This window comes from Mchenga conophoros, linkage group LG19 (assembly GCF_057382185.1).
Source record: "Mchenga conophoros isolate Kocher_MC1m ecotype Shallow Benthic linkage group LG19, M_conophoros_male_GT1.1, whole genome shotgun sequence".
Taxonomy (NCBI): Eukaryota; Metazoa; Chordata; class Actinopteri; order Cichliformes; family Cichlidae; genus Mchenga; species Mchenga conophoros.
Window position 1 is genome coordinate 27,617,360 of NC_140544.1, and position 72,089 is coordinate 27,689,448.

A 72,089-nucleotide genomic window follows, 5' to 3' on the forward strand; every position below is an offset into this window, starting at 1 on the left:
AATGTTTGCCCCCACTGCTTCTATCTGTCCCTGCCCTAAGAAAAAGAAAAAAAACCACTCTAAGAGTAGGAGGATTTCATGTACGTTAATGGGAAACTTTCATTTTGTAATGGGAGAATGGAGTCATGGTGTAGAGTAAAAATAAAAACTGCAAAAAGAGAGAGCTTAAGCCAGCCTAGTTCACAGTGGGATAAAGAATTTCGCTCACTGACCCTTTTAATGGAAACCGACACTGAACATTCAGCTGGGGGAACAAATACACAAAACGGCAGAGCTGCTATTTTTCTTTTTCCACTCCATTTTGCTTTTTTTAACCACCTAACACTCCCCGATGGCGCACTGTCCTAAAACTGACCAGCCTTGAAATATGACGAGTTTAATATGTCCTACATCACCGCTGAGCACGATTGAGTTACAAGAGTAACAACTGGTCTTTCCCAGACTGCAGCAGAGCACCAGAGCCCACGGAGGAGCAGTGTGAACATAACCCCTTGTCAAAAGGGTTCAAAGCCAGGAGGAGACAGAAGTCTGAAGGAATGGAAAAAGTGGAATAAAGGGGGAAAAAAGCTCCTTAAAGGAAGTAGACTTTCAGGTGGGTAGGGATTCAGCATAGCTGCTCTGATGACAGGTAAGGATAAGAAGAGTAGTCGCTCGTCACAATATTGCAGCGCTGGCGGGTGGGTGGGCCACGAGGGGAGGTAAAAATAGAGGAAGGCAGGCGGGGGGGTGTGCAGGAGGCGGGGCAGCCTTACCGGCGCTGTCACCAGCCCCTGCGTGTTTGGATAAGACCCATGGAACATGTGGGGGAATCAGCATGAGGCATCACACCTGGAGGAAAAGACAACTAAATCCAACCCCCAGTGCAGCAGGCCCTGGCTCCACCAAGTCTAGCCAGCATCTGGAATGGATATCTGGAGATGCAGTCGAATTCACAGCCTCTTCCACGTGCGCTTCTCACTCTACCACTGTTTTTCTTTTTTTTTAATGTACAGTGTAGGTTGTGGAGACTCACAGAGGAATTGTGTTTATAAATAAATGCTTTTTCTCGAACTTGGTGTTATCCCATCTGCTTGGCAGTAACGGTATTGTGTTGTCAGTAAACTATAATACACTTTTTTTTCTTATAATTGCTAGCTTCCCTTCACCCCCAATATGCTTCCACTTGACTCCTCTTGGCTTTAGCAAGTGTACAGATGCCAGCAGTTTTTGGTTACAGTAGCCTCATTCTTCTTTTGCCATCTTTTAGCACGTTTCAAAGGAACAATGTGATCCACTCACAGTCAAAAACAGAACTTTGTATATACCCAAGCATATCTTTTGATGTTTCCGGGGTAACGACGTGCTTTCCTGGACTACAAGTTTAAACTGTTAGTGCCTGACAATAGATGAGAAGCCACCACCGCTGCCCACGACCTGCACGACGCACCACAGTGGCTGTGTTTTATGGATGTTTGTGTGTATGTGTTTGCATATGCTGTTTGTCACGGGCCCATGTTGTGACTGGAAGAATCCCGGGCACAATGTTTGTTTACACGGAACCGCTCACTCACCCAAATAATCAGCCGCTGTGGACCTTTCTAATCCCTACACAATGTCAATGGAGCCAGGTTGAGCTGGCGACAGGCGAGATAAGATACTCAAACACAGCCTCTTGATCTACGAGCCGCGGCCTCTCCTTCCCACACCCTCTGTCCCCCCTTTGTTTCCTCTATTGCAATTCCCAACGTGACACGGATTTGAAGCTCACGGGATGCATTCAGAAAGCGGGCCCGCTTGGCTTCACTGTGTCGCCTCCCTCTACCTAGCTGGTCAGCTGAATTTTTGTTTTGGGATTTTTCTTTTTGTTTTCATCCTTTTTGCACGTTCTCGCAGCGCAACGTACAAGTCAAAGCAAGCTGCCGTGGTCTGAAGAAACACCCACTCGCTTGCAAAGGAATGCATATCTGAATTAGTGTATTGTTATGGTTTTGGCTACGTCGGTACTCACTTTGCAACTCCCGGTGTGCGAGTGTGATTCTGCATGCGTGCTCGTGTATACACTGATAGAAGTATGTGGCGAAACATTCATTAACATTCCATTCATGACCTCGGTATTATGTCCACAGTGACAGAGAGCATATATTTGCCTTTCACACCTCTTGCATCGGATGAGGGGAAATGATAGAGCGTTATGTGTGTCAGTGTGTGTGTGTGTGTGTGAATGAGATAGAGGGACAGAACGAGGGAGAGAGCAGCAGGGGGACGGATAAAACACAGCTCGCTGATACAACATAATCTATCTGGAACCATGTCTCAATATCACAATATTTCACACATTTACGTATCACAAATGTGGCAGTGGCAGCCTTCTCCTCAGATCAGTGGAGTTATTTCTGCCTTGTGTGCTGGATGCTGCAGGGCCGAGATACAGTTTGCAACGGCACAGATGGGAGAGGCTATAGCATTGGTACCACAGTATCACATGCAAAAATGTTTGGTATGTTTTAACACAGATAAAGCTGACATATTCCGAGGCGTTTCGCAGACAATACCCATGAAGGAACAATCTCCCATCTGGCAGTGCAGTCTCTCTAAAATCCTCTCTGTCATGCTCAATGAGAACTGGAGAGACAAAACATTCTCTGTCTGTATATCAGTCCTTATCAAGGCTGTACCTTGGGCCTTGTTGGATATCAGCAAAACATCACCCCGCAGGGTTAGGGCCTTTTAAAAAAGGAAAACCCTGCACTTTATGTAGTAGCTCCAAATTTATAAACATCTCTTCACGGTTTGACGCTATACAGAAGCAGTTTATGTATTCGTCCCGAGGGTATAAGTATGGGATTGGATAGCAGCATAGTGGACAAACTTCTTAGCTCTGGAACCACATGTACAATTTCCCAGTTAGGATCAAATCGATCAGCTTTACACTGTGTCCTCTTCCCTTCCCACGCCTCAGTAAAGAAGGATTACTTTCTGAGGCTGGGTTACCCGCCACCCTTAGGAGAGGAATGCCAATGAAGTCACTGCTGTACTGCTTCTCTCCACATGATGGTGCAGAGGACAACTCTCCCCCCCTGACGGCATGAAAGCTCACATTCATCTTTAGGTCGTTACATATGTAGATCCGTGCACACAGACGCACGTGCTGAAACACGGACGATGTATTGAGAGGGATTATTTTGAACTACATCAACAAACAATCCGCCCGCCATCTGAAATACTTATTTTCATGTATATAAATTGAATTCATTACGTTTGCGCTGTTTGCACTGAAGAGATGCGAATTTGTGTAATGGCTTAAGTTGAGTGGGCATTTTTAATTAGTTTTTTTTTTTTTCATTTAAAGCTGCGTCCTCTTTCATCTCCTGCTGTATGAGGTTACTGTCTTTTAGTCAGGGAACAAAGAGCCGTACCACTCAATATGACCCACAATCTGTGTCTTTGCATGCGTGCGTCTGTGTCCTTCCTGTCTCAGTGTTGTCACACCTGTACCCTCTGTCATGATGTTATCAGACCCTAAACACCTGCTCCACAGTCTAAGGTCACCAGCTACATAAAGTAAAAACTGCCTCCCTGGCACAGTGAGACGGGCATCTGAAAATACATTATTTTGTGTGTAAATAAAAAGAGGCGTGCTTCTGTTCTATAGTTATTTATATGCAGCTCGTGTCACCCAGCACATCAGTCACAGGTGTCATATAATCCAGAGGATGACCTTAATAGTGGGAGACGGGGATGAAGAGAAGCAGAGTAAGGACACATGCAGGGACACATTCTTGTGATGTACACAGACTTTACGCTCTACAGTATCTGCTTTGCTTTTAGGAAAGCGCTATACAATATAAATTTCTCACTATGTGTTTAGATATTAAGTTCCCATCTTTAGCAACGTAACTAGTAAAGCAAAGTAAAAAGGTACTTTGATCTCACAGTTTTTAAGTAGATATATGATTATTTTGAGCTCCACGGTTTTAAAATATTATTAGTATTGGATGCTATTCTCTTCACAATTAAAAAAAACAAACAACTTTAATTCTACTAAGCATTGACACAGCACAATTGCTTATAATCTTTTTACACATAGAAAAACAGCTTGCAAAAGTTAGTGGAAATGTGAGGATCTGCTTAGCTACATTTAGCATTAGCGTTAGCAGGAATTGTAGCTTCTCTTTTAAAGCAGCAAATTGAGAAAGATTTTAATTTCTGAAGTGCGGAGTCACTGCAGTTACACAAATACAAAAGAGAGTCGGATACCTGGTATTGTTGCATGCTTACATTGGGTGTTGTTATTATCATTTTCTTCACATTACTACGCATTGCTCCATTTTATTCTCATTAATTTGAAGGTCAGAAAAAATAAAATACATGAAAAACAATTTACTTTTTACCTTCTCCTGAAAACTGTTTGGTAAATTCTGAGGTATTTTTATGTATTTCCAAGGTAGTCTGGATATGGTGTGTAAATATCAACCTCACAAGTTAAACAAGTGTGAATTGTTTAAAGCAGTTTCACCAGCACTGCTAATAAGTGCATGACTTAGAAATTTTGCGTTTTGCTTCTATATGGCACCACAGTGGACTTTATCAAACAATCATGATGTCACTGAAGGGCACACTTTCGTTTTTTTTATATAATGCGCCCCATTTTCAGAGGCTGAAAAGTAACTTGGCAATTGAATCCCTTTCATGGCAAGATGAGGTCCATTCTTTTGCTATTTTAATATGATTCGCATCCCCCAATGAAAAAGACCTAACTATTTTTCAAGAATGGACATGTCTAAGTGCCAGAGCCACGTATCAGCCTGATGACTTGTAAAAGGGAGCTATTTCAACTACGTCCAAAAGTTCCTTGCAAAATACTCAGGAAAACTGTTCCAGGTAAATCTGGAAACAATCTGGCTTCAAAGGAGGAGATGCAAACAGATAGTGATGTGTGACCAAAATGTAAAAAAATGACTCCATTGATTGTCGCTGGAGCACTTGCTAGCTGCGCTCACTAGCTGCACTTGCTAGCTGCACTCCATATTACAGAAAGCGCAATGGGTGAATGGAAATGAATGATTCAGTCACACAGTGAAAAGGCAAAACTTAAAAGAGCAGGTTAAAAAGCTCAACCCAAGATAGAACAGGTAGAAATGTTGTGCTGGTTTCTCACCTTTCTCACTCACTATGTGTTAACAGACCTCTCTGCATTGAATTATGCTTGTTATCAATCTCTGGCTCTCTTCCACAGCATGTCTTTTGTCCCGTGTTTCTTCGCTCACTTCAAATGGTCGCGGCAGATGGCCCCGCCCCTCCCTGAGCCTGGTTCTGCTGCAGGTTTCTTCCTGTTAAAAGGCAGTTTTTCCTTCCCACAGTCGCCAAAGTGCTTGCTCATAGGGGTCATATGATTGTTAGCTTTTTCCTCTGTATCTGTTATTGTAGGGTCAACCTTACAATATAAAGCGCCTTGAGACGACTTTGTTGTGAATTGGCGCTATATAAATAAAATTGAATTGAATGTTACATGGTTATGTCATTTTAGTTATTGTTAAACTAAGCAATTATTTGACACTTTTTAAATTCCCAGGAAAAACACTACCTCAGCTACTTTTGACCTTACATTTCACTTGCACTGTATCACTGGATATACCAAAAGTTAATTCTGTCGCTACGTCCAAATGAACAGAATCAACTTTTGGGGATTTCCTTACCTGGATAATTGAGCATGCATCAAGACATCACTGGATATACTGCTATGTTACTACTATTACATTATAATCCTGCTGTTAGCACCTTTTTTCAGTAGTTTAACACTTACAATTAGGTAGTGTGTCTTCAATGACAATAACTACTTGGAAAAGAATGGAAGGTGCTCTTTATTTACTTGTGCTTACAACTGCTGCTGCCTGCAAGCATCAATAGCACAATGTTCAGTAGTTGCTTAAATTCTCATTGTACATTTTGTTGAAATATTGTGGACTATACTGAAACTAAAGGTCTTAGCAAGTTCCTAGAAAATACTGAGATACATATTGTATATTACCATTCAGCTTTTACACAAATACTTAAACTTAAAAGAAATTAACAGTACATTAGAACATGTAAAACCGGATTTAGGCAGCAACATTCATTATGAGGTACTTTGTGTTTAATTTTTCAAAGAAAACCAGGTTTGCTGTCCTCATAATTGGAATTTTCTATTTTGAAGAGCGGTCCTGTCCAACTAAAGACAGGCTTATATCCAGTTTATCTGAGTCACTTTCTGCATTTTTTATATTCCAAGCCGCCTACTTTTGATCAGAACTGTCCTTCATTATGTTCTAGTTTGTTTCATTTCAGACATGGCGAGTGATAGCAAGACTCCACAGTGTAAAGCTGTGCACACTCTTCAAGTCACTATTATAGACTTAAGTTCACATTGAAACTCTGACTGAATGTGAAAAATGAAAGCTTACTTTGGAATAAAAACTTTAATTTCATGTAACACAAACAAACAATAGAGCAGTGTCACTGACTGTTTTTCAACATGCATTTTGCCATAAGCTGTATTTACTTTTCATTAAATTAATTGGTTATTAATAAACTAGGCAGGACACAGAATAATATCCCCCAGGTTGTAAAGCAAACTGTATTAAAAAAAATAGTGTGAAACAGGTTCTTAACAAGGCTGCAGGACATCACCGCAATGGCTGGATTACTGTGTGTAGATAGTGCGGGGAAAAAATTGCATTACACTGCTGTGCCTGTTGGTGCTTTTGCTCAGAAATACTTCCATTTCCAATCCTTAATGACAAACAAGAAAGCTTTTCTGATTGAAAACAATTCCAGCACTTCAAGCCATAACAAAAATCATGACAAGAGCATTTTCACCAAAAGGAAGACATTTCACGCACTGGGAGCCTTTTGTGATATTTTCTCTCCCTCCCTCTTACCCTTCTTCTCTCTCTCTGTCTCTTTCCTTTGTGTGCGTAAATCATCTCTTCCCTGCGGCCTGTCTGTGATCATGTTGATGGGAAACAAAGAAATCATCTTGAATGGCACATTAATTTCCTCCCTTCTCCCCCTGCCCTCTGCCTAATGAAATCCCCTCTGCCACGGGGCCTGAGGAGCCACACTGGCAAGCCGTCACCAGCCAGTAAATATGTTTACCTTGGAGCACTACGCTAATGGACTGTTTACTAGGGGGAGGAAGCAAGGGGTGTTACAGCGACCATGCACGCTGGGTGTGGGGTTGTGTGTTCCTCAGACCAAATGACAGCTCTTTTGCTTCCCCCATCTCCTAAAACTAACAAACCTAATCTAGAGTGTCACCAACAAGGTGTTCAGATGGAAAGCCAAAATGCATCATCTTTAGCTAGCGTAACCACACTTTTTAACATCTAGTGCTTTGTGAGTCTCCGTGTGTGATAGCTGCTCTGTTCCTTGATTCTGGATTAAGAATATAGAGAAAATGCATCACAGACATGTCTCTTGATCTTTCTGCAAATTAGAATTATTGTATACATGAAATTGCTGCTTAGAGGATTCTCCAAAACAATTGTCTTGAGGAAGCTCAATGACATAACCGAGAGACACTACCAGCTGTGATCTTGTGCCTGTAATCTCTGTTGAACTGATGCTGAATTGCATGAATGTCACTAGCCAACCTTGTTCTTGCAACTTTCACAGAACGTAACCCTGTGTGCTGATTCAGGCTCGAAGTACACATGTCCTGATGGTATCAGAGTACCTTGAGGATACTACTGTTGTGATTTGGCGCTACAGAAATAAATCTGAATTGAACTCAATCAGATTATCAGAATGGGCATGTGTGTTTTTAAGAGGCTCCGATAATAAAATTCCAATATACTAGAGTGAAACCTGTTGTAAACTGGCCTTCAGACAATGTCCCAAACTGACCTGAGTTTATATGTTTAATTGTCTTGTATGTGGTCACTCTTTGGCTTTGGTGGCAAATAGACTGCAACTTAAGGAAACACCAGCATATAGAAAAATGCTGCAAAAGCACACAAAACACAATTAAAGTTCAATAAAACACAAAAGAAGTTGGAAAAAAAAACTCCAATATACAACACAAGTGTTTCTGGGGACACAATAATATGACGGACTAGCTGCAGAAATGACAGAAACCAAGACATGTGAAGGATTGTACTGAGACACGCTTAAAGGATGGAGATTATCCATCAGTGTTGTGAGGGATAGAAAGATGCAGGTAATGGGAGTTTTAATTGCACGATTCAAAAAATACTCTAGATACATGTTTGCTATTAGCTCTTTACTGTTAGCTTGTCATTTCCGCAGCTGGCCCGTCATATTATTGTCTCCCCAGAAACACTTCTGCTTTTTTATGTGGTTTTTTATTTTATTTCCAATGTGCTTTGTGTGCTTTTGCAGTGTCTTTCTATTTTCTGGTGTTTTCTTAAATTGCGATACATTTGACCTTTAAGGGCCACCGTATTGGCTTTATGGACTCATGCATGAGAAGTTAATAAGTTAATGAAGAGTTGGCCCAAGAAAGATGTGATTCCTCAGTAACTTTTTTTTACTGCAAACCACAGCCACAGTACAAAGTATTTTTTTTCCACTCAGAATCAGTTGAAATAAACCAGCAGAATTAATGAGAAATTCATTTACATACATATAAATTAAAGGTGTGTCTTTTAAATTCATGAAATGATTTAGAACATATAAGACATGCTCTATGTCATTTCAAAAGTGTTGTCATGTGTTGTGTTGGTCACAAACTGTCATCCAAGCATCCACACACCCTGCAGCAAACATGGAGGGCTCTTTAACCGTCAGCAGACAACTCCTGATAGACTGAGTTATGTGAAACTTGCCTTGTCTCATGTGACAAAGCCACAGAGATCCTAAAGAGACAGTGAGGTGTTAGGCTCATCATTACAGTCCTGTCCATATATAGTTGGCAATCTGGCCGTGTAATTCTGAATCCTCTGACATTGTGATGGGAATAGTGGATTCCTTATTGGCAGTAAAAGACTCCCTAAATTATAACAGAATGCATTTTTAGGATTTTTGCTTTTCTACGTCCAATACGGATTTATTTAAACCTCAAATTTGTATTTAAGGTAGTGCCGTGACTACAGCAGTGAACCCTCAGAAATACAATCTACTCAGATATATTGACAGTATTCATCCTTACACAACCTACACTCAGAGTGCACAGTACACTTAATCTGCTGGATAAATTGGCCCCCAAGCTCAGAGACAGTTTACAGGTGCAGTTGGAACTTAATATTACCTCATGAGCCCGTTTACATAAATGTGCAGCGGCGTCATGTCATTTTATACATGTCAGTTAATGCGAATGCAGACTTTTTTCGTGTTTTTCTTTTTACGTAAATTAATGTTCTGAGGGCAACTGCAGCAGTTGTCTGCAAAGACGCCACCCGTCTCATCTACGGGTGTCTGGCGACTGGCAGCACTATCAGCCACTGTGTGCCTACATGTCCCCGTATCCACACATACACACACCAACGCTATCGCACAGAGAGGGCCCTGCAGCTGGTGACAGGCTGCTCCTCTCAGTCTGCTGCCAGCCTGTTCAACACACAGCTCTCTATCCAACTCTTATCTCTATTGATTTCCTCCCCTGCCTCCAAACTTAGATATGGACTCTTTAAAAAACAGGCCAACTGCAGAGTTTGGGGCCTAAGAACGCAGGACATCTTACTCCTTGGGTGGTCAGACCAAAGCGTTGACGCCATCGCTTTTAGCTATTCTAATGTTGTTTTGTAGTTTGCTCCAAAGCACTGGTGATATCTGCACCATCGGCAGGAGAGGAATAAAGGCTGGATACTGCCCGTGACTTCTATGCTAAAAGTATGAATCAAAGGAGCTGCTAAATATGCAGTCGGGGAGTTTCCAGTGATGTATGTGTTGGATTTATGTTATGTCCATATATTGACACGGTCATGAATTTCCATGTCAAATGTCGCAGCAGGATATCGCTGAAGGCTGTGATTCCTATCCTGCTTAGATAGGAGATTCAGTGTCCCCATTCACCTCTGAAACATGGTCTTACTCCTGCACCGTCCTCCAAGGTCTCCGTTTCCTCCTCATCCTTGTCTTTCTTTCATTCATTCCCTCCTCTTTCCCACTCCACTTTTTCTCCTGCCCCTCCCCCCAATACGCTCCACTCTACCACCAGCCCCCTCCCCAATCGTTCCATCCCCACAGATACACCCTTTATGCCGGCAGACTTCATCGATTGATTTCCCCTCACTGTGACACATTTGGTGCAGCCGCATGTGGCCTATTAATTATATCCACAGCAGACTCTCGTCACGCTCCCCTTTTCCCAACAATACAACATCCCCCTGCTCACACGCAGCGCGAGCAACCAGAGATCTACTAGACAGCATCCCTGACCCTGCAGATCATTGTTTAACCACTGGATTTAAGCAGGAATCAGACAGAGATGGGAGAGGACTTAAATCTGCAGCATTTGAGTGAAGGCAAACAGACAGTGGCAGTTGAGGCGAAGTTGGGCCCATGTTGCGTGTAATCTGGCTAACATCTGTTAGCCATCGTATGTGTATGTGTGTGTACGTGTGTGTGTGGCTCCATTTAAAGTCCAGGATGGACTAAGAGCCCGAGGAGGCTCCCTGCATCCCCGCTTGCGGGCTTTTAACAGCATCGCTCCAAATGTTTCCCACTGCACAGACAGACAGAAGGACAGTGAAAAAATAAGAGGGAAGAGAGAAGATGACACAGACTCAACTAAACACAGAAACACTTAGCGTATCAGACAGCTTTTTTCCACCATTGTGCTTGTTTGTGCTTTTGCCCACTTGTGTGTGCTTCCGTGTGTGCATCTGGCAAACAATACAGTAAGCCTTCGCTGCAGGCCTCTTACAGCCTCAAAGTCCCGGGTTTTTATATTTAGCTCGTAATCACTATAATTTCCAAATTAGATACAGGCTGGCCAAGTACACATTCCTTCTGTACAATAGCCCTAAATGGTTGTTCTATCATCTCTGGAGAAAATCTCAGAAGAGAGACATTTTAAATATTAGAGTGATATTCAAAGACAATCCACAGTAATGAAAACAAGTGGAGCGCACTAAACAGCTGCTGTTGAGGATATTGTGCACGGGGAGGGGAGGGAGACGGAGATTAAGAGCAGATTACAGAGCCTTTCCCTCAAGCATCTCCATAGTCCAGATTGACAATGTGGTTGGATTGGGAGATCAACCTGGAGATTTTCATATGAAAAGATGTTTTCCATCAGAGATTAACGGCTGTTATTATTTATTAACTTCCCCCCCGCTCTGTTCTCAAAGTCTCGTTAGCCTGCTGTAAGAAGAATACAGAGCATGTTAAGTAAGAGGAAGGGGAGGGGACAGAGGATGGAGGAGGACGTCGTATTTGAGTGGCATTTCTTGGCATCGCTGCAAAATACTTAGGATCGTGCTTTACATCTTACCATAAACAAAGGCTGGGGCTCGTGTATTATTTATTGGCAATAATACTGAAGGGTGCCTACTTGGGACAAATATGTGAATCATGATCATCTGGAGTTTACATTTGCTCATACTGTATCTGCTGGTTTGTTTGTGCTCACTCACTCATTAAGATGCTTATTTGTTTGCTGCCCATGCAATTACACACAGGAGGATACGAATGCAAACATGTCATTGCAGTTTTTGGTTGTTTCTGCTTGATTTTCTCCTAAAGCAAATAATCTGTGTCTGCATGTTGTAATCTGTTAGAATTATATTGTTAGTTTCTCATAAAAATAGGGGGGGAAACAATTTATTGAGATACGTATACAGTCTATTTTCTTATTTCACATATTTAGAAATATGCCAAACAGACCAATGGTTGTTAATAGTATTAACATGATATAATCTAAATTTACCACCATAGCATTTAGAGCATCAGATAAATATATTTTTAAGGGTCTTTGTGTTTTACATTGCTCTATAATTACAGAAAACCAAACAGCAGCACACAGTAGCATTAACAGGGGCACTCCTCAATGTCATGAAGAGACAATACCGAAATAAGAAAATGAAAAATAAGGTCTCAGATCCCCCCCGGCTATTGATTTTACCCGATGTTGGTATAAATGTGCGTGTTCCATATAAATGTGTTGCATCTGTGCATACATGTGTGAAAGTGCACATGCCTGTGTGTGTATGGAGGCTTGTACATTAGTGGTGTGTCTTCACAAATGATCCCATGCCAAAGAGGAAAAATCCCACAGGGTAAATCAATAGATAGTGCCGGATAATGGAGGCCTGCTCAGACAGCTGTGTTCTGCCTTTCTGTGTAACTGACTGGCTGGCTAACAGGCTGGCTGAGGGACTTCAGTTAGCCCACGTAGCATCCCACACCTGCCAAGGCATAGCTTGCTATGTACTGGTCAATGGACTACACCCACTCAGAGCTCGGTTAACGAAATAATCACAATTGCAGACATACAACGGGGCATGCACATTTGCATGAGCAGAAAGGACAGACGCAATAACAAACACTAAAATGTTAAGAAATGCAAAAATTATTTTAAAACAAATCTATATACATTTAGATATAATTACATTTCACATGCACTCCCCCTCTCTTACTGGACTTTGTAATCAATGATAATAAAATTAAACCCCTTATCTCATTTTCTTAAGTGCCCCCCCACCCCCCGCCCAACTTAGCTGAACAGCCAATAAGCAACTACCCCAGCCCTGATGAAAATGAACAGATTACAGTCGTGCATCAAAACACAAACACACTTTGTAGAGCCATTAAAAGTATTATTTACAAAAGATCATCTGACTGAAGCTTCCAATTAAATATCCGCTGAGAGCGTCAAGGCATAAATGATGACATACCGCTGGTGCGGTGGAAGATTTTCATGTAAGATTAAAGCTTAAAAAATTTCTTGTGTTTCAGATGAATTTTTACGTCCACAACTTTGCTTTCTTTTCCATTACCGAACAGAGTCGCTCGCTCGACTTTTCTGGAGGTTTCAAAAAAGTTTCTGATAAGAATCTGATAGAAATGCAGAAAAAATATTTGTTAATTAAAGAGCAATACAGAAAAGACAGGGTTTATACAATGCATGTACACACACGCACGCATACGTACAGTGTAAGCGCACACAAAGGGTAACGGAGCTTCTGCAGGCTTGATGTGCTGTGGCTAATGAGAAAGGACAGTGGCGCACAGTTACCATGTCTCTTCCTCTCCAGAAAAATCAGTTCATCGTTTCACATCATTATTTAAATCAACCCCCTAATTCCTAAAATATTTGCATATTTAAATCTGGCTGGCTTTTGTCTTGCCTTGGGCTGACGCAAATCGAAGTGATACAGAGGGAAATGATGAACGGATTGCTACTATGAACGCACTCTGGAAATCGTTCGGATCAAATACAGTGCAGCCACAGAGACAATGTACCTCTAAGATGGCTCTGTAGGAATGTTTGTCATTCTATTGTTACAAGTGCATCAGTCTTCCATGTCGTACTCGGCTTATATCTTGCTCAGTCGCTGGTCGACACAGCACGTGTCACATATGTGTCATGTGAATAATTGTATGCCAAATATGCAGTTAAATTAAAGCACTAAAGCAAATACAAGATAAGTCCACAATATGACAAATCATAACACTGAACCAGAGTTTCAACCCCCCTCCCCCTTTTAATTGCCATATCATCCACTTTAACAATCAATTATGCCATAAAATGTCACAGAACCACATATTTTAATGTATAATTAGTTAGTGCATACATAAAATATAAAATTTTATGCACATTTTTAAAAAAAGCAAATGTTGTCAGATGTCCTATTTACCTGACATGTGCTTTATTTGCTATTTATGGTGCAAGTTTTTATTTGTTTGTTTGTTTTAATTTTACACTTGGCTGTGTATCACTTGAAAAATATCAGTACTATTATAATTTTCAGTTTCAGTATGAATAAAATTAACTAATAACAGCTGATTTTTATGGGTAAACAGTCGTGCACACGCTCAGAGAGCTTGCATGCTAACTTGCCCGTGTTAGCTCTGTGAGTGAATTCTCAAATTTCACCAAAGCAAACTGTGGAAGGACCACCACAAAAGAAATTGTAGCAACTAACTTCATGGCACACTTTAATCACCTTTGCATAGCTTAAGATGAATGTTTTAAAGAAGCTAAGAAGACAGATAAAGCTAAAGCTAGCAGCTAGCGTCCTAGATAAGCACCTAGGACAAAAAGAAAACACTGGAAATCTCAATCGACCAAGAATATTCAGTGCATCTCTACTGTACATACCACGATGGGAAAATCAGGATTTACAATAGGACCTGTTTGATAAAAGATGAATGATGAGTCTGACCAAGAATTCAGAGCCTGCTTTTTAGTAAGTTACACACTTTCAACCACCACAAGAACTAAAAGTAACAAGAGCATCCAGAATTTTAAACATTAAATAATACAGTTTAAGTGTTATTCAGTATAATAAATGACTAAACTTTCAAGAGTAAATTTACCCAGGTTCCATAATGGCCACTTTCAGTGGTATAATTTAACTGTAGAGTAGCATAAAACATGCCATGTGGTACTTTAAAATTGACAGTACTTATTGCTAAAGTTACATTTCACCTTGCAATTATTTTATATCCAAAAAACAATTAAGGTTTGCCTCATGTCCATATTTTCAATGTTTCAGAAACAGAAGTTCACTTTTAAAACTTTCTTTGCTAAACTTGTTGCAAAATACATGAGAGGAAAAGGGACATGGGACACCACGTCTGAGCAAAGCCAAAGGTGCAGATCTACACCTGATCCTCTGAATGGAGTCGATATTCAACGCGGTCTCACTGTCCAAGCAGGTCAACAAAGCACCAGGAACATATGGGTCATATCATACCTGCCGAGGCAAGGCACACCGCACGCTGCATTGTACGGAGTTGCTCGAGTGTGCGTATATGTGTGTGCATGTGGACAGTAAGCGTCTTGTTTGCATCGCTTAAATGGAACATTGCTGAACCGTGTCACTGGAGCAATCAATAGACATACTGTAGACATCTGGTTAGTGAAGGTATGTAAAGTATGCATGTGTGTGTATGTGTGTGCATGGGTGTGAGGATGAAGGGTATTGTCCGGAGTCCTCTGAGTCATGTAATATTGCACGGCTTTGGTAATTGAAGAGGAGAGTTCCTGTAATGTTTTATTCATTGGAACATCAAAGATACGTCTAGGGTGTCAAAACTTCAACAACAAAAAAATCAACCATATTCAACGTCAGGTCCACAGAGTGTACTGCAACATGGTTACATTCATCTCAGTTTTAATTTTAAATACTTTTTTCCTCATACGAAACAGCTAAAATCGAATTTTCAAAGAAGTAAGTTGTTACTTTCCGCCCAGCCCATCCCAGCACTAAACCTCTACACGATGATTCACATATAACAAAAAATACAACAAGAAAAGCAGAAAGAGAGTGAGACTGCCTGAAAGACAGACAGATACACACGCACAAATACAGAAGCAGCAGAGAGATGAGTGCTAGTGTGAATAGGAGGGAGAGAGAGTATGCTGAATCCCACTCAGACCACCTGCTCATCAGTTCCTCTGGCACAACAGATACTGTCATTGTCCACACAAACACAAACACGCGCACACACATATTAAGCTCAAATATAAAAATCTCCCGGTGCGCTCACAGAAAGCCTTTCCCAGTCCCTCCCACATCAGATGCTGGGCACACAGACTTGATTTAAAACTGTTAGGTGCCATTCAATATGGGCTTGGTTTGGAGCCAAGCCTCGGACATTTCTCAAAGGTTCTGCTCAGTTACCTGCTCGGTTATTTGTTCCAGCACACTTCAGAAAAGTAGCTGATGGTGTCTTCGTGTAAGCGGTGTCAATTCCCTCACACGGGCCCACTTATTAAATTTTTTTTCCCTACGTTTTGGTTGCTGTTGAAGAATAATTATTTGTATAATTTATACCTAATAGAAAAAGATTACTGATCAGGAAGAAAAAACAAAAGTGTGCTCGGAAAAAGGGTTTGCCAATTAGGAAAAATGTCACAGCTGCAATACTAAGCTGTAAATATTTCATGCAAACTAAAAAATAATCCAATTTAAAATGTTGTGGTCTCAATCTAACATTTAGACGCAATCAAGGTACGACGTTTCGAACCAGTATGGGGTGTTTTGTGGGCTGTGTCTCGACAGTTCCCCCAGCTCGCTGCCGCCTCCCCCTTCTGTTGTTGTCTATTGAGGGGGGATTCCATTGTAGAGACAGGTGCAGCTATGCATCAGCCCTACCCCCTAGTGAAGAAGAAAATCCACAATGTACACACAGTAGCACAAATACTTATTTCTACACAATATAATACACACAAGCACCCTGCACACCCCTCCACCACCATCCTCACCCCATTGGCTGTTGGTCATTGTTTGGTCAGAGTATTTGTGTGGGGATACTCAGGTACCCAAGGTAATGGCACCTGGGGTTATTCAGGCCTAAATGGCAGCTCTGGCTACGCTGCAGCCCACAAAGTGCCTGTGTGAGCGCCGCAGAGACTAATGTGCCTGTGCACACAATGTCTCGCTCAACTACAAAGGACAGGTGTGTGCATGTCACTAAATTGTCGCCCCGTTGTCTAGGCCTCTCCGAGTGGCAGGCCCTGTCCATTAGCCGCAATTTAACAGGATGATCAGAGTGCTTGAAAAGGGCCACATCAAACAGGTCTGGAGAATCCCAGGTGCCCGACGCAAACGCGGGCATCAGCAATAACCAAGCCCACTTACAGGCCTAATGTATTCTGTGAGGGAAATGAAGATGTTCCTCCTCCATCCAAGGCTCTTTTGTTCTGTGGCGGACAGACAGCAGGGATTGTTTCGAAGTTCACATGATGTCTGGGTGATGAGAGCGGTGAGGGCAATTATCTTTCTGAGATGCATATTAATATTTCACTAATGGAAGCCTAATGGTCCTGTTATGGTAAAGTAATAATATACTGCAGAGAGTGTAGAATACAAAAGCTGATGTCAAGTACAAAGGCGAAGCAAAAGCTCTGATCGTGCACCCAGAATTTCACCTTTATGAAGCAAGGTTACAAGGACGCCAACTCACTTATCACTGTTGTGTTTATGCTGTCAGCTTTATGGTCAGAGCAAGTACCAACTCACAGTTTTCTGTCAGTGTAAAATATCTGTGCATTAGTATAAGTAAACATAGCAAGCACTCACATCGGTTTTATCTACTGCATCAGCTTTAAGGGAAAGAACCTGGAGAAGTTCAATCCATCAGTCATGTCGGTCGTCTATGATATAATTTCTCTCGAATCTAGGGCAAGGTCCAAGCAGGACAGCGGAATTGGGACCAAAAGGACAGCACGTCCCAAGTTACCTTGTTGATTTATGACCAGAAATCTGCCCCTGTGGTGACCTTTATAGGTGTTGTCCAGACAGGGATGCAATGCTCGGGCTCGAGATGACAAAGCTTCTCTCCGAAGGTCATACCCTGCCCTGCAGCCACGTTCTCTGAAACTCATCACAAGCCCCAGACACACTTCTCCAACTGCATTAACTTCTTCTGGGAAAAGTGTCTAGCCTCAGGCTTCAGGATTGTGACACTAAAGCAATCATAACCACCTGCTCGTTGACGTGCCCCAACTGTGCTGAAGCGCACCGTGCTCCATTCTCAGGTTTGCTACTCTCAGGCACACGCACGTTAGCTCATTTAACCGGTCGTTTCAGTAATCACGCGCTTTTTAAGCAGTTTGTTGTAATTTAAATGAGAAATAGGGACGCATCATGAAGTCATCTCTATCAGCAGTAGAAGTTACCAATTCAGTTTTACAGTTAAAGCAACTTACAATTCGAACAAACACACACCAAGCACCAAATCTGAAAAAAAATAAAGAATAATTTTGAATTATGTTTGAGGCAGGGACATACACATTTGAAAACAGTATGTGACGGATGAGAGAGAAATGCACAGAGCGATGAAGAAAGAGCAAGAGCGAAAGAGACCGGGTCCTTTTACAGTGACAGGTGTGCAACACTGGCTGGCCCTTTTGAAAAGCATCTATTTCCTTAGCAACTGGACGTCAGCTCAATTCAGCCAGGCGATTTTAGCAGATGGCTTGGTAAATACCTTGCCATGTGTTCCTGAGGAGAAACTACAATGCATCATGAAAGCAAAAAAGAAAAGAAAGCACATACTTCCCCAACACACCAAATTCACAGAAATCACACTTCTTTACCCCATCGAAAAATCATGTTTGTGTTCAAAAAGGCAAATAATGTTTTCATACACGTGTATTTAGGTTTTACACTTACAATTCTTTTATTGCTGCCTTTGCAAAGTTAATAGCAAATGTAATATAATCTTTTATGACAGCTAAAGGTCTGATTCCATTGTGCAAACCCTTTTGCATGTACAATCAAAGATACAGGAACGGGCCTTGAACAACTGGAGACAATAATGATCTTTCTTTCTGACACACTGTCGACATGTTTGTGGAAACATTGCAGATGGATGTTTCAGTGGGAACATTTAAGGCTTAGAGACAAAGAAAAAAGTATTTTTTACTCTTTGTTCTTCTTAATTATTCTTTCTTGTTATCTCTTTGCTATACTGACAGCCCTTGACCCTCCAGTTAATCTCCCTCTACATTCAATCTGATTCCAATGCTTTCGCTTTTGCATTTTCATCCTCGCCCCATTGTAGTATTTCTTTGTCCATCCATCAGCTCCATCCATCTTCTTAACCACCTATCCCAGCTGTCACTGGGCAAGGGTACACCCTAAACAGGACATCAGTCTATCACAGATTTTCTTTGTTGCATTCTCTGGTCCACTTTCCCTGTCTTAACCATATTTGTCTCTCTTCTAATTCGTCTCTTCCTTCTCTCTGTCATGTGTTGCAGCTGCGCAGGGCAGCTGGGACCAGCTGTACAGTTCAGTTCAGCTACAGACCCTGTCATTAACATCAAGCCCCCTGAGTGGTCCAGTGCTGGGGCCTTGTGGTCATTGTGCATGTCTGGTTGTCTGTGTGCATTCGTGTGAGTGAGAGGAGCACATCCTCTGAAAATGGGGATCTATGTGTAAAAAATGGCTATAATTTCTAAACAGTTAATGCAGTACTGTGTGTGTAAACCCTATGAATTAAAACTGAAAGTCGGCACTTCATTGACACCTTGTTTGAATGATTTAGAAGTACAGTGTGGTACAAAGACAAAATTACAAAAAAATAATGTGATAACTGACAACTGACCACTCATGGCCTATACTACATTTCTGCAACTGCAGGGTGGTTGGGTTAGTGGTTGCTGTGGTCCTTACTGTCATCTGGCTTCTGTGGTCAGTTGCACAGCTCAGTTTTTTAGTAATGTTTTTATACTGTTCATAATCAACAAGTACAATGTTGGCTTTTATTCCATTTTTTGAGAATAAAATCGCTTCAGTGAACACAACCGTGACACTGCAGTGGCTCCCGCTCACGTTGCCTTCTGCAGTCACTTCACCCGGAACATGCACATATGCACTGTGCAAATACGCTACGTGGATATGAAGCCAGTGACATCTTTCACACAGCTATTACATCCTAATCACGAGTCCTAAGCTTACAGTAATGCAGGCAAAACCAGCCATAAAAAAGTCAAATAAACTAACTGTGGCAACCTATAAAGGTTTCAGTTGCAGACGAAGTCCCACTGTCAAAGAAACCACAGATTACTGCCATCCTTTAACTCAGTCTAACAGCTATAAACATTAAAATGCTGTATTGAATCTTCCAAGTAATAACTCACAATTAAAGCACTGGCACTACTAGAGGATCGTTATGAGGTGGTTTGACCATTTAAGGTTAAATGTGGGCGTGTAAAGGGCAGTGGGAACACTGTCTGCAGGTGCGAGTACACATGGCTTCAAAAATCGGATTTTTTGGCGCTTTCACCATTTTAACAGTGTGTTATAAAAATGTGTCCACCCAAATCGTCTAGGGAGCGGAAAAAGGACTGCATGAGTCCCACACTGTGCTCCAAAACAGTCGAGTTTTTCTGACCACAGAACAAGAGACTTACTGGTGAGGCAGCTCGGAGACATCAGAGACATCTGCAATCTCCTTCCTCAGGCATGCTCACACTTTTATGTTTGTTTTGAGTTTTCGATGTGCAGCAAGATTTGTATACTATAATTGCTGTCTTGGATAAATGTAAACAATTTTTATGGTAGGTTTATATGGCTCTGTTAGAAAAGTCTATATCTGACAGTAATAAACTAGAAATGATGCTGAATAAACTCAGTGAAACTAAAGTCTTTTCCTCAGCTAACCTTAAATAACTGAGTTTACTACCTTTACAAATGCGTTGTTTTCTTTGATGATTGTGCAGCCTTCATAAGCACTGTTTGTCATTTTAGTTTGATTTCTGCACACTAACTGAGGTTCAATCCACACTAAAAACCAACAAAAACACCCTAAAAATGTCTTTATAAAATGTAAGCGAGAAATGGTCACTTATATGGAGCCTTAATATCTTTTCAGTATACATACAACCAGTACAGAACCTGTCTATAAAGAGATGGAGTTGGCTGTATGTGTGCCTGCCACTGCTACTGTACAGCATGTTAATGCACATGAACAGAGCTTTGTGTCTCCTTCCCTGCCCACTGCCTGTTCACCATTCAGCTCCCCATATGCCGCTCCCCTGCGCTCCTCTCATCCAGCCACTGGGAGCTTGATTAAGCCTGACTTGTCACCAAATTACACACACAAAGTTTACATGCATTCCCCGGCTCTCCAGCTGTTGCAGATTTGTTACAAAGAATAAATCTTGAAGCAGTTGACTGAGCAGGTCTGGGGTGTCTGCCGCCTCATTGATAGGGAGAGATGGGACAAGGGTGGGGGTTTTGGGGGGACTGAGAGAGAGAAAGATGAGAAAAACAGGCAGAAATTACATGAGATCCAGGTTGATTTAGAAAGTGACCTTTATTTGCATCTGTTTTAATTATATAAAGCTCTTTGAGCAGAAATCTTAATGGACTGTTTATTTGCTTTCTTTGTGGAATCAGATGCAACACTACAACGTGCAAAACTCCCTCACACAAAGGGAGAGGTTGTGGTGGCACATACACAGGACGAAACTAGCAGCGATGTGGGAAACAGTGTAACAGTCTAAGAAATGTCAGTGAACTTTTGTGACTTGTAGCAAAGTCGAGAATACAACAGCTACTGCTGTAGCTGTTAAAGCAATTTTTTCATAACCTTGTTGAATCTGTGCTATGAAGAATGAAGGCAGTTCTGAAGGCAAAAGGGTTCCACCATGATACTTACAAGGTGTACCTATCAAAGTGGCTAGTGAGTGTAAATACTGTCCCAAAAAGGGAACAATTAAATCAAATGTCTTGACGAATGAAATATTCAGTTTGAAAATCTTTACTGACTTTCATTATGTTGGTTAAGAATAATGTAAACTAACAGCAACATCACTGTGCTGTACATACACTAAAAATAAGCTGTAGCTGGTAAAATAAAAATCCTAAATCAAGCATATTTGCATTAATAATACCAGCTTCTTACCTTTTAAGAACAAATCTTCTTTAAGAAGGAGTTAGATTTGAATACTTAAAATCAGATTAGCACCAGCTACGGCTGATGAAAGTTAATGGAGACTTCTGTGAAGTCAGTGCACTTGAAATCTTGATGTTTCCTCTCAATAAGCAGCTTTTTTCACTTTCAGAAAATGACACGATTCTTTTTTCATCTGTTTCTCCTCTACCTTTCATGATTATGATTTCTCTCTTAGATCATTTAAATGGCTGTGGCAGTAATTGCTGTGTGGGCATCATTACCCAAGAAAGCATGAATAAGACACAGTAATGAGCAAAAACCCTGGAGCTCACTAGACCGTTGATCAATACCATTAAACAATGTGCACTTTGAGCTGAGCTGCGTTCGAGAGCTCAGACACTCAAATGGATATTCCTCATAGCACTAATGGCTTTGAACTAGGCCTCCATTACCATGTATAAAACGCAGCTTATTAACATAATCAAATCTCTCTCTGTGTTTTTTTGCGTCAGAGATAATATAAAAAGACAGGAGGTTGCTAATGTAATTAAGCGTATGCTATAATTACTATCCCCTGATCACATGACCTCTTCTCCTAACAAAGCTGAATAAATAGTCCCATTACCCTGACTACTGCGTTGTGATTTGGTTTACATGTTGTCTTATGTTCGTAAGCAAAAACAACGTTTACCAATCATGCTGCACGATCACAGCAACTCAAAGCAGAACTTCTGTGTTAAAATGTAGGAATTTCAACAGTTCAGACAGGAAGGGCAAGCCTGCATCTTACAACAAGAAAGATCAGTGGATTTAATTAAAACATTTTAATTTGCATCTTATGGCATTGCAGCCATCTCAACTTGCAGCCCTTTTCTCCCTCCATAGGCCCAAGAAATAAATAAGAAGCTAAAGGAGAAATTATTACTATTTCACTAATAATTACTAGGATGCTAAGGGCTATTGTATTGATTGCTCTGCCCTTTGCGATCAAGGTTATATGAAAATGTAATCAAAAAAGCTTTGATAATTCCTGCTGAGCCATGAAATTAGAAAATGTAATAGAGAAGCTTAGCTGCAAAGTCTTACCTCCACTAAACCAGACGAAAATAAGTCCCACTGTGCAAAGTAGCCATCAGTGTACTCTGATTTCCTGTGAAATTACAGTATACTGATTACTGTTGCAGCATTTTTGATGCAAATTTACTTCAGTCTTTAAATAACAGCAGTTACATGGGGACACCAACTCAGCATCTGACAGTTGTGTGTGTGTCTGTGTGGGTGTATATATATATATATATATATATATATATATATATACACACACATATATATATATACACATATATACACATATATATATATTAGGGGTGCAACGATACACAAAATTCACGGTTCGATATTTTTTCGATACAAAAAAAAGTTCATGCCTTTTTAATTTGTCATTTATTAAAATTATAAATATATATTTTAACTCAAAAGTACAGTTTTTAAATTTAACCCTAACCCTTGTGCGTGTTTTTTATTTTGACAGCGAATGCGCACCTGCGGACCACTTATGTGCAGCCCTGGTTATTTAGCTTGTCATATTGCAGCCACAGAAATTCTTTTGTCCATGAAACCATAAAGCTGCACTTTCTTTTTGCCTTATAGTCTGATTTGTCATAACTTCTCCGTTTTGTGGTAAGCTTTTCTTTGGCTGTCACTTCTTCACCCTGACCTGTCTTATTTGGCTCAGCAGAACTAAAATATATATCTGTCTGTGAAGGTTCTCAGTCATCCAGGTCATCGTAGTCAAATATAAATCCTGCTGCTTTTACACACGTACTCACATAAGCTCAGCGATTCTCTGCGCGATCAACCTCTCACATGTTTAAGCTGCGGGAGATTTCACTTGTCATGTTTGCATAGTAAGCTAACAATTAATAAGACGATGTCAGAGGAATTGGTGCGCAAATTATCATCACTCACAGATCAGTGCTGTCGCTCTCTATACACAGTTCGCACGATTGCAAAGTGAAAGCAAAAAAACAAGCGCAAATTTCAATATGTCACATATTGACAGTGGCTCACCGATGCCAATGACATAATTACCCAGCTACATTTCTGAAAGAATGCAAAAGCATTGACATATATTTTTCCTACAATAGCCCGACGGGCAGGGCAGAGATAGATTTTGGTAGCCCGACTGAAAAAATCTCTAGCCCCGGGACGTCGGGCTAGCGATATTGCGAGCCCTGTATCTGATTGAGGAATCACTCATCTTTGGAAAAGAGAGTTTATTACAGAGAAATGTCTCTTTCCAAAATAAAAGCTATACTATCCGCTTCTTCTGGGCTATATTCTCAGCAGCATATTAAACAGCTGTCTAAATGACTCGGCTAAAGTTAGTAGCATGCTTGCTTGTTTTTTTTCTGCTTCCACTTGTCTTGGCACTAGGATGATGTCGGCGTAAATGTGCAGTCATATTCGTTGTGTTCCCACTAGTGCTTTCAGGTTAATCTCGTTGAAATGACCTTAACGCCACAACACGGCAAATCTCCATTAACGAGCTACCGCCGATCGCCCCGTGCATGGGGCTAGACGGCCAACACGTTAACGAGCTAACTGCGCTAACACACTAGTTCCCACCCATGTAATTGAGCATTGCATGGCACATCCAACATACTGTTTTACTTTAGTCCATGACTGCTTACCTTCAGGGTCATACGTCACATGAAAACCAAAATAATTCCAAACGCCAGATCTGAATGAGGGTGGGGGAGGTCCATGTTGTAAGGAGAGCTTAACTTCTGTCTCGCTAGCTTGCCCTGCGCTCTTCCTTCTGACGATGCTGTCTGTGTTGAGCGCTCAGTGAATCTGCGTTCGACTACTCCGCCTAGGCTGCACTGTCGACCCTAGGCGGAGTAGTCGAACACAGATTCACTGAGCGCTCCACACAGACAGCATCGTCAGAAGGAAAGTTGATAAAATAAATTACAAATTTTGTATTGTTCGATACATATGCGTACCGAACCGAAAGCACTGTATCGAACGGTTCAATATCGATACGAATATCGTTGCACCCCTAATATATATGTGTGTGTGTGTGTGTGTGTGCGTGTGCGTGTGTGTGTGTGTCTATATCTGGTGCATGTTGTGTCATCATTAACATGCATCTATTGTGTTCACTAAGTTTAATATGATGTAAATGTGATGCTGAAGGCTAATGGAATGATTGATGAGGTTGTGAAACTGATCAGTGGAATTGTGTCAGCTAACAGTCACCAAAAGCACAATGAATGACTGGATGATAATGATGCATCCACATAGCTGCAGATGGCTCTACTGTACGGTAGAATTAAACAATGGCTTCATAAATAACCATTTAACCCCTGGAAGCATTTGCTGTCATTCACATTTTGAAGTCATTTCCACAACTCAAATGTGAATTCACTCATTAATTCACTCAGGCAAAGTATATCAATTGTGTCAACTCATTAAAAGCACATTCTTTAATAAAGGCTTGTCCTAGAAATGAGATGCTGTTGCCAATATATTGAGATTTATAGAGCAACTACTAGCGCTCGGTGTGCTTCTGGAATTCAAAAAAAGCACTGTTGCAGTACAACTGTGTGGAGCCAGCAGTATGCAATGTATAAAACATAAATGGCACGAAAATAATTTCTAGCCACAAAAGGAAAAACAAAAATTCATCCACATGTTTTGATGCAAAACATTTGCTCCTTTGCAACACTAATGAATTCAGACACTAAATACACGGCAGTCCCAGCCCCGTGCATGTCGATACCCTCCAGACATCCTCCCTCATATCCCAGAAACCTCGCTGTGTTTAGGAATCAGGATCAACCATGACTCTGCGTAGCGCCTGGGAAGATATCACCACACGTCCAAAAATTTCCATCAATGGCGGCTCAACTCCTCCGCAGCAACTCTCTGATAGGTTAATCCCTGTATCACACTTCAGCACCAGTTCACTAAGCGGCTTAAAAGGACACATTAGAACGATGACAATGACCCGCTAATGGTGTTACATTTCTCTGAAGCATTATGAGCTATCTTTGTCACGTTTATCTTATAATGAGATCTGTCAATTTGGGGGGAGAAGATCCCAGCAGCAGCCAAGGACGTTGATATTTCACATAATAAATAATGACCTAGAAAAGGGAGAAAACAAACCTTGATCCCTCTCCCCTGATCTGTTTTCTTTGCAGGCGACAGAGCGGGCAGCCCCATGGGGGCCTTGGAGCTCAGACCATTTAGATTACTGGCTGCTGTGCAGACCCAAGTCCTCAGGGCCACCACAACACCCCCAACCACACTATGTGTGATTGATGACTGCTGCTTCCCATGAGCATTTTCCTACATTTCCTCAAGCAATGTCCCCTGAAGAAAAAGTGCCGTAATTCATCAAGCTATTACTATACTAAATTTGAATAGTCATTTTGCACCTATAATTTAATTATAATATGCATTTTCATTTTCCTGCTTCATCCTAGTAATAGGGACTAGCACAATATAACACGCATAGATGTTATTTTAGCTCAAGACATCTGTATTACTCTTGAGTCTTTAGCACGTTGAAGAGACTGTTGTGATTTGGCGAAATATAAATTGAATACAAGTTAATTGAATTGAATTATTATCATGAAAAAGGGGATTTCAGTAAAGACTCATCTTGTGAACTTTTTCTGTGTAGCTAAACTGTGGAACCTCCTTCTACTAACTTTTGCTAAGTGAAGCATTCAAAATTGCATTTCAGTGATAAACATCAGCTGATTCATAGTGTGCTGTGCAGCAATTTCCACATCCAGGCAGAGTATTTTTAGGTGTTTCTGCTAAATGAATTTTTCCTCTAACCCTTTTTTCCCCCCATTTAAACTATTCAAAGTAATTTGATCAAAATAAGAACTTTCCAAATTGTTCTGCCCACAACTAAATCCTGAGCAAAGTGGATGAACCTGTTCAGTTTTGTTTTTAAAAAAAACAAACAGTTTTAATAATTTCTGCTGAATTCTGTCCAGCCATTACAAACTATAACACAGTTAGTCTGAAATAAAAGGCATTACGTTTAGGTGGTCTTGATTTCAGTTGGTTTACTTACTATTTAATAGAACAAAGACTGAGACGTTGCCCTTTTGACACTTAATGCTCAGATTACTAAGGATTATAAGTAACAGGACACTCATCCAATACATTCTTCTTAGGCGGCTGTATTTCACAGCACAAAATAGGTCGTGCTCCTGGAAGATCTCAGTGGATTCATCTCAGGGTGCAGTCAATGAGCGTCAATGCAAAAAAAGACACAATAAACATGGTGGTGTTTATGGTGGTGTGAAGTCCAGACTAAAGGAAGTAACACACAAGAACACAGAAGAGATGAAGATGATGATGAGATCATGATATCACTATGGTTAAGCTGAGGGGCAAAGCCTGAAAGCATAATTGAAAGCAAATAACCTTTAAGATTTTTCTTTCAAACTTGTCATTATTATTATTAGTAGTAAAACTGAAAGTTTTGTTGAGATTGAGATCTTATTTTCAAGAGAGATATGTAAAAAATGGGATAGACAGCAAAAAAAAATTATATATTGTAAGCTGCTTGGAAATTAATAACTACTTGCTTTTAAAATGTTCCTGTGAACGTATGAAATTTCATAGTTTATTTCATTTAAAATATTTAAATCCAGTTTTCCCAAGTTCAGTGTGAGATGTTAAAAGTGTTCTGTGTTCTCTGACCTGACATTGAAAGTACTGGTTTTGAATTCAATTAAGGTACAGAGTTAAGCAGGCAATTTATGCCAATTTATGCAGTACAGCCTTAAAAATAAACACTGTACAATGCTGTTCTCTTTGATTCTATAGAGAGGACCACCCCATCTTTTCATTTACTAAGATGCAATACACAGAATCAAAGGGCTTCAAGGTTGGATGTCTATAAACAATATTATCATAATCAACCACTGACAAAATTGTAAATTGTGCAAGGATCTTATGACTTGTGAATGAGAAACAAGATTTGTTTCCGTGTTGAAATCAATTTAGTTTTATTTTTGTAGCCCCATTTCACAATAACAGTCACCTAATGGGGTTTTATATTGTAAGGTGGAGACCGTACAATATCAGAAAAAAAATAGGCAATATCCTATGAGCAAACACTTGGCAACAGTGGGAAGGAAAAACTCCATTTTAACAGGAAGACCCTCCAGCTGAAACATGTGACACTGATCTTGTTTAAGTTCAACTTAATTACATAATGTGCCAGAACGTAAGCAGCTTAGTGCAAACCTTAAACACCAAAGTTTCACAGTCTATTGATGCTAGCCATGGCAGGAAGCTCACAGTTCATCACACAGTATGCTGGCAAACTGCTTCAAGTTGACAATAAAAGAAACAACATGCGCTGGTGTAAAAAAAAAAAAAAAAAGCATAGTTACTTTGGGAGCAGAGACTGATGTTCGAAATGAACGAGCAAAAACAAGTTAATTATGCAACATCTTTTAGTTTTTTGTTTTTTTACATGTCCTTTGTATATTAATTATTCGATCTTGGTGAAGTCGTTTACTTGGGTTGCAGCACAGTTGCAATTAGATTTGCCCGAGGAACAATTTGGATGATTGAAGAAGTCATTTAATGGGATGAGGGGACTTTGTTGTCTTGTTTTCTTTTAAACACAGCTAACACAAGGTTAGGATGACCTACATCATCATTGGTTTATAACATTATGTATGCCATATCAATATGATCTGTGAATATCTATTTGAAAAGTTTAAAGAACACATTCTCTGTGTACACAGAAGTAAACATATAGCCACACACACACATATACGATAAATAAACACACTCATCCAGACAGTAGTACCGCTGTCTAGGACACTAATCCAAAAAGCGCTAAGCTCTATTACTTTTAATTATCCCTGACAGCCTCTTGCTTTAATCTACACAAAGCACGTGCAAACGAGCTGTTACACTCTGCCTCCAAGAAAAGGGGGACAGGAGAGGACGGCAGGCTGCCTGCCTGCCTGCTGAGAAGGCCCTCTCTGTGCATGACATGGACATGGGCTTTGGTGACCCGGCTGGCGCTCGCCTACGTCTCCCCGCCGGCTGAAGGCTCTGGGGCCGCCATGTGGCATCTGCTGCCATGGGGCTGTGGATGAGACTGGGGCTGCGACTGGCCCTCTGTTCACTACGCCTGTCTATTGAGCTGCAGCACATTTCTGGGACCTGGCGCTGTGTTACAAACCAAACCGATTCTACATAGGAAGTGGCAAGGTCACCCCTCGCTCAGCCTGGAAGACCTCCACCTGCCACATTCTGCTAGGCTGTCATGCTACATAGAAATGGGTGGGGGTTAGAGTGGGGGCACTTTGTTCAAAATTCAAAAGGTAATCCCTTGTGCACTCTCCTTCCATACACAATATTATTCCCTGCATTACAACATCTAAAAACAAAAGTACAAATTATATGATGGGCTTTAACTGATGATTTAACCTAAAGGTACAAAAACATGCAAACTATCTATAATCTGAACCTGTACGGTGAAGTTGGTGATTGAGCTCATTTGTGTTAGCTATTCTCTGGCGAGGGAAGAGGGCGTGTTTAGCCCTGAAGGTTACTTCTTGTAAATCCTTGCATAGTTTATTCAAATAGTGCCCTAACCATGGTCTCCAGGACCTTCCCCTTACAGCAAGCAAAGCATGACCTTTACATTTGACGCTTGACAGTTCTTCAAATTCGCCCAACCAGAACAGATTAATGCATATTTATGTGTTTGTTAGTGAGCAGTGGATGCTCTCCATCTCTTCGAGAACAAAAGACAAAAGAGCCCTTAGCAGACACACACATGTGCACAGCGTGCATGCGTGCTCACTCACAATAGTGCACACTGATAACACAGACAATATCTACATTATTATGGATGTTTTTTGACCAGGTGGAGGAAAACAATCCTAAGATTTTGCGCTGTTTAAAATAAAGGGCATTCCTATGGTATTAATATATAAAGCGCCACTTAAAATCACAGTGACATAATGTACATTCGCAAAAATGTACTAAATCATTCCAGTTTTTAATGCTACTTCCCTGCTTTCATTTTGTCATAGTTGGCAAGTAACTGCTTTTTTTTTTTTTTTAACATAGTTGGTCTGTTTTACACATTGGCACCTGGTCGGGGGAAGACGCAGCCAAGATAATCTATTTAGACTGGCCAGGTTGAAGGCTGTCATATATTATGAGTATATGGCCCCTCCTCAGATGGTAGTCTGACAGTTTCAGCCAACCAGAGTCGAGGTCCAGCGGCCTTTACGTCTGTCGCCGTGTATGGATGACTGTGACTCTCCAGTCTGGTCCGAGGATTCAGATCTCACAGCTTGAGGAAGGACCTGGCAGACATTTCAGTAACACAACATCAGCTTTCTGTTTTTTGCTCAGTACCACTCCTTGAAAAGCGCAGGAGTCTAAAAAAAAAAAAAAAACGCTTTAAAGAAAATTTTATTTGAAAATATTTTTGCTATCATGCGTTACAATAAGTCATATTTAACATGAGCTAGGCAATCAAAGCTAGCTGAAAATAAACAGATGTGAGACTCAAGTTCAAGCTTATTTTTTTCCTTTAACTACAACAAAAAATAGAGAATTCTTTTTTAACCTGAACTCTTCTATTTGTGCAACAGCAAATCGTTTCTTGCCTTGCTCATGTTTACGTGGTCTCTTCATGCTGTGTGTATGTTTGTGTTTCACTTTGCGTGTGGGAGAGAAAGCTAGAGAGAGGCAGGACGCATGTCAGTGTGTTTACTGGTTTATGCTCGTCATTGAATAGACTCAAGGTTAGCTGGGTAAGGTCCAAGGAAACAAGGTGCAGTAGTCTAAACACAGGCAGCTTTTCCCTTCCATCTTATCAAGGTCTGAGATGAGAGATGAGAGGGAGAACAGATTAAGACAGTTAACCTCACCCTTCCAGATAAAAAACACCAGGAAGCCAGTGAAGAGCTAATATGCAGCAGCACTATAGCTCTTATGCATAATGACACAGTGTTTTCCAGCAAAGCAGTTATTAACGATCTAAACCCTAGAAAATTTTCACTTCTGTGTTAGAACAGATTAAATTACAAACTGGTTTAGAAACTGTGAAAGAATAAACACCATTAGCAAATGGCTTCGAGTGGAAGATGAAAGCACAGATTACATTCAGTTTCGTACAGAAAAAAAAGAAACGAAAAAGCTATTCCTGTAGAAAAATGCTGCACTATTACCGAGCCATCCACTACCCCAGTTATTTGGACGTAGTAACCTCCACGCCTCAGTGCTGCAGAGTTCTCTGGCGCAGCGAAAATCTAAAAAGCCACATGTGTGGGAGCTCAGAAATAGTGCTCCATTAAAAGGTCCTGACTCACCTTGTTTTAAGCACAAGGTCTAATTGCCAGCCTCTTTTCCAGAGGGCCAGAACAGCAGCTGGCATCAGGCAGTATCTACAGGGATAGCCGCTAACGACAGTGCATCCAGCAAAGAAATAAGGCCCGCAGACCCTGGCTGACTCACGAGCATTCGCTCTATTCTGAGATAGGCAAACACCACAGGAGACAAATACGCTGAGAATACTCTCCCTTACTTCTCACCATACGTTTGACTTATAAATGGTGTTTATTATTCGAGCTCTAGTTCACTCAGTCTTAAGCGTCTCATATTAAAGGAGTCATTATTCAGTATGTGGTACCCAGTTGTTTAATAATTTAAATTAGTAACATTCAAGGCCAGCTCATTTCACCAGAGACTAATTTTTGCAAGATATTAAAAGCAGTGACGAAGGTGAACAGAGGTGCGCTGATTCCTCTTCCAGTGATACATCGTTGCTATTAAAGGTTAACAGCTGCAGTGAAGCTTATTTTAGGCAGACCAAACAAGGATGATTTAGGTGCGGAGTACATTATGTACTAACTCGGCCCCCCTTCTTTTTCTTTTTTCTTTTTTTGCCTGTCGTGTTTTGCTTCACATTCTGTTTCTCACTCCCTGTGTTGCAGGTGTGTGAAGGTTAGATGCAGTCAGACATAGATGAACAATGAAAAGGTGGCTCCATGATGGATTATTCAAAATAGAATAAGCTCAAAGAGACGCGGACGAAGAAACACACACTCGTATATAGGAGCGTTTGTGCTCAGTGCATGCGTGGGAGAAGCATTTGTATACACTCCCGAGCCTTCGGGACTTTAACCAACAATTCATAGTGGACACCTCCTTAGGGCACAGCTGACCACATACACGTCAGGAGCAGGAGGCAATCCTACGCAGTGCAAACACAGCACACTGTTGCCTTTCTTTCACTGCTGGCCTCACATTGCAAAAACACCCAACACGGAGGTGTGACTGACTCCCACACTGGCTTGCTCACCTTCATGCACCTTCATTCAATTATTCTCCTTCCCAAAACTGCAAAGCCTCACGGAGGTTCTCAAGGTGGATGTCAGACCCAGCAAAAGTGACCCAGCTTAAAGATATTTAACTCGGGCTACTTAATCAAATTTTTGCCAAACTGCAGGTGGTTAGAGAACATTTATTGAGGTGGGAAAACAGCATTAATTTTAAACCTGCTTATGTGGTTTTACAGTAGAAATGCTGAGGCTCTGTCCAGCTGGCCTTGTAAAAGTCATGAGCTTCAGCAAGGGCTAGGACAACGCCATTTGTCATAACGTCAGCAAATTCAATAATTAATGGGCCGTATCCTATCACAGCTCTCCAGTTTGCCACCCCCCAGGTCTCAGATCTCTGTCCCCCAATGTTCAGGAGCATATTGTAGGCTCTCTCCATGGTTCACTGTGAACATTTAATTTCTCATCATTATGAGATGTCCAGTTGCATCCAGACAGTTATTTGCTCACAATGACAAACATTTAAAAAAAATTGCTGCTCCCATTCACATGGGCTCCAAGTGAGACCCATCCCACCAGGGAACCAGCATCTAAAATGTAGTTATTGACCAATATGAGTAGTTTGACACAGATGACAAAATTCCTCATTTGTTCCGATTCAAATAATGAAGTAAATATACTAAAATATGGAAAATATTCATTCTTGTACAAATTGTAAAAACTTGTACTTATTTATTTCTATGCATTAAAGAGTATCCATGCCTCTGCAGGTCTATGTTCATGTGCACAAATGTGCATAACAGTCTCAGCATTTGGTCTTGTAAGCACAAGGCCAAGGAAAAGAGATAGTGTATTATTAGGGGCCAGACAGGTGCCAGCCCAAACACAGCTGGCACCTGGGGATGGAGAGGTGGGCTGGACACTGCCACAACGCTTTGATTAATGTAAGAGCGAGCATGGGCGACTGCAAGACTGGTTACACTGTGCCCTGCTCTGCTCCTGCCAAAGAGGTGCGTGTAGGTGAGGGAGGTCCATCGCTGGCAGCAATGTCTCAAAGCTTAGCGTTTTAAAAGAGTTACAGTGTTATTGACAATGTTATAATGTCCATGTACATGTTGTACATGTTTAGTCTCACAGAGGCCAATTTAAACAATTATGAGAGCAAAGCAGGGGAAAGTAGAGTAAGTTATACTAATGTATGATCATCTAGAGCTGGTCAAATGTAACAAGTGTTAGCACACATGCTCATTACAGGCAAACATATAAAGTAAGAAGACCCAAGTGTTGTAGATTTGGATTTTACAAGTTGTCCACTTCCACATACAACAGAAGTAGTGTTGGATGTAACACGGTCCAAAGTACAGACATGCTGGTACTTGCGTTATGAAGGCTCTTGGCATGCTGGGCACAAAAAATAAATAAATAAACATCAAACAAACAAATTGTTTTTCTTTCTGCGCACTTGCGTTACAATCAGCTGATTTCAGTTCCTGTGCTGGGAGGTGGAAACTGGTAGAGGGGCCGACTGCTTTTGAGGAGCAGAGATATGGAGATTACTTTCCTTTTTGTTGCACAAAAGGTAAAGATTGCAATGGTGAAATGCAAACTGCATCTAGGACAGAAACAACCATGTTATACTGCTAACACAACTTCAGCCCTCAGCAAGCATCTGCACAGACAGCATGCAAACACAAAGCTATCCAAGAACCCAGAGTGATGTTATAAAGCTGAGTGAATGCCAGCCCAAGCCCTGGCCCTGATCTTTAGCAGGTAACAAAGGCAGTGATGAGCAGGCTTGGAGCACTGTAGCCTCCATTTCTGACTTTACATGTTTCTACAGTAGCATCACTGTAGCGATCATTGTGAATATCCTTTAGGGTGGTTTTCTACTTTGCTTTGTGTTCAGATATTATAAACTTAAAGAAAAATGATGTGTGTCATTAGGATAGGGATCTATGTTTGCCTAAAATCAGTATTGTTAACTGATAATTATATGGCAATGCATTTCAGGTCACTTTACAGAGTAACGGGAAAATAATATAGCATGTAGCATAACAAATTGCTGTGAATAAATAATGTGCTGTATTAATTTAAAGAGTAATGTAGTACTTTTTTGTTGTTGTTGGTGGTGGTGGTAACAAATAGGTAGTGTGGTAGCTAAGTAGTAATCAAGCTAATCATTTTCAGTAGTTAAACAGGATTTCGGGTTGTTGTCCATGAGTTGATTAATTTCTAAACTACTTCATTTCCCTTCTGAATTTGCATTTGATTATTGGATAAATTTTCGGTGCAGTTTTCAGTGGACTGTCGTTATGTCTTTAGGAGACGGGGAGCGATAAAGACAAAAACACATTTGTTTTCTGTGGTTATCAATCCATTACACAAGCACTAAAGAAGTACAGCTACTTGTGAAAATCATAATTCTACATTCTCCCCTCTTCATCCATGTCCTCTACTAAATCCTACAACCACACAGATCAAACAACAACCACTTCTAGCACGAGCATGTGTTGAGGCAGCATGCCCTCCCTCGATTTCTTTGTTGATGTTGACATTTAGCCTGATAACAGAGGGGGTTCAGCAGTACATCACATCAAAGACATCACAAAATGCCGCTGTAGCGGAAGGTCAGGGATGTGTTGAATCACCTGACAGGGACGCTGTTTTATTCACCCTGTCATTGCATTTCATTATAGTATTGCATAGCATCAGTGTGCTTTACCACAGCCTCCATTAACACTACACTGGATGCCGTCTCCGAGGCAACATTCCCCTCTTTGCATCTTCCCCACCTCTCCACCCTTTTCCTCTTTTTCTATCCCTCTTCATCAGGCCACACCTCCCTCACCCTCCACCCATCACCCTCTCCCCCAGGTGGCTGTGGGGCCGGCCTGTCTGAAATGTGATAGGCATAATCCCATTTAGCCTAATTGCATCTGCGGGAGAGCAGCCCTATGTGTCCCATCGCGTGCCCACCGAACCCCTCAGAACACATTATGCACACATATCACATAGAAACCTCCTCAAAGCCGAATCAAATGTGCACGCACGCATGCACATGCTGAGCTCGTGCATAACACATGTACTGCACTGCACATTTCTTTGTTTGTCCTTATCGATAAATTCTCAAAAAGTGAGACACTGATGCTGGTGGGGGTCTGTGCCCAGTCTGCCTTAGCATAGATGAGAGAGAAGTCAGACAACCATGATAAAAAAGAAGAGTGCTTTAGTAAATGGCCTAATGGAAAGACTAAGGGTTTAATCTGCGCATGTGTGCAGATGTGTGTACGCTTGTGTGCAGCGGCCCTTGGGGGTTGTGGTCCACCGTGTGAAGGGATGATGCTGCTGCAGGGAGATCTGGGGAGTGGTCCACTGCAACGGAAGCTTTAATGAGACTCTGTTCTCCCAGGCTACTGTTCACATACTAACACACCAGAGTGAAGAGGGGCAAAGGCATTGGGGCCAGTGGCATAGCAGCACATTAACGGTCTATTTTTTTGTCACTCAGAAATAGTTCGTAAAGCTGTGTCACCACAGAAAGTGTTGAGCCAACCAGGGAGAAACGCTACAAATAAGGCGATTTCTGAAGCTACAGTATCTGACCATTCAACAAGTCAAGAAGTTATATGAAGCCTGGACAAGGATTTAATCTGTGATATAGTCCATGCTGACATTTGTAGTGATTTAAAGATTTTTCATGATAATAAAGCTACTTTACTGTAGTACATCAGTCTGTTTTTTTTGTTGTTTCCTCTTTGGGGTTTTTTGGGTTTTATTATGCGCCTTTTCCGAGGGAGGCTGTGACATACTGAGCAGTAACAAGGCACAGATCAATCTGCAACACAAAGGAAATCGATGCTCCGGAACCAAGTCACTCCGATGGGCTTAGTGCAGATCATTAGATTTGATTCGAGGAATAAAGGACCATTAAAATAAATGAAAATGAAAACAGATTCTGTGGAGGAATTTATTTGCATCCTAGGAATATAATAATCGTGTTGAAGATGCCGATCATCATAAACATTGTTTCTGGAGATGGACGGTAATAAAAATAAGGACTCCTTCGCTGTTTTGGTACTTTCTCTTAAATGCCAAGCATCACTGCAACCATGCATGTGGGGGGAAAAATACATGTGAGTCATAATCTGTGAAATGAAACTATTATCTTGAAAATAATAAATAGATCCACTCTGCATAATGCGATATCACACTTACAGAGTGCCATTCGGTACATCATTTTGAAATAAGATCCATATGGTCACACTGCTTTGGAGATAGGGATGGGAGAATGCTCAATCACCTGTTATTCTAAAGTATGGCTAAAACTGCAGCGCTGGTTTTTTAAATGAGACAGCTTGAAGTGTACCTGTACTGTTTAAGAATAGCCACTACATTACAGAATCTCCAGCTGTTCCTTTATCCCCTACTCAATCCAGTCATTAAAACTTTCACATCTTTTCAAACATTTGTTGAGAAAGCTGCTAAATCACGCTCTGATGTCTAAGCAGTAAACACAAATCACAAGAAAAAAAAATGAGCGAAGGGATGCAAATATTAAGAAGGAAAGTCAGAGAAGGGCGGGGGATAGAGAGCTTGAAAATAACCATCTAAGCTTGCATATTGCAGCAGTGTTCACTTCTTAAAGTTGAAGGGTTTCTTTCTGTCTATGTGTGGATTTGTGTAACTTTATGTACTATACATGTAATTCTACATGCATGCATGCCCTCGAGGTCCTCGAGTCAAGGTGTGTGTGGGTGCAAATTCGATTACACTCGAGTTAAAGCAATTTCCTGTGGAATTCAATTCTTGTCCTCCGTTGCAGGTGAGATCCCCGCGGACGTCTGTGTCTTCTCAAAGAAATAAAGCACCTATAAACAGCAGCCTTAAAAGGAGGGAGTAGAGCCAAAATGCAATTAATATGCAAATTCAGGGGGAGACTTAATGGGGGAGCCTTAACAAACATTCGTGTGTTGGGAGATAAGGCTGTTTTCAGGTTGTTTTCCTCTAACCTCTGCCTGTCCAAAGTCAAAGCCTTGGGGAGCTGAAACTCTCGAAAAGGCGTGGATGTTGCCGGTAATGGATTATTGCACTGGGAGACATAGGGCAGGCTAGGGCTGTGTTTCAGAGTACGCGCTGTTTGTCATGTAGCGCAGTCGTGGAAAATGGCAGTCAGTTAAGTGAAACAATTCACTTCCTTCCTTATTATATTATCCTGTCTCTTTCTTCCAGGAGTGAGCAATTTGCTGTGAATGCCATCAGAGTTTAGAGGGCAGAGGGAGGAGATGTAGAATAACTACCCTAAGGTGAGAGACGGAGGGCAGCAGAGAGAGGAGAAAGGACGCATTCAGACTCTGAATTCATTTCCCTTTCTCGGAGCCAGCAGCACTTCAAGAGGTTTATGGAAGACACGAAGAAGGAATAGGTGAGACCGCTGATGTGGAATGGTGTTTCTGATGATAGAGGCAGAGGAGAACGACACGTATGAATCGCAGTGATGGAGGAATAGTGAGGCTAGTGGTTTACAGGAGGGAGAGATCAGAGAGAAAGATGGACAGGTTTGGGTTACAGGCTTGCAGGTCAATGCTGCAGTCGAGGCCACAGCAGCTCCATCTGATGGATCCAAGTCCCCGGGGAATCTAACCCCTTTTCCATTCCACCCCCACCCCCACCTCTTCCCTAATGATTCATCCACCACCTCCAGCCCCCCGTGCCTTCACTATGATTCACACCCACTCCCCAGGCTAAATTATTGCTGTAGTCCCTGAGAGAGCTCCATCACTCTCCCTCCATCTTCGGTTATCATCAAACAAGTATATGAGCTGAGACCAGTGCCTGATTGCATTGAGGAGCCCAGCTCAGCAGTTTTTATGAGACTACGCGCATTTGTTCGCACACTCGAGCTCACACGCTGCTGGGTTTGATGGCACTTTAACAGGAAGAGTTTTCAATCTTAAAATGCTTGAGTGTTTACAACTGATGATTCAGAGTCGATTTAGTGGAGGGCAGTGTAATTCCACAGGCAGGACACTATAAATGTTGATTAGATGAAGGTTGAGTGGAATATCTAATCACCTGGGACCCATTGGTATTCTTTTCATATCGTGTAACCTCAGTGGAAGACAGCAAAGAAACAACTATAGTACATGATCCCTACCATCGTTCGTGTTCTCCAAACAGAATAATGTGAAAAAGAGGACTCGTCCTTTGATCAAAGGTTAAGATACGATAAGGTGAAACGCAAAACATCATCAGCCTCTAGTCTGTAGAACTGTCTGCTTCAAACTAATTGACACCACATCTATGAAGCCATCAGCGTGACTACGTTAGAAGTTTGCAGCTCAACAACAAACATATCATCTACAAACAACGGGCTAAACTTTCCCAAATTAGGATGTTACGCCAAACTTTTGTTTTTTAACGCTTGAGATTATGAGGGTGAACATATCAGAATTGGCATATGTTTGGTCTAATTATCATTTTTGAAAGCAGGTGCATTCTGGGAGAGCTTCATCTCCAGCGTCTGTCAGTAACAGCAGCTACCCAGACCAAGCAGGATATAAAGCCAAAAAAAAAAAAAAAATCATATTACAAAGGCAACTGTCAAATTTATTGCCCAGGACATAAGGATTATATTTTTAATTTTTATGAATAGTTCTTGTGTTGGGATTGTGAATTCTTATAGTTTGATTGCAGTATGTAAGTGGCAGGCTGGTCATTGAGTATGTGACTGACCGCTTGGATCCAAATGAGAGAAATGTCGTCATCGGAGGGTGAATGTGAGGTTCTGTGCAGATGTCTGCATGGCCTCCAATTTGTTGTGACCTTGCAAACAAAGTTCCTACACATGCTAAATTATAAGGCACCACTATGCACAATTAGACTATTGGTGTAGAGGAAATTACTCTGGCATCGGCATTTATTTTGCAAGTAATAGCTGCCGGTTGCTCAGTAAGTTCATGTCTTATCTACAGTCTACTGTAGTCTATAAACTTATACATATCACATTTAACTCTTGTTGTTTTACAGCATTGTGCTGGGTCAAATATTTCAAATAAAGCATTACACCAAAACCTAAGCCTGCTGTCTTGTTTTGCAAACGACTCTCAGTGGTTTAGCCAGTAAACGGTACTTGTACTCTGCCAATGATCTGCACACGCTACATGCTTAAAAGAGACATTTCAATTCTGTCAGCATCACAAAACTCTATGCAAATACTGCCTGTCTGCATGGCTTGGTAGAGGTGAGTGAGAAAATATGTGTATTTGTAATTTGGGTGAACAAACCTTTTAATGCATCCACACACAGACACAGATCGTCCTCCCACTCTGCCGCCAGGCAGGCACACACCGGGGATGATCTGGCTTGTTCTGGCCCCGTGATTAAAGTGTACTGCGCTCACCTGCCCAAGTCCAATCAGGGGCCCGTACTGATTGCGGCAGCTTGCAGCAGACAAGAGGGGACTGGGGAGGGGTTGGGAGCTCCATCACTGGTGAAGTGACACTGTGGTGAAGCCATGGCAGGGTGGCAGGAAGCTGCAGCCCCGGGGAGGATCCAGCTCTGCTCTCCTCTTCACTCCTCTCTGGCCAGACGGGGTGAATCAATCATCTCCAAAGATGTCAGCATCTGCCCAAGCAATTTCAGATTGGAATAAATGGCAGATGGGGATGTTGTTCCCTCTGTTTAATCAGTTCCACCAAATGTGGTTTTATCTCTTATAAAATGAAACCATCTGTAGCACGTAGGTGTAAGGATCAAGTGAGGGAGGACGGAGGGAGAGGGTGACAGAGGGAGAGAGGAGAGATGTGCGTGTGCACGCATATGTGCATGTGTATGCTTTTTAATGCGTATGTGTGTGCGTGTGTGTTTTTTGCGCGTTTGTGGCGATGGAGGGCAGGGAGAGAGATGGAACACTGTGAAACAGACGCAGAATAGTGGGAGTGAAATAGGAAAAAAAGAGAGAAGCACTTATCCATTATAAAGAGGGAAAATGTAATCTTAGTGCAAGCTCACACCTCCACTCTAATCTCCTCTTTCTCTCTCAAAGGAGTACCACCCAGGGGCCATCACCATTATATCTAGAACCATCTATTTCCTTCTCCTCCTCCAACCAGACACTAGGGCTGTAATTTGGTCCCCCTAGCCCCAACCGAGGCAGAAACATCCCTGACAAATCCCCTTGTTTTTAAGCAGGGATGATAGTGTATAACCATTATAGTTCTCAAAGCTTTTACTGTAGGGATTGTCTTGGTAACACTTTACTTTGAGGTGGCCTTATTTCAGTGTGCAGCCAATTATGGAAAAGTCTAAGTAGGAAAAAAAACAGTTTCAGTTAAAATCCTTTGATTACATTAAGTTAATGCAGAATCCAAGGCGGCTACAATGTCAAAACAAGCAGCTACATCTGTACACTCGCTCTTAGTGCTGTTCTAATGTTGTAAGCACATTAGGCACGAGAGAGACTTCTATTAAACACTGCAAAAGTAAAGTGTTACTAGGCTTTTACACAAGGTTGAGAGGCTGATAAGAAACCGGGGGAGATGCAACATAGGCGGCGGGAGAAGAGAGAAATACTGTAGGCGTCTGTGCCCCACTGTGTATGATCTTCACATGTTCTGGCTTATAGCTGTCATTAATGAATGTCTGACAGGGTTATTCACCGGAGACTCTGAGGCAAGAAAATTCAACACCTCCAGCAATACATCATCACTCTTCTATCATTCATATCCATGAAGAACAGGACTCCATATGTGGAGAGAGCCTGTCTTTGAAATGTATGTGTAATACTTGTTATTAAAGCGATTTTTCAAATACGCAAAACATAAATCTATAATTTTAGAGGATGAATGTGAAATTTAATACAAGTGCTCCCCACACCACCTCCCAAAAAAATGATTATTGTTCCCTGAGTGTCGACTGGAAGGCGGTCGACTCTTTTTTAGACTGCCAACATTAGGATTACACCCTTAGCCAACAACAAGTGATGGGCAAACTGTTCCTTGATCATTTTCTCAGCCAATCATTGAGCCGTATTTTTTTTTTCACTTGGCAACAGACCTGTAAATCTTAATTGTTAGATTCATAACAATTATGGTAATCAGGGGAAACTGATGAAGTACACAGTATGTCAAAGAGTATATAACTAAACATTATTACAGCTACTAGTGAGGAAATGGGACAAGAGTTGAATAAGTGAAACATGTTTTTAACAGACAAACTGGTCCAGGGTTTCTGTAACTCCTCTTAATTGTTATTTCAGCTTTGTAATGAAAATGTGTGCATGGAGTTTAAATCCAAATTTGAAAAAAGAATACGAATAGAGAGGTGAGAATAGCAATAAGGAAGAAGTAAATAAATAATGTGGTTTTATGACATTTAATTCACTAATAACATCTTTTACTCACGTTCAAATTCTTGCCACTTAATTAAACCGTAATGATATAATTATTAGCCTTAAATTAAAGCCGGTGTCTTCGGTCATTAATCCCTTTATGGGAGCAGATGATTTGAAATTATTTCTTTAACATTTTTGCCCAGTTGGGTTGAGTGAAAATATAAACTTGGAAAGGAGCACATCGATATCTTTTTGTGTCTCCTTGGAGTCATGAAATTTTAAGGAGGGATGAAATGTTCCTCAACATTCACTAAATGAAACTTTCATTTCTTGACGTGGTTGATGTGACGAGGCGATTAAAGAAAACTATTAAGTAATGTTATTTTAAATATTTGGGTTTCATTTTTAAGATAATACTTTAAATCTACAGTTACAAGCGGGCAGTTTTTTGGTCGACATACAAACTGCACTCCCTGTGTTCTCACTACTCCCATTTTATTTGTGGGTACAGGCAGATCTTTTTTCATTCACAGCACATTATCTACATCATTATTTTAATTAAATATAACAATAATTAGAGAATTTCTCATTCATGTGGATTTCTATCACATGACGGTGATGATAAAAAGTTGTTCTATATAAAAAGCATAATAAATACAGTGTCTACTATGTCTCAAGATGCGTTCTACTGACCCTCCCTCCATCTGGCTGAAACCGTGCTCCAGTTGGGCACCCTAATGTGACGGGATGTATTGTGATGATTGCGAAAATGACTTGGACTCATGCGGAGTGCTAAATGGACTCTATAAGAGCCGGCTATATCTGGACAGCACAGTTCACATCCACTTTATTTTCTGGTTTTATAAATTTTTAATATTAAAGGCTAAAATGGCCCACAGTGCTATAGAGACAAAGAGACCACCCCCCGAAGACTAGCCTTTTAAATTGATGTCAAGTGAGAGGCGGCAATTATTCAAAAAGTATTTTTAACCTGTGAATCAGAACAAGACATATTACAATGGATGCGCACGGGCAACAACGATTTTTGCAAGGAAAAATTGGAAGAACGACAATGAAACTGAAGCATGTTAATGTGGGTAGCAGACTGAATCGGTCTTTTTCACCAAGTGGGGTTATTACACTTTCAGCGCTAATTTCTTAATTATGCTGTCTAGACTTTGTTCATCTTCACTCAGTACAGCTGGCCAGTTGGAGATGCGGCATAAGTGCAAGACCATTAAAAGCATATCATAGCATCATCAGGCCATCACAGGAATAAATGCTTACATTTCTAGTTAGGTTTCTCTGGTGCCCCTGACTGAAACGGATTAAAATTAAAGGGGGGAAAAATGGCATTAAAGCATTTTCCCCCCTTTTCTAACCATACACATTTAAAACTGAATGCACTGGATATACATAACTAGCATGGAAAAGCTAAGCAGAAGAGCGGATTATCAAAGAATATTAAACATTATGATGCATGTGAGACCTAAGTTTGGAAAATGAAATGAAAAAAACTGTCATCTATCACCTTATAGTGCCCTATGTAACCTTCCTATTGTAGCTGTAACTTTAACATCTCTGTATTCTGATAGTGTTTTTCTCTATTTGGAGCATTTTCTCACCCTGTATGGCATCGTAATGGATCGCTCTTATTAACCACTTTGGTAATAAAAGTGTCAGAACATTTTCTGTACTGCTACACCAAATGTATCATGAATGAGGAAGGGATAAGTGAGAGAAAAGAAAGAAGAAAGGCATCAAGTGAGCTGCAGCCGGTAGCCAATAAACCATATTCAGATCACAATGCTGGCACAGTTGCTCAGTTTGCTAAAAAGCATTTTCATTCCTCGTTTGTGGTACAATCAGTAATAAATGCTGTTACTGGTCTGTTTGACAGAACACTGTAGTAATCAGTCATGTGCTGATAATCCATACAGATTGGTCACAGAGCAAAAAGACAGGAGCCTGTTTGCGTTCTTCCAACTGCAAATAGAGCCTGTTATCTGCTGCTCGATGTCCAGATGCATTGTCTGAATAATCACCTTGTGAAAACCATCTTGCTTGTGCTTTGTACCTAACATGTCTGCTGTTCTATTTCTATGTTTCGCAGAGACCAGGAACCAATTTGGGCTGCAGCAGGCCTTGAGACAGTCAGGTAGGCAAGAAGGGAGGCGATAGCTGAACAGAACGAACAGCCAGCCATACATATGGATCAGGTCGACAGGCTGAGCATTAATGGCCTCCCTCTGGAATCTAAAACACCAGCACAGGCCAGAGAGGAGCTCCTGGGGGAAATCAGAATACCAGCAGCCATTCAGGTCAGCTTGTACTTGTTCGCTGCATGTTACAGCTCCATTTTCTTCCCCCACCCTCACAGTCAGAGAGCCTTCTCAGGGGTGATTTATACGCTTGTATTATGTATTGAGTGGAGAGCATTGTTGACTGCTTTCTGCAATACAATTGGGTTTCTGTTGAGAGTGGTTTGTAGAAGGGTGAAATATGGTTTAGATGAAAGGCTTGATTATGTAAGGCGACAAGGTGCTGCTTTTGCTGTTGGAGAAGTATTTTAATATAATTAGGGTGGCACTACAGAAGCCTATGCTCTCTGCAAAATCAGTACAAAGGAGAAGAAACTAAAATGATTAGTCAAATTGTTATTGTTAATAATATTATTCATTAATGACAAATGAAATATTTCCTGGTTGTAGCAGATGCAATGTTTATTTAGATTTTATCATTTGTGTGAGTGTCTGCTCCTCCCTCAGCCTGGTTCTTCAGCCTTCTTCCTGTTAAAAGTGAGTTTTTCCTTCTCACTATCGCCAAGTGCTCATTCACAGAGGCCTGTTTGATCGTTAGGGTTTTCTCTGTATTATTGATGGGTCTTTCAATATATAAAACACAATAAAACTGAATTGAATTAAACTATATTTTTATAGTGAGTTTTCAGCACTTTTCAGCACCTGACACTGCTCGGATGCTCTCCCTCCGGCACACTCACATATATCCACCACTGTTTCATAAGTGCCCATTTATGACCATATACTGAGGCATTTGATGTGTTTTGCTTACTGTCTTACTACAGTTCTTAAAATTCAGCTCTTTAAAAGTCTAATTTCCACATTAAGGACAACAAAGTTTAGAATTTAATTTCACTTTATTGATTTTGTGTTTTGTGTGCCTAGGCCATAACTTTATTGTCTCGTATACTGTATTTACTACAGTAGGTAGAGCTTGATTTTCCACTAAGCTATGCAATATGTGCTTCCAGCCCTGAAGCCGACACGTACGTGTATTTTGCCCTACAATATTGTTAAAGATTTTGGGGAAAACCAAGCACCAAAACGTGTACTTCCAGTGTGCCTACATTACGATATAGTAAGAATGAGTCAAATGTCGAATTATTTAAAACACAAGCAGAAAAATACCTGACACACAACAATAAAAAGGGGGGAAGTAACACCGTACAATTTCCCTACTGACAGTAACCACAATATTGCATACTGCAAGCAACCCAGTTGCACCCTGACTAAGAGATGTCATTATTTCACTTTCTGCCACTTGCTATTGCTGTAACTCGTGCTGCTCTCCCGTGCAGCGATCTCCCCATCTTAGAAATCAAACAGTACAACTGAAACACTTTCATTCTGCCCGTTCCAGTTATTCAAAGAAATGTAGGCGCTTACTGACTCATGGTGCAGCTACAAGTAACACCACCTCCCAGCATGACTCCTGAAATGTTGCCATTTGTCACACGGAGCATCTTACAAAGATGGTTTTCTCGCACACTCGACAAACCTCTGTTTTTTGTTTTTTTTTTACTGTTCAACCCTGCTGTTCCGTATACGTCACAGTCTACAGTAATTTAACCCATTTTATACTCCCCATCAAAAGTGGTGGGAGAACAAAAGGCTTTATCCGCTCTAGTTTAAGAATGCTGACAATGTGACTGTCATAAGCAGGACTTGTGACCTTGCTGAAGTGCCATTCCCACCCACACACCCATCATATCAATACTGCCTATGTCCTCACCAGTAAAGTTCTTGTAAGCAGTGACTTGTGACTGTGGCCAGACATTGATGGCTATTCAGAACTGGTCTACTATTCATCAAAGAATTAATGTGTAATTGTTTTGACAAATCCTTTGTGTAATTAACATATTACCCCCTGCAAAAAATCCTCAAAGTCAATTTTTTAAAATTCCCAAGTACTAAAGACCTTTTGATAATAAACATTTCTGTTTACAGGGACCAAAATATAGACTTTTGAGTAAAGGGGGAGGCACTCAACACATGCTTTAACAGTCAAAGCAGAATATTAATCAGTGGTAAAGTAATACGGGACACAGAGCCAGGCCCGATAACACATGCTAAAATGGTCACAGTCAATATAACTTAATCTACGTCCATGCTCCATCTCTGCTGCCTTGAATTAGATCAGTAAAAACAACTAAATTTGCAAGCAAAGTGTTAATTTAAGTGTGAAAGCTTTAGCAAATCTGGTCCTTTTTTTAGAGTCCAACAGTGCCAGAGTCAATACAATTGAGAAACATGAGCTCTGCGCTGACACTCGTGTGTGTGCTCGTGTGTGAGAGCGCACCCATACCTCCTGGACTCAACACATATCACTCACTGATAGACTCCAACTAGTCGGCCCTATTCTTCCTACCCTCCATCCATCCATTTCCATCGTTGTGCGTCTTCTCTCGGTCTTTATTGCTGTCCACGCAGGGCGTGTGTGTGTGTGTGTGTTCGGGTGTGTGTTTTGCTACTATAGATGAGGCAGAGGGACGGCTATGTCTTGATGCGGCAGCAGCAGTAGCAGAAGCAGCCTGTGGAAACAAAGGCAGGGTGATTTATAGCCCCGTACTGAGAGCATAAATCACACCTGCAGTGCCGCGCCTTTAAACGCCCTGCGTCATGACAGCATTTACCTTTTATAAATGATTGGGCTGAACCTCCCATGGAGCCCGAGACCACAAAGCTCACTCACTCCCCCATCTAACTCTTCCTTTGTTTCACCTCTCTCTCTCTCCCTCTCTCTCCGTCTCATTTCAATTTTCTCTCCCTATCTATCTCGCATGTCATCCTCTCTTTGCTCTCGCATCTCTCTGCTTCTGCCTTCTCTGTCTCTGTCGAAATTTCACCCTCCTTATTCATGTCCCGTCAATCCTCTTTCCTCCTATCTGTCCTCACCACAGCCTCTGTTTCTCCATTTGCAGGGCATGATGGGATGCTCCCAGTGGCGCTTCGTGCCGCACTCACCCAGTGTCGACATCTGTAGGGGATATATAGCAAAAGCTGCTTAAAAGGCGGCTGCAGCATCCACAGCCGTTTAGGAAATGAATGTGTCAGTCTTGGCCCTATCTGCCTTCCTCATGGCCACTTTTGTGTGTGGCAAATACACAACGAGGAGGAGGAGGAGGTGTTGGGGGGAAAATTACACATACACATACTCACACATACACACATAATGGCCACACCTGTGTCATGGAGGAAGTGTGAGGCAGAGAATACACAGCCCCAGCTGCAGGAGTGTGGCTACAGATAAAGGTGACATCTTGAGGCCATTACTTATCCAGCACAGCAGCAAAGGTTTGCAGATATTATACCTGCTGTCTCCACATAATAGCTCTGGGTTGGAAGCCACGCATACACATTTGGATACACACACAGCATCCACACGCATGCAAACAAAGCGAGCGCAAGCAGCATGGGACACAGGCAGGCCCACACGTATTCAGACCACAAATTTATACACATTTTCAGTGCTAAATCGCAAACACACAGACACACACGGCGAGCTCTCGCCTCACTGACTTAAAACAGATGAAAGAGCTGGTAAATGAAATCTGACTCAACAGTTTAAAATGCAGCTCGGCAGCGCTGCGAGCATCAGTAGAATAAAACGACAATATTCCTCAAAGCTGCCACAGCAGCAGCCAGCGGGAGTATCTAACAGAGGTTTGTTTTAAGGGCTTGCTTTCCTTAAGGACACGGCATGTCTGGTACAGGTGTGGGAGAAGTATTTTGCTTTTGTTGGTGCAAAACACACTGTGGAAAACTCCCTATTTTAGATGAGTGTCTGCACATTAGGCGCTCATTATCAAAGTGACAGCACTGTAGAAAATACGCATTTTACAATCCTAAACCTTGTCGTGCAAAAAGAATGAAAAAAAGCGTCTTTATTCCTTTCACTTTACAACTTGAAACTCTAAAAATAAGTGCCCTGTAACACCTAGCTCAGCTGCTACTGTGAACTACAATACCTGTTATTGTTCTAGTTCAGCAATTTTACATGTAAACCAAGAATTAATTTGAGTTCCCAGCAACTACACAGATGTGTCTACGCTTTATGATAAGAAACTTGGCTCAACTACTTAAATCCTCCCAGTTGTTTTTCTTTTTTTTCCCCCCCCTATCTGAAAATTAACATCTAAAAAAAAACAACGAAGAGATTACATTTATTATTTGAACACGATGCAACACATTTTTAAACACACATGCTGCAGCTCCTAAGTGGGAATCAAATTAACGACTAACTTCCACGCTGAACAGAACCCATCTCATCATGTCCCTGAACAACCTACAGCACGCACAGTGAATTTATACCATCCATGCATTAGCGCTTCATTTAGTCCCAATTCCATCTGTTAAATCCTTACACACTTGATCTTCTCTCTCTAGCGCGGGGTTCTCATACAGTTCCAACTTTTCATGGCAGCAAATGAAAAAGAGGGACCCGGACAGACAAGATGAATCGAAACCCAGCCAGTCATTTCAGCTCCAGTTTGAATGTGACAGTTGTTCTTTGTATTTGCGTTGGACGGTCTACAGTGGAAACGAGAGATGCCCTGCAAATGTGAGCTATTCCTCTGCCAGGATGCCGGTTGTTCTACTGTAACTGAGCAGGAGCCTGTGTGTGTGCAGAAAATAAATACCAGCACCCTTGCAGCGAATAAAGCTTTGCAGACATTCTCAAGGTCTAAAGAGATTTTTCCTTTTTTTTTTTTGTAACAGACTATTATAGTATACATTTATTAAAAGAGACTCTAAATGTTAATGCTTTATGCATTAGCTAGAACATAGCTAGGGCTTTATACTGTTGGCAGAAAAAGCGGTTTATTTACCGTTATGATGCTGGGAAGATGAAGGCGAAGAAGGATGACAGCTTGTCACGAAAGTCAGCAAAAGATTGACAGTTGTAACTTTTTCCACCCTTTTGTGGAACCAGAATGACTCACTCATAAGTGAGACTAATGGTTTTATTCAAGAGAAAAGACAAACTCAAACATTCCCTCCTTTGGAGAGCAAGCTAAAACCCTCAGTGGAGGCTAAGAGGCTAATTTCCAGCTCCTATTAGCATGCCCTCTGTTAGTCTTGAGAAGCCTTGTGTGCAGCAGACCTGACCTCCATGTTTAAAACTGCACCTCAACACGGAGCAGGGCGTCCACTCCCCTGAACCTAACCTTGCACTGTCTGAGCTAAGGGATCAGCAGAAGCAATGGTCCATACTGTAGCTGCATGCACACAACCAACAAACATTGTTTTCTGTCTGGGGTTAATTGGTTTGATTACATGCCTTAGGCTATGGTGGATTCAGTAGGGGACTTTAGGCCTTGCAGTCACAAGGGCATATGAAGTATTCAGATGGTATTAATTAACTATTCATAGGAGTCTAGTCCTCTGCCCAAGGTAAGTGTTTACCTCATCTTTATCGCCTCCTGAAAGATCTCCTTTTATAGTTACTAAAAACTACTTGTCTACCTTCCTGAGTAAAGGTTTAACTATTTCAGCTATGCAAATTAATCTTGTCCCATCTGGTAGAAATGTTCAAAAAATGTCTTTGGCTATACGAAAAGTAAATATTGTTGATATGCCTGATCTGTCAGAATGAAATCTCAACAGCTTCGCTTTGCCAATCTCCCCATTAATAAAAAAAAAAAGAAAATCGGCAGTGCAGGGCATGAGTAAAACTTCGACATAGCTTGAAAGGTATGAAAATACAACCGTTTGATGTTTGAATCTGAACTCAAGGAAAGGTACCGGCTATCATTTAATTAGATGGTGTGCCTTTGGATTAAAAAAAATAAAACAGAACTCGAGAACTATTTAACCTGTGCCAGTTTTAATCTCCACGGTGCTTATTAGGTAAGAAATACCTCCTCTATCAAGGAATGACTCTTCTTTAATCACTTTTTCTAGGGAGTTACTGGCCTATCAGGCAGCAGCCACTCGTGCATGAGCCAAGATTGTGCCCTAATCAAATCTTTAACCATTAGTGTAATAAATTATGAACCGTATCAGCATCCAAGGCCTGCTGAAGACTCCGCTGTGCCATTCGGTGCAGAGTTTTAGGGCACTTCAACAGTGCACCGTGCCCTAAAATGTCAGGTCATCTTAACCTCAACCTGTACCATTTCAATCTGAGATGTCACAGCTAAAGGCAGCGCAATGCTTCCCGACAGCAAAACTTTGCCCATGAGCAGCAGACAAAAAGTACACAGTAATTATCTAAACCTGTTAATAAGAATGCACTGCCACACATATATACAGTTATATCCACTCTTATGTACGCAGCACCGCAAAGGCACAACATTTGCACGATGGCGTCGGCTGTTTACAGTGAGTGCAGACTCTCCTCTTTCTCCTCCTTATGATCTGCACCTGCTGCAGCCCCCAGCCATGCACTATAGCTGGTATACATTATGTGGCTCAACATCACGGGTAAAGAAATATATAAATAAATATAAACACTGGCTCTGGAACATGTTTTCTCCCTCCCTCCCTCCTCTTCCCTACACTGAGAAGTAATGAGGGGCTACCTGTAATTACAAGCAGCTGCTGTCTTCCCTGACGAACGCTAATTGCCAATAATGATTTTGGAGAGCTGTAAAAATTCACCGGCTGACGCTCTCTCCTTCTCGCTTGCTCTCTCTCTCTCTCCCCCTCCTCTTTTCCTCTCTCTGTGGTTCGTAGAGGCAGAGAAGGAGAGTTAAAGGAGAGAAAGGGAGAGAGAGGCAGAGAAAGAGGAGTTGGTGGGTTTATTCTCTCCCTGCCTGTGTCACAGTCGGGAGTGCAGTTAGCTAATTTCTGTTGCTGACATATCAGAACCCTCAGTCGCCTGTTTGCCATCTCTTTCCCTCTCTTCCTTTCTCACCTGTTTGCCATCTCCTTCACGGGCTGATAACAGCTTTATTAGAGCTATAATGTGCAGGTGGAAGTTTAAAGGTCCCGTATGAGCACGGCAAGGAACAGAGGGGAGTGTAGACAGGAAGGCTTAGGTGAATGGGTGAGGTGCCTAATAAGCCACATGCATAATTAAAAGACAACGATGCCACTAATTAATGAATGCTTGTGTTTGGCTGTGCGTTGTAATGGAGACAGCGTCAGCGGGAGAGAGTCTGTCTGAGGGAAATTGAATTAGCCCCAAAATAAAGGGAGAGGAAGACTGGCAGAGTTAGGGGACTGATGCTTCTCGGCACAACATCCCGGCACATTGCGAGCCGGTGTTACAAATCTTCTTTTGACAGAAAGTCTTTGGTTATCCTAATATTCTGATTTTATTTTGAGCAAAAGCGGACATTCATCCAAATCTCGCCTTGTTCTGGATATATCATTTTGGCAACATGCAAAACCTGCAAATATGTCTAATGACTCACGAAGCGCTTTTCACCCTCGATAGCTGAATTAAAGATTGTTAAGTTCTTCATATCACCATGATGCACACACAGCCATGAATGTCGAGCACTGGGTTCTATATATAAGTCACCGCGGTGCAACACTGATTGTCATTTCTAGCCGTTTGAGGTTTTCTTCAGTCCACTGACCACTCCCCACCCACCCCAAACAGCTCTTCCCATGAACCAGAAAAGAGAAAAATGTGCCGTCCGTGCTTTTCATCTTTATCTGCCCCGGTGTTGAGCATCATCTTGTTGCTATGATAAGTGTTCAATAACAGAGTGAACAAACACGCTGATGCGGTGGCATAAAGTCCACACATGAAAGAGTTTTTCAGTTTTACAGCGCACAAACCCACCCCACCTTTGACCTGTTATCAAAGGTACTATAAACGTGACACAAAAGGAAGCCTGAGTTCCCACCATTTGTGACAACACGTTTACAGACTGTCCTCTCAGAGCAGTTATGACAGAATCAATGAAGCCCTAAAAGCATATGAGTTATGCTCCAGTTCACTGCACAGACATGCTTTTGAATGATACTAATATCATTGTGATTACCTACGGAAAAATGCACCATTTTCAATATTTTCAATATTTCAATAATTAATTCATAATTAACATAAAATTTCCTGTTCCAGTTTCTTATGTGTTCTTTTTTTGTATGTTTGTTTTGTTGCTTTTCCATATTTTACTTCATTGTAAATGGCATAGCACTGCTTTTTTACATCATACACTTTTTTAGTAATTTCTTTGTTGCATTTTCCAAATTAACTAACCAAGAAAAGAATTATTTTTTAACTTCTGTCACAAGACATGTAAATCTTACAGCTTGTGAAAATGTCCCCAAGGAGACAGCAAAAGGTCTCCAGCTTTAAATTTAAAGTAAAGATCAGAGCAAAAGGTAAGCAAGGTTTTTTCTCAAATGTGTGTATCATACATGAACACAAAATTTGCCAAAATGCAAAAAAGCTAAAGGCTTGTAAAATAACAGTACAGTGATCATGTAAAGGATATGAATGTTTTGGAGAACAGGGTTGGTCAACTAAACTATTCTAGTAGCTCACTTCTATACTGGTTATAGAAGTGAGCAAATTTGGTTCAATTTTCTTAGTGAGAAAGATAACCAGATTTCAACAGGTTGTTCTTGAAATTTTTAAAAAATAAATGTTTTACTTGACATTATAGTTTACCTTTTCCCCCATTTAAGTAATACCTTATAACTGCGATTTAGGAATAAAATGTTCCTTCTGAATCACAAAGCTTTTACAAAAACCTGCTTAAAATATGTGGGGTAAAATATTAATATTCAATTTTCTAATGAGTGAAACACAATTTTCAGTTCTTTACTTTTTATGCTTTTAGTATAATTAGTTTGTCTTCTAGTCCTACGCACAATGCTGGATTTTTTTCAGATTCCTACTGGATTGCTGTTTTGTTTTGTGTATTTTTTAAATCAAGATATAGTTAATTGTAAGCGAAAGTTTAATTTTCAAAAAATATTGCATTAAAAATATATATATTTATATATATACATATATATATGTATATATGTGTGTGTATATATTCATCCTAGATCAACTGAACGACGGGGATGTTCCTTTGAAATCAAACATGTATTTTGAATTAATTTTACTGTGTGTTGATCTGAAAATGAAAGAGACTAGTTTTACCCAACCTAATCACCAGTAGCTCATCTCCAACATAGATTTATTCCCTCACTGCTTTGATCACTAACTGCAGATTTTATGGACATCTGTGGTTTTGTAAAAGACCTTTGAACACGCTGAACTGTGGGAACCTCTTGCAATAAAAAGGTGCTTAAACACTATCTTATCTCAGCTGCCTTGAAAAGCTTAGGCGTTTATTGTGTGTTTATTACTCTGTAATTATTATACGAGCCGAAGTTTCTTCTCTGTGGGAAAATTGTCACGGCACTGACTCATATTGTCGCCGCAAATCGCCGCGAGATTCTTTATGTCATTTTCAAAAGTACAAAAGAATATTACTTTGAGCTTTTGGGAGGCAATAAAACAATATGATATCACCAAGTCTGATTGTCTCATTGTTTTCTTCGTAACACTGCGCAATAACCAGCAGCTGTATCCAGCCTCTTACCTCCTTATTTTCTTTCTCTAATGGGTAGGCAACCTGGAAAAAAACGCTGCTTGTAATGATTTCATTGTTTGGAGAGCTCAGGCGAGTTCTGTTTTTTGAATCCACTGATGTCATGACAGCTCTGAAAACATTTCCATGTAACATGTGGCAAAAGGCCCTATTAAATTACATTGTTCTGGACTGAGCTTACTTTTGCACGCCATTACATACATTCTCAGGTTGCAAATTGTTCTTATCTTCCCAGATGCAGAGGAACAGATGCAAAGTGACTGTTATCAGATTCTGCGTGGAATCATTAACTAATATGTTTTTGTTGAAAAAAACACCTGAAATGACCCGATTTGAAATTTTCAACTCCCTCATCTCACTACGGGGACTTCATTTATCTGTATAGGCCAGTGCAAAACTCTTAACAGGCTGAACCAGTTAAAGGCATATTTCCCACAGCCAGCATCTTCGGATTTGAATACGGTGCCTGATATTTGGTATGTAATAAGGGGCCTGCAGCCTTTCCCTCTCAGTGAGCAGTAAGGGCCCGTCTTCCCGATAATACCATGCATGGATAACTGAGTGAGACGCCATCAGATACTGAAACCAGCAGGCTTAAGGGAAATGAAATTTATTTGGAGGCAAGAGAGTGAGGGCGGCAAGGAAAGCGGCGAGGATAATTGAAACGGGGAGCGTTCAGTTGGGGAGAGAAATTGAGATGTTGTCACCAAGTCCTCCTTATCATCATCAGGACCACTGTGCAAAAGCAATTAAAGAGCCAAAAAGAATATCTGGAGTTATGCAGAATCCAAGAGAGCAGAACGCAAGTCAACAAGGTGCCCTGTGCACATCGCGAGCACGCGCGCAAACACACGTGCAGCCTGTGAAGAAGAAGAGGAGGACTCGACTGACAGATTGCACTTATTTGCGTTCGTTTTGTCGAAAATGTTTCAGTCTCCAATTTGAAATTACACTATGAGCCAACGAGTTATTCATTAAAGTCAGACTGATCTGCTGTTGATCATTGCTTTTCTTTTCCTATAACAAGGACATGCTATGTTTAAACGCTAAAAAATATCACGTTTTGAGCACGATTTCATGACTAATAATTACATACACGGCTCACAATGTCACATATTTCACATGTTTCATTTCAGCCAATTATTATAAATAATAATTGGCTGAAATGAAATATGTACCACAATATGTACAATGATGGCACGAGTCCATGCCAGTTTGTTCTAGCTGTGTGTCATCTAAGAGGCTCCGGGTGCAATTTTCTTTTTCCTCCTTTGTTTTGTTTTGGACACAAATTATAGTCTAGCAAAGTTGCAGAAAGAGGTCGTCCTACTTTAAAGCAAACCGATTCCTGCTTCTTTCTTTTTTTGTTCCAAAGGAAATGTCTGTCTAGTTTTCAGATTGCCGAGGTTATCACAAGTAGAGGCTACTCCACGGTTCACCCTGACTGAAATAAAAAAAAGATCAAACCTGCGAATGTGCTTCAACAAGTAGAGTGATTATTTAGTCCCTTTTGCACACAGTAACAAAGGCGAACCATGATGAGGGTTTTACAGTCTCTTATATTCCCATGTCTGATTTTCACGATGTTCTGGCATACCTCAATAAGCTAAATCTTGTCATTTCCTTTCTCCAAATTGAATTTCTAAGGGGATTTAAATGGGCCAACTATGAATGATGCCATGGGCGAGAATGCTCAAATTACCAACAATGTGGAGAAAAATGAGTCTGAAAGCAGACAAGAGGCATCGGGGGGTTTTGAAGATGTGGGTAGACTGATGCACTTTCACAGACAATTCATCAAAAGCCTCTTTTTCTCCCATCCACGAATGCCGGCCACTTCTTTCTCCTTCACGCGAGTTGAAACAACCTGTCTGTTGAGCCCTTACCTTAGGACAAAAAAAAAAAAAATAGACGATCTTACTATTAGCTGCATACATTTTTAACTGAAACTAAATCATCATTGGGTAGAGACCAGCGGGGAGAGCGAGCAGCTGAACTGGTGAGGATTTTTTTTTAAAAAGCAAAAATTAAATGAAAGAGGGAGAGACTGGATTAAAAAAAAGAAAAGAAAAAACACAAACAGGATAACAAAGAGAGAACTGGAACGAGTAGCGACAGACAGAGAGAAAACGAGAACAAGGGAGCGGGTGAGAGGAGAAGAGCAGAGTGGCGGTGGCTCGGTGGGGGGGCCCATAGTAATGAACAGGTGGTGGGGGGAAGAGAAGGTTAAGCCTGTTTCTGTGGGTGTCGCTGGAACCTACCCCGTGCTGTGTGGACAGATGTGTGGACGGGCCTGCTAGCTAGCTCTCACTGTCTCTCCCTCCCCTCCCGCCTGGCCGGTGCTGCCAAAGCCCACTAGCCTGTGCTCAAAAACTCACTCATTTATCCGCCTTTGTTCTTTGTTATTTTTGGACTCGGACGCGGCAGTGAAAATTGTCTCTCTCCAAGGAGAATCACGTTCCTGTCTTCCCGTCTCGTTAGCTTCTGTCCATGTACGATGCGCAATAATGTGACATTTGGGAATGCTGTGATGTTTGGTTTTGTTGTTTTGAAGCTGCTTTGAATCTTCTCTGCCTGTGGCATATAGAAAGAAAGATTAGGAGAGTTAGTTTCTCGTGTTTGAAAAGCCAGGTGGCTAAGGGAGCCCCTGACAGGTACTATTCTAATGAACACACACGCTTCTGCTGTTGTTGCTTCAGGCCTGTTGACAACCAGAGAGGAACAGGATGTTGTCACTCAGACCTTCCACAGGGTGTGTATATGTTGCTCACGAGTCAGGGCTCTGTGTGACAGGTGTTTCCTTGTTTGTCTATCAGACTGATTTTTACATTGTCAGCTCACAGGCAATGATTTATAATTTATCAATGAAGGACCCAGTGGAAAGAGTGTAGGCTGACAATCTCCAGATAATTTAAGTAATCAAACTGTCGTTAAGGTCTATGAGGAATTCTCCGTTTCCGAATGGAAAAAAGTAAGAAAACTACGAAAAGTAGAAAATATGCGTGTTTGTGTGTGCCTTTCTAGGTGGAAATCACCTGTGTTGGCAAAGCAGAGGCTGTATTTTGTCAGTGCGTAGAGATCTGGTCTGCACCTGTTGTCAGACAAACACACAAACATGCGCGCACACACACCAGATGAAAATCAGTTGACAGCATGGCCAGCTTCATCAGATGTGCCCATTCCTGCTCCGTTCATTAACGTCCAACCGAAGGCGGCTGGCCTGGGGCCTACTGCGAGTCCCACTCGGCTAAACAGCACCTCCACAAAGCAAACAGAAAGACAGAGAGCGAGAGAGAGAGAGACGCGTGCAGGCAAAGAAAGACATTCGAACAAAGTGAGGAGGGAAAAATAATAAAAGGTAGATTATGCGAATGCAGCTAGAAAAACAAGATCATAATAGCGAGAGAAAGATACACGCAAGCACGCGGAAAACCAAAACTACCGAAGATTGGCGAGCTCAGCCATAGCCTTGGTTTGGAGGTCAGCTGGGAATTTTGGATTGGCGTCGCCTGTGTGACGCCCACACGCTCTGCCCGTTCTCCCTGGGATGCCAGCGCCACCTGCTTACATTGTGGATGGCAGCTTTGGTGCCCAGCAGGAGGGCTGGATGGACGGACTCACAGACAACATGTTTCAGCTAGTTTGTTTGGAAACCTGCGGCCGCCCAGCCAGAGAGAGGAAAACTTTGGGAGAGAGGGGTGAGAGAAACAGAAACAGAGAGAAGGATTTTCAAGAGTTTGCCACATCTCGCTCGGTCTCGCTGTCTGACTGGTAAGGCGTGTGACAAACAGTGACCTGAAATTGATTGGCAAGTCGGTTATAGACTGATAAAAATCCAAGCGCTGAGATTTTTTACGCCGATCACTTCGTCGGGCACGGGAATGATGATGGCATTTAGCCATTGTGACAGGCAGGTTTGTCATATAATCATGCAAACCCTGCAATATCCATCTCAAACCGACATTATCACACCATATGAAACCATCTGACCAGTAACGGGAAGCTGCTACCGTTTTGGCCACTGTATGCACCAACAGTTCAAACCTGTGGGACTGAGAGAAAGAGGTGATTTCCCGAAGCCTCCCACTGAATGTGAACTCTTTTTTCCACATTAGCATACCGAGTAAGCACACTGGCCTGACTCATAACAAATGCAACCCTGGAAGAAACAAACATGACATAATCATTGCGAACATCATCACCAGCACCCACTTTCTCTGAGTTATCATTTACCTACTTCCACCCGCTGAGATGAGCGAGCAAAGAGGGGGAAATGATGCTAAAAAGAATATAGATCACAAACTGACTGCTGTATTTTTTCGAGTTACTGGAAAACTATTTGAGGACAGGAGCGTAGCATGTGAGTATTCTTTTTTTTCCTGAGGAAAGGGTGAAGAAGCTGTGGGCAATAGTAAGCAAGTGAAGAGAGTGAAGGGGCTGGAGGGGAAACCACCTGCGGAGGAGCAGAGAGCGGTGGGGCCAGAGGAGATGAAAGAGTAAGGTTTTGATAGCTTCCTTCAAAGCCCCTCCAAAAGGTAAAAGTATCCCGGAAGACACACACAACCCCACACTCGCTATATCTAGAAGTAAGCATCCGGTGTCAGAGGAGTTTCTGAGAAAGCACTCTGAGGTACATCAGATTTTTTTTTTAACTCCACTCCTCTCTTCTCTTCAGCAGAACAAGATGTTTCTTTTGTTCTTGAAGCAACTCCCAGACAGGAAGCCAGGGCACGAGATGAAGATCAACTTGTTTCCTTCTTTAAAAAAAAAAAAAAAAGTGCCTTTCTAAGATGTCAAGGTTTTAGTGCTCCTACGCAATGTCACCCCAGCCCTCATCAAATATATTTTAGGACTCACGAGGGAGGATGTTTACATTGATGACGAGCTGGCAAACAGTTTCTGAACAATGTGCTTTTCAGATCAAGGCTCGACCTTTCTGTTATATACAGAAGAGAAGAGAAGAGAAGAGAAGAGAAGAGAAGAGAAGAGAAGAGAAGAGAAGAGAAATGCCTTTCGTAGTACAAACGCACCCTTGATATTTATGCACAGCCACGACGGGGCTAATCAATCATTAATATGCAACTGGTTATAGCCTCACACACGCTCACGCAGAGCAGAAAGGTCAAAAGACATTTGTAGGCCTAAATTAAATATGGAAGATGATACTTTAGAGCCACTCTTTTACCCTGTCTCCAATTCAAACATGCTCTATTTACATAAAGCCATTTACAGTACAGCAGGAGCACTGAAATCTAATGAAAAACGTGATTGTAAATAAATGCATTATGAAGAAAAATAATAGGTAAAAAACTGTGAATTTAAATGAAAATATGCATGAAAGAAAATGATAAATATACATATAAAAGGGGAGCTTTTTTTCTCGTTGCAGCATATTTTTCTTTTACTAACACAATTAATTTTGGGAATATTTTTGGATGCCTCTGCATCACTGCAATTTTTTTTTTCACCAGCACTGATCATTAAGCTGTTATCCACTTTTACAAGCAATGTCTATTTATTTTTTTTTTTTTATTTTTTTAGGACACTGAGAAATACCTCCTTCTCCAAGTAGAAACAAAGCAGGTTTTTCTACACGCTGCGCTCGGCGTGTTACTTCAGAAATAAAAAATATATATTTTTACCCATTTACAAATTAATATACAGTCACATTTGAGCTTTCTCTCGTTTTATCTGCCTCTCGCTCTCACTCGTGCTGTATCTTGTTGACTTTCTGCCAGTGGTGAATGTTGATTTCTGTCTGTTATGAATCCAAACTGCTGTCAACACTCTGCGGGTGTCATCGTAACATACTAATCTTCCCTCTTTGTCCCAAAGGCGCAAAGTCAAATCAGAGAGAAATAAAATAAGGGAGGTGGGGGAAGAAGAAAAAAGTGGATGAACGGATATTGAGAGCGAGAGAGAGCGAGTGAGAGTGGTCACATCACACAGCACTGCAGGAAGTCTTCCTCCAGTCAATCATAACCGCCAGCCTACTCAGCTTCCTGCACAGCAAATCTCATTTGCTGCCTCTTCTCCCTCGCTGGTGTGACTATAAAGGGGGATGTGGGGATAATGTGCATTATTACTTTTATCCAATGTAAGTGAGGTGGGCCAATAATCGTGCAATGTTGGAGTTTCATTGTTCCCAGCTGCTGCGATCATTACTAAACGTCAGGGAGATGCAACATTTCCTGTCGACTTAACGACAGTAATCACTTCCCTCTCCCTGCGCACTCTCTCCCTTCGCTCCGCTGAATACTCTACCACCCAGCCCAGCCCAGCGAGGTGCAGAGATGAGGCTTCTTCATCATCTTTATTGGATTCCTCGTCCAAACCAAATCACAGTAAACACGCACTGCATCATTTTCCCATATTTTCTCATATAGACTGACTGCCTGACTGCAGCTGGTGGAATTATTGGCTAATAATAAACTTCTCCATCCGCTCCTAGAAATCTTTCTGTGCGAGTTACAGAATCTGATGCACTCCCGTGTTAGTAGTTCTTCAGACAAAAACCAAATTAAAAAGGAAAAAAAAGCTGTCGTGAGCAACGTGGAGGAGCTCAGTAAAAAGTTGACTGCCTTTCTTTGTTGCTTCCCCTCTGTCTTCTGTTCCCTATCTCTCTCTGTGTGTCTGTCAGGCAGGTGAATGCCCTGCAGACAACACACCAACAGTCTGACTTGATTTTCCGAAGGTGTTTTTGGGTTGGCAGTAGCTTCACAGGTATCACAGCTGAAGTGAGAGAAACAGAAAACGATCTGAGGGAAATGGTGAAGTTTTGATAAGTTGCAGATACGTTTTTTTTTCTTGTCTATTTGCTGAAAAATAAAATTAGGACGGGTTCATTTTCACCACTTTCATTTAGCACTCGTGTTGGTGAACCGCAATTGTCTTATAAATTACAAGATGATACATTCTACTTTTCATAGATTTGGTTCATTCAGACACAGTAATGCTCATGCAAAAATCTCAGTATCTTGCAGTATAATCAGAATAGATGAAGTGCGCTCTTTACAGTCTCACAGTACCAAATGTGTGACTTCCACCCTCTTTTATAACTGCTGACAATATGGTGCCATTTCTAATGCATCTGGGCCGTAGCAAATCTTTTACCAGCACAGTGCATTGCACCATACGCTGGGAACAACGATGAACCACTGAGGCAGATGTCATTTACGACGCGCTCCATCATCACATGTAAACATCCCCACTCTTTCACTTAGACAAAAACACACACACACCTTGTTTTTGCCTTATGGTACAAGTGGCGGTGGGGAAACGGGGGAAGGTGGGGGGGGGGGGGGGGGGGGTGTTGGGCGGGGGTGTCTCTCTTCCTCATTCGAACAAACATTCCTCTGCATTACTGCCTCCCCCTCCCCTCGGTACGCGTGTTCATTTTAAACCTAGCCCGGCTTTTGATCTGAGCCGCGTATTGTACTCCTGCCTGCTGCCCTGGCTCCCAACACCCACATACGGGGTGTAAAGAGAATTATTCATTGTTTTCACCACACAACAAAAGTGTTGGAGCTCAAAGAGCAGCTGCCTTCACATAGTTAATTTAACGTTGCTGGGTTTCCGAGCCACAGTGACGATCCGAGGTGTCCTGCTCGTTGTTTTTCCATTACAGAGGTGTGCTTATTAAAAATAGATGGTGGGGGAAACTTAGCCAAACGCAATGGATTTCAGATCAAAATTCGACCGAAGCACATAAACTGTTATACTCTTCATCATTTAAATTCATAAGGCGGTTGCAGGTCTCTTAAACCAAAAAGGTAAATTATTCTAGCTCCCTGATGACTTCTGAAAGATAGTTTTATTTGACCTTTTCTTACATTTAGTTAATTAATCCTTTTATTTTCTATCTTTCACGTTAAAATGCCTAATATTTCCTGCTTCCAGGTTGGTTTGCCCTCATATTATATCATTGTAAATTATTTAATAAAGTTGTGTTATTTTAATTGGACCAAACTTGCTCTTCCCTCTGCAAAGGTGAAGTAAAAGTAAAGAAAATAATCTTAAGAATACTGGATTTTGCAACACTGATTTCTTTGGAAGGATCCCGGATTTGGTACCAATTAAAAGAAAACAGTACTGCATTGGCAGATTTTCTAATATTTACACCAATTTAACAAAACTTGAGAATATTTATTTAACAAATACAGAAATATTGTTTCAACTGTTCTTTTAAGGAAAATTCTCCAGACCTCAACAAGGAAATTTAAACTATACATATCAGTGCAGCTGCACTTTGTTATTTTTGTTTTTGTTAGTATTCAAGATATAAAGTGAGTGCACAGCTGCTGCATGTAGACCTACTGTCCCAAAACAATGCATTTGTTTACAGAATAATTGAACTAAAGTTAGAGCTGGGCGATAGAACGATAACGATATGTATCGCGATATAACTTTTACTCGATAGAGAAATTAAGCTATCGCGATAGACCTCGCCGCTCTTGTCCTCTTAAAAAAAAAAAAAAAGGTCAGCCAATCCAAATTAAGTAGCGCAGAGCCGAACCAATCACAGCCGCAGCGTCACGTCGCGTGACTTGTTATGTACCGCACAAGTGCCAAGCCGCACGTGTGTTCGTTTGGGAAGCAGCCAGCGCGTAATGGAGGAAATGAGTGCGCCGACTAGAGAAATCAACCGAGCGTGACCGAAGAGAAAACAGATGATGGTTCCAATGCCGGAGAGATTGTCGAACGGAAGAGCCATAGAAGTTCCGTAGTGTGAAGGTATTTCGGCTATTTCAAGTCTGACAAAAAATAGAGTAGCGTGCACTGTAAATTGTGCCGAAAGCAAGTCTGGAAATACAATAAACTGGTGCATGCGTCACACTGCGCCACGTTATTGTTTCGGTGAAATGAATTTCTACAATACTGTTACTGTTAATTCTACTCTCTGCAGTGTTTAAATGCTTACATATACACACAGTTACTGTCCCTCCACACATACGACTCTGTTCTGCTTCTATGCCCCAGCTTTGTTTACTTTTTCCCACCGAGGCTTCTAGACTTCTGATTGGCCAATATTTCTGCACGGTTAGGAATCTAGCGCCACCTGCTGCTTTGGCATGTTCATAGCAGCGTTTTCCTTCATTTCTGCCTTTATATGTGGACGGGATTATTTTTTTAAAACGAAAACGGAAAATCTCCGTTTTCAAAAATACCCGTGTACGTGTGGACGTAGCCTCAGTCTCTGACTGGAAGCGCTAATTCGTCATTCGGCTTTTGTCAGACTAAAGTAACTGTTAAAACTGTTTGAAAAGCTCAGCTATACAACAAGGAGAGATTGAGAATTTCCTTTTAGTTCTCAGTTTATTTGATATTGACAAAAGTTAGTCAGTTTTGTCTGTTCTTCTGTAAAACAAACTAAGATTTATTTTTAGAATTTATATTTTGTTTCTAAGTGGAATTGACAATTTAGTCTGTTTCGTTTGTTCTATTTTGAAACTTAAACGCTTTAGCGGCTGCCTTTTGTGTAGTTTGCAATATTTGCCTTTATTTATCTGAAAAAGTCTCATGTTCCTTAAGTACATCTACCCTGTTGAACTTATTATGGGAAATAAATATTTAAATAAAAACAAGCTGCTGATTATTTCACATTTTACTTGTGAGCAACGGCAAATTTAAATCTTACAAATATAGTTATTTGGCTTATATCGTGATAGATATCGTTATCGCCTGAAATGAAAAAAACATATCGTGATATGAAAAAATCTCATATCGCCCAGCTCTAACTAAAGTACAAATTTATTTGGACTAAATTGGAATCATTGGACTCATTGGAAATCTGTGAAATACTAAAAGGCCTACAATATAAAGCATTACCAAATAAAAGGCACTGTTTTCTGCACAAAGGATAAGAGACATGGGCCTCTCCCCTCTGGGGCAAAGAACACAAAATAGTGCTAATTGAGACAGGACAGACAGTAGCTGGCAGCAGCGCTCATCACTGCAGTTCACTGCTGAGGAGAGGAGAAGCAGCTGAAAGCCTATGCCAGATCTCCTCATGCACCACTGATTGCAACTACTTGGCCTGATTTTGGCCTGGACTAGCCTTGCGCTTTTGTGTCCCAACTCACTGCCCAGTGCCCAGTCCCTGCTGCCACTAGCCCATTACTTGGTGCTCAGCGCCCAGAGGTGGGCTGTCCTGGAGTCCCGCAGGCTTTCACCCAGCGCAGACGAAGGGGTTTGTGCCAGCAGTTAAAGATGTGCAGTGGTGTGCACCACGAGCTGCAAGAACTGATCACCAACTTCACAAAAACAAACAGTGACACCCACAGTCAGGAGATCAGTTGTGGCTGGCTAACTGGTTTACAACGACACGAAGCTCAAGCGAAGGGTTATGTCCTCAATGGTGATTGCAGGAGCCAAAATTATTAGGGATTGCAGTCTCTGATATTTCTTTTTGTTTTAGTCAACCCCATCTAGTAGCTGTAATGAATGGGACATAAGAATATAAATGTACGTGAGATCAGAGAAATAGTCTTTGACCTCTCATTCCCTAGGGTAAACTGCTCCGGATAGTCCTGTTTTATTTTTCATGCAATACTTATTTACAGTTAGGTTTAAACTTCTGAGACTTCTATTTATTTATGATAAAGAGCCCAGGTTTAGTTTAGCAGGACATAAAGTCAAGCTCTATATGTAATACTGATAATTCAGTTCAGCAAAGGAACACATCAGCTGATACCTTTCTACTCAACCTGCAGTCAAATCAGTTGCAGCTTCCTGTGCAAGCCGCTTTGCAACCCGCCTCCACCCTCAAGCTCTTCCATTTCATGCTGTATCTGATCTAATCAATGCCACGTCTGTTGTAACTGATGCCGGATCTCTTCTGCACCAGAAGTCTTACTGCTGCTCTCCCATTCCACATATGCCCATGCAAAGCCAAGAACAGAGCCATGCCGTGAAATGACAATTACTGCAGGTGGAGAAAGTCTTCTTTTGAGTGATATGGTATGAATTATATGTTTTAGGCAACTGTTTCTTTAAAATGCAGTTCATGTTGAGTATAGAGTCATTTTTACCATGACTGTGATCAGAAATAATCATTACAATGAATTTCCTGCAATCATACTTACGGAAACAGAATCTGATGTAAAACAGAAAAGCAAAAGCAGGCGAGGCTGCCCATCGTTTCACTGCAGTGTCAAACTAATGCAGTAGATTTCAGTAAATATGATAATTCTGCATACTGTCAGCTGGAACAACAACCTTGCCGTAACTTCAGTCCATCACAGAGAACTAGTCGGTTGCTCAAGCTGTCAGAAAGTTTGCTGCTACACAGTCCCAGCAAGGCAGCATCTTGTAACTTCACTTATTCTGTTCCTGTGCCAGACTCCTTCCCGAGCCAAACTAGGAAATGAGACTCTCTCTGAACCTGGTAGACTGAACAGAATGTGAGAATTGACAGGTATAGCAGCATCTGCCAAACTGTGAGGCTTCCTGCCTCTGCCATCCCATCACACTCAGGATCAATCTCCATGACTCACTGAGCTCATATCCACATGCCGTTTCCTATCAGCTGGGAAGTTAATGTACAGGTTAATTATCCAGGCAACTCTGTTTGGAGAAAACAGAATCGGAGCCAAGTGAGGTTTGTTAGGCCAGCATTGTTGTTGTCATGCGTGATATTCTTGAGTTACCACTCCTCTCGGCTTGTGATAAATCAGCTGATAAAGAAACGCCAGAAAGCAAGTATCATTTCCAAGGCGGGTGACTTGATGGCCTGGACAAATGAAGGCAGATGTTGTAAAAATCACTCAGCAGCTGCTTTTAAGTCTACAGTAAACACCAACAAATCAGCAGCCAAATACTGTTTGTGTAGAGAATGTAATTTGTCGTTTTCATGGTAAAGAAGCCCCTGCACTCAAAGAGACCTGAGATATTACCATTTCATGATTCGCAAATCAATTTTTACACGCACTATGAGGCCTCTTTTGTCTTCACCCATCTCCGTCCTACGCTGCATGTCACATTACCGCCACGTATTGTCAGATCACCAGGAGAGGATGAAGACGCTTCCATTTTCTTTGCTTTTAAACTATATAGCAAACAGTGCAGTTTTAAGTAGCATTATTTACCATTTCTAGCTTCTTACAGGGTTTTTTTTTCTACGTAACCCCGTTTGACCTGCTCAGCTCCACTGTTCCTCCTGCAACGAGCCTGATCACAGCTCAGTGCATCACAAAGCATTAGCCTGTAGATGAAAGGCGGTCTACAGTAGGATTAGTAACTGTTGTACATGCCCCAATGACTGAGGAATGCTCTCCTGCTCCACTCAAGGACAGGCTCAAACACTCCAGACTTCACTACGTCTTCAGCAAAAAGGACGGCACTTTCAGGTCTAGGCTGCTGTGTGAGTTCTTACTGAAAGCCTCGTGGAAATGCTCACGTGCATATACTCTGGAGGATTCGCATTCAGTATTCTTCGGAGAGTGACCATGAAAGAAAGGAAAATCTGAAAAGAAACGCATATAAAAGAGCACTTACAAGTAAATGAATCTTTAATTTCTTTCCTCACATTTGTCTACTTTTAATAACCACAGCCGCCTGGGGCTCTAAACTTCAATAAGCGATGACTGCTACAATCCCGGTATCACAAGACAAGCCTCTTTTTCTTCATCATTGTTAAAAGTGCTTTGATGAAGCCACATTGTCTACATCAACTAGCAGGGTGGTAGAATTTTTTTTTGTATCAGCTATCCTTATTTTACCTTTAAGTTCAGATCAGTAAGAATGGGCATGGCTCTGAGCACAGCCGAGCCTTAGTAGCCAAAGCCTCATTAAGATGCAGACACGGGAGTATGCTAATTTTACCCTACATCCTAGAAAAGTAAAAAGACAACAAAAAGGGGCTTCATTAAAGAAGACCATGCATTATTCAGAGAGCAGCAGGCCAGAGGAATGGCTTAAGGCCAATTATCCTCTGCTGGAATCTTCCCCTGGCTCGCTTCTATGCTCCACATTCAATGTCTCTCTCTTTTCTTTATGTATGCATATGCTAATACATAGTTGCTAGTTTATTAGGTACATCTAGCAAAGAATTCAACAGTAAATTCTATGATGAGGTAAGATGTTCAGTTTTAAATAAAACTGCTGAAGAGCAGTATTGATTATATTAATTTGCTGGGGATGGTGGTGGTGGTGGAGATGTATTTTCTTACTGTTATTTAGTCTTCCCTAATAAATTTCGGTAGGGTGAACAAAACAATAAAGCAGCCAGTGTGTTACAATTTAACAGCATGGCTGACACTATAAACCCATGAAGCTACCTCAACAAAAATGACATCCTTCTAGCTTCATTAATGTACAATTTATTAGAAAACTGCTCTATCACTCTGTATAAAGTTTAGCCAGTACGGCTAATAAATGGGCTTAGTTACACAGAGCCTAGAGGCTCATCTACCAACCGTCCGCTTGCTAGGGAAAAGTACGTATTTGCTGATGCACAGTCTGATATCTCTGTGTTAGTGTAGTTCCTACATCATCATAACAGTGTTGGTCCAGGACCACTATTTCAACTGGCCAATGAGCATTTAGTTAGCATTCGCCAAGAAATTATCCAATACTATTAAAAACTTTTACAAGCAAATCAACAATACAACAATAACCTAAATTTGGCTAACAGTAAACCTAACTTGATAATATACTTGTTATATCGCAGAAACTATTTTTTTAAATACCTGAAATGCTTACCATTTGCTCTAGAAGAGATTTTTACACAAACAAAAGTATTTTTTTCCTCCAGTTGCCAAAGCTATGACATCACAGCAACGTGATTGGTCAGTTGCAGTTTTGATCCCAGTATTATACCAAAAACTGTTTCCCGATGTTTCTATGCGTTTTGAATGTCTACTATCACTGGAAGGGCTTATATATAGCAGATTACCTGGTTCTCAAGTGTCTTTATGACCCTGCATACATACACTGTATTCATTATGATCGATCCCGTCCTTTTGAGCGACTTAAAATATCTTTATATAAACGTGATGTTCTATTTGTTGCAATTTCTGCTGCCTCCGTGGCCTTTCTTTAAAAAAAAAAGAAAGACATTTTTAATGTCAATGAGAATTTTACTTGTGCTTGTTTGTGTGTCTATGTTATTATGGGAAAAATGTGGTATAACATATTTAGCAGGAGCTGCCAAAGGTGTAGTTTTGAGTGTACGACACAATCACAATATGTTATCGGTGCACAACAAACATCAAAATGAAAGAAGCTGCAGCTTGTGTAATTCTATGGCCAGACTCTCTCTAATATCTAATCAAGCATTTTAATGAATAGTTCAGAATAAAGCAGAAAAGCACTCCAGCATGCAATCCTGCTTTTCTCTTTATTGATTCATTCTGTAATTGGTTATATTGGTTATTAGACAACACAGTAGTAAAAATATAGCACAGCCACAAAACTTCAACAAAAAGTTGACTAATTACACAAATTTACCAAATATTGAAACTAAAATTAGTCAATTTTTTTTCTGATGCTTTGTACTTTGCTGCTTTTTCACCATAGGAATTTATTTTGATTCCAGAAGTATGCCAAGAAAATATCCGCCACATAATTACATCATCCATGCTTACATGTTCTTCACACCAAATTCAACATCCAACTGTCATAGCATAAACTGACCAGTCAGTGCTTTCTAATCTTCCATTGTCCAATTTTGGTGAGCCTCGGTTTCCTTTTCTTAACTGAAAGGAGTTGTAAGGTAAAGACACTACAATAACAGACTGTAAACTTTGTTGTAATGAGCAGTTATGTGCTACTGTTACATTTGTTTTCCTATCAGCTCAAAGCAGTGTGACTATTTTTCACTGACCTCTGGTGCGCACTGGATATTTTCTCTGTATGGCTGAGAGGGGAAAATCCCAGCACATCACCAGCAACCATGCCACATTTCTTCCCCATTCTGATGCTCAGTTTGAACTTCAGCACGTCCTCAGGAGTAGGTCTGCGTATCTACCGTAAATGCACTGAGTTGCTGTCATGTGACTGTCTGATTATATTTTTGTGTTAATGAGCAGTTCTACCTAATGAAGTGGCTGGTGACTTTAGCACGACTAAAGTACTGAGAAAGTTCATCATTTTAAACTAGCGCACATTTACAGTCTGGTACATTTTGCTGAGAAGTTCACAGAAAGAAGCAGAGTTGGTGGACGTCACTGCCAGAACACACAGCAGGAGGAGGTTGCAGCTAGAATACACAGCTGCTGGGACACAATTTATTAACAGTGGAACATAGGGAGTTGTGTGTTTGTGTGAGCAGAGAGAGAGAGGAAGTCATGTGGCAACAGCCTGTCCTTCTGTCAGTCATCCTGTCACAAGACTTGCAAAGTGTGTCCCATTGTGTCTATGTGTCTGCGTGTCGCTGTGTGTGCGCACGCATGATGCAGGCTTTTCATGAATCTAGCTGTAAAGTAAAGGTAATTCAACAGTTATCAATTTGAAGCAGTTTCCCAGCCGTCTCCTTCACTTTAGTCAGATTCTTCCAGTGTTTCCAGTCGCATTTAATTGTCCCAGCAAGATCATGTGTGTGTGTGTATGTGCGTTTCAGTGTGTTTGTCAAGCCTGGGCCCGCTCCTGGGCCTGTTCAGTAATGAGAGCAGACAGTGCATCGGCAGCAGAACCCCAGACCTGTCTGCTGCATTGGAGATATATGGGGTGACTGGACATCTGAACCCTGTTTGAGACACATAGACACACATACACAGACACACTCAGTGTATATGCATGCATGCTAGTTCACACAAACCAACATCCCTAGGGACAGGCGTGGAAAGGCAGATGAGGACATTTATCTCCCAGTCACCAGAGGTTACAATACCAGCCAGAGGACCAAACAAACAAACATAGCCTTTGTGTCAGTATTCTGACTTCACTTTTAAGAAATCTGTGGGGAAAATCCAAAAACATCTTTACACTGGAAAACAGAAGTTTGGCTGGAACCTGATGGGGAAAAAAATTCGCTTCAAAGAAATAATGACTTGGTTTGTTTTTCTTTTTCTTAATACAGAAAATGAATTCTCGACATTTCTGGTAACCAAGTTACTGAAAAAAAACACTAGACAGAAAATTAAACAGTGTCATAGAAGTGCACATCTATACGCATTTTATGAGAAAAATAAGAGGCATCGAGCTTTTGATCTATCAAAGTGAAGTGTTATAAAGTGTTAGAACAAAGATGCCGATCCTGTACTACACATAATCAAGTCACAGCTGAGTCTAAAATTATTAATATTTATACATAAATGGTTAGTCAGTTCAAGTCGCTTTCATTTATAGAAGACACTTATAATTACCAAACCCTTGTGATTTTACATCTCTTCATGCTGTAAGTCTAAAAATCATCATCAACTGAACAATTGAGCAATGAGTAGTTTATGGCCATCTGAAGCTTGTTCCCTCATTAATCCATGAAAAATTCATTCACAGCTCACATGAGGTGTGAATGAATGAGGTCCAAAGAGATTCTGATGCAAGTAAAGTAGGCTATCATTAGAAAGAAAACCAAAAATAGACTTATAAAAGAGATAGTTCAGCTGGGTTTTTTTTTTAATGTAAAACATTGAACATGCATCACTCTGTATCATTGGGTTAACTGATCTACTTTCCATTCACAAAGGATAGTCCAGGATATACTACATTAACAGAAGAAGCATAAAAGCACCTCTTCCTAGTATCTAGAGAATTCAAACCTATATGACTGCCATGTGCATACTTGTGGGTCAATTGACGCAGTTAGAAAGCTTCCTAAGCAAAACTGACCACACCCCAAGAGTCACTGATATTGGATCTTCTTCATTGGCCACCTGATCATAATCCAATAGGGCATGCTTTCCAGTTACCAATAACAAAACTGAATGCAAAGAGACCCATAAATAAGCAAGAACTGAGGACTGGCAGAGCAACTCGAGAGAGGAAGCACAGTATTTACTGATGTGTTTGGTTTCTACACTTCAGGCCATCATTGACTCCAAAGGATTTTTGTGAAGTATTAAAAACAGCTTATAATGAAAATCTTTATAAAGTCAATTTTGCTGTTACTTTAAAGCCTCTGAAAATGGAGTAATATGTAGTTATTATGGTTCCATTTTTTGAAAAAGAAAGCCCTCACAAAAGTTACAACCACTTGAATCATATAATCATGTTACACCCATTACACCAGCACATGGAAGCATCTTTTCCTCTGCTCATGTTTTGAAATTTGCACAAAAACCAATCAGCATCGGAATGGAAACATACCTCCTGTCTGTCTCTCACAGGCAGACACTACCAGGGCTCTGTACCAACTAACACAGTCATACTAATTGACTAGGCATGGGGGTCCAGAGCATGAGCTTCTGCCAAAAATGTGCAGATTCAGAAGCACATGAACCTCGGCAGTGTCCCTGCCACATTTCCCCCAAAGACTTAAAACACACAAAAAGCCCCGATACACCTGGTAAACATGAGGTTTATATAGACAACATAATGCTGAGATTTAACTGAGTTTATAGATATGTCCATCAGTATATTCAAATATCTGAAGATAGTTTGAATGACGTAATGTAAAAAAAAAAAAAAAAAAAAAAAAGGAGAAAAAAAGGTGGTTTGCCAAAATGTGCCCTAACCTCCAGGCTGCTGAAACTTCAATTAGTCCTATGAAATCACCAGTGTCCTGGAATCATAGATAAAACTAGCAGGGAGTTGGAATTCCTGCTCCTATCCTCCCTTCCAGGCAATTTTCAGCCAAAATCTGGACTGACGATTAAGTGGGATTATGTGCTCTATAGCGAGGTTTAGTGACAACCATGTCCTGTGCTCAAACCCAGTGAGAGGGTGTGAGTCCAGGAGTGTGCGTGTGTACGTGTGCAGAAAGGGAGAGCAGAGGAGAGCGAGCTTTTGTTCCAACTGAGCCCCTAATTAGCCAGGCTAATTGAGCTGTTAATTGATCTGTTGTCTTAATTAAACATCTCCCGACGCTTCTTTGCTCCTTGTAGTTGGGAATCTGAGGGATATGTGTGTTTGTGTGTGTGTGTGCGTGCAGGAGTGTGGAACGCAGAGGTAGCTAGCCCAAACAGATGATGATAATCTGAGCCGGCTGATGACTCCATTAGACACTTTAGTTTGGGGCTAAAGCTATCATTATAGGTTTGTCTGGGGTTATCATGGTGCTGAAATGCATTTAAAGTAGAATCTGATTACATTAATCTATGCAAGATGTACTTTGATAAAGCTGCCAATTTCAACAAAATCTGTTGACTGACAGGCAAAGACTTCATCACTTATTCAACCAAATATGACCTTTTGTTCAGAAAACAGCCCCAAAGCTGGGGTTTTTGTTGTTGTTAATGTTAGCGCTTAAGTTTAACTCATATTTTTTCATTTCAATATGAATGCAGATCAGACTATAAAGAAAGAAACATCCTTGGCTACAGTAAAGAAACATAACACTATCTTTATACAGAAAAGATGCATTTGGTGAGCCGCTGACAGGTTCATTTAATTTCTTTCAAGCTCTAATTACTCCTGAAATCAAGGTAAGTTTATGCAAAACTGCAGTAAAAGGGGACAGTTAATTGCAAAGTTGCAATGTGGATAGCTGCCTGGAAAAGTCCTCTCTTGAACTATTTTTCTGCCACATTTCTTCATCTGCTTTAAATGAACAAATGTAGAACACAAAAGTTAATTCAGGTTTTGCTAAATACTGCCCTAAATGTTCCACATAAAAGCCCCAGTGCTACTAATAACAACAGCAGAGCCAAAAAATATCAAACTTTTTTTTTTTTACGTCTGTAATCGTTTTCGTATGGGCTCACAGATTCAGTATTTGTTGCTATTTGGTATTATACCGCGCCCTCCATCAGCCTCCTGTTTTCTTCCTGATTTCATTTTATTCAATTTTGTTTTCAGTCCAACTCTGTAGAAAAGTGGTCATTTCCTCTCTTAGCACATATATACACACACAGGAGAGATATGATAGTACCTGGAACATACTGTGTGTCCTTTTTTTTGTTAGTGTAGGTGTGTCTCCATGTGTGTGGCTACCAAGGGGGAGGATGCAAAGCGCAGATGCTAACTTTGTCATCTGCTTGGATTGGGCGGTGGCAGA